Source organism: Suncus etruscus, chromosome 10 (assembly GCF_024139225.1).
Source record: "Suncus etruscus isolate mSunEtr1 chromosome 10, mSunEtr1.pri.cur, whole genome shotgun sequence".
NCBI lineage: Eukaryota > Metazoa > Chordata > Mammalia > Eulipotyphla > Soricidae > Suncus > Suncus etruscus.
Genome location: NC_064857.1, coordinates 78,816,114 through 78,888,202, shown reverse-complemented (window position 1 = coordinate 78,888,202; position 72,089 = coordinate 78,816,114). Strand labels below are relative to the sequence as shown.

Below are 72,089 nucleotides of genomic sequence, written 5' to 3'. Positions count from 1 at the left end.
CTCTATTTTTTGGGGGGTCACACCCAGAAGTGCTCAGGGGCTATTCCTGGCTCTACACTCAGAAATCGCCCCCGGCAGGCTCAGGGGACCATATGGGATGCTGGGATTCAAACCCCTGTCCTTCTGCATGCATCTCTCCCGCCCCTATAGACTCTATTTTTAAACCATTGGAGATTGGTTGGATATAACGTGTCACCTGTGCACACTATAGGGGTGTCAAAGCCCAGTTCGTGACAACTGGCATTGGGTTCATTACAAAGGACTCTTGTAGTAGATGACAATATTGATAAGTGAGCACAATAACAAAATGAACTTGGAACAGAGAGGGACTGGATGTGTACATCAGGAAGTACAGCCATTAGCTAGGAGCCCTTGGTTTTTGGCCACACCTGGCAGTGCTCAGGTATGCCTGGCTCTGTGCTCAGCTGATCACTCCTGGTGGGCTTGGGAGGGGTGGTTTGGGGAAAGGGGAAACCACATGGTGAGAGCCTTTCAGCAAGCTAGTCCCTCTTAGTGCTTAGCGAAGCAATTTGGACACTTCCACTCCACCCCAGGCCTCCTTCCTTCTCCTCCTCCTCCTCTCCTCTCTCTCTCTCTCTCTCTCTCTCTCTCTCTCTCTCTCTCTCTCTCTCTCTCTCTCTCTCTCTCTCTCTCTCTCTCCCCCTCCCTCCCCTCTTTCTCTCCCCTCTCTCTCTTCTCTCTCTCTTCTCTCTCTCTCTCTCTCTCTCTCTCTCATACACACACACACACACACACTCTCTCTCTTCCTCCCCACCCCACCCACCCCAGAATGTTTTCCTTCAGCCACTTTCAGACATGTTGTTTTCCTCTAAGTCCTAGGAGAACATTGTTACAATCTCTAAAAGTAGTTTGTAGGTATAAGGTTATAAGAGGTTTGAGGCTATTTTATTAGGTATATGCAAATTTACACTCAGCTATTTTATTAAATATATACAAGTTTACACTTGCTGGATCAAATTTTCATTATGAAAAATGCATTTTACCTCTAGTTTATTTATAATCCCCTTTTTATTGTTAATAAGGCGACTCCAATTTTATTCAAATCCGTAATTGCCCAACCCTACCTCTTGATATATTTTTATATTAGCTGGGCTTCATATAAACAGCTTTTATTTTTCATGTAAGCAGCTTATAATTGGAATTTGTTTTTATCAAGTCAGACTATAGTTTATTTTATTTTGGTTTTGGGACCACACCTGGCGGTGCTCAGGGGTTACTTGTGGTTCTGTGCTCAGAAATTGCTCCTGGCAGGCTCGGAGGACCAAATGGAAAGCCGGCGATCGAGCCCAGGCTGACCCAGGGTCAGCAGTGTGGAAGGCAAATGCCCTATCGCTGTGCTATCACTCTGGTCCCCAAGTCAGACTATATTTTAAATGGGCATCTAGTTCATATGGGATTCTGGGATCGAACCTGTGTCAACTACATGCAAGGCATACATCCTGCCTACTGTGCTATGGCTCCACCCCCTTGACTTCTTTTGGTAGTTTCATTTTGTGCTACACCTGGCTGTGCTTACTCCTGGCTTCTGGAAAAGCTCAGGGGACCATATGAAATAATAGGGATTGAATCTGCACCAGTCACATTCAAGGCAAGAGCCTTACCCACTGTACTATTTCTCCGGCCAACTTTTTTATTTCTTTAAATTATTCCACATAAAAAGTTTCTTTGGCCTTCTGTACTCCTATGTTTATCGCAGCACTATTTACATAGCCAGAATTTGGATGCAACTCCAGCACCTGACAACAGATGAGTGGCTAAAGAAACTGTGGTATATCTACACAATGAAATATTACGCAGCTGTTAGGAAAAAATTAAGCCATGAAATTTTCTTTTACATGGATGAAAATGGATAGTATTTATGCTCAGTGAAATGAGTCAAAGATGGAGGGATAAACATAGAATAGTCTCACTCCTTTATGGGATATAAGAAAAATAAAAGACAGTATGAGGGTGATATCCAGAGACAATAGGATGAGGATTAGGAGGACCAGCCCATGGTTGGAAGCTTGTCACAAAGAGCAGAGTAGTTAGAGTAGTGAAGGGACTACTATGATATGCATGGCACCCCTTCTTTAACAGTAGTGCAAACCAGTGTCACAAAAGGGGAGAAAGAGAAAGAGAGAGAGAAGAGAAAAGAGAGAGAGAGATAGAAGAGAGAGAAGAGAGGAGAGAGGGAAGAGAGAGGAGAGAAGAAAGAGAGAGGAGAGAGAGAAAAGAGGAGAGAGAGAACCTAGAGGCAGGGAGGGTGGTTGGAAGGGAAGGGGTATTAAGGAGGGTAAGAGGGAAACTAGGGACATTAGTGGCAGGAAAGATGCACAGGTGAAGGTTGTTATATATGATATGACTGTAACTCAGACATGGACAACTTTATCTGGTGTTTAAGCTATGGTGTTAAACTATGGTGTTTAAATAAAAAATATATATATATATACATTAAAAATATCTTTGGCAGTGATCCATTTTTCAAAAAGTACTATTTTCGGTGTGCAAACATGGAGATTACACTTTCTTTGTTTATAAACCTCTAAAAGAAATTAGTGCTTTTGCCTCTCCTTAGACGAGGCTTAGAAAACCTTTGTGCTCATTATTCCATGTCTTAATGTTTTAAGATTAAAAAGTAGTACTTTGAGGCCAGAGCAATAGTACAGCAGGGCGGGTGTTTGCCTTATATGCTTCCAACCTGGACTTGATTCCATGGTCCCCCAAGTCTATCAGAGGGAGAATTACCCGAAGTAATTGTTGAATGCAAACCCAGGAGTAACTTCTGAACACCACTGGGTGTGGCCCCCGCAACAAAACTAAACAAAAAAAAATCACTTTGGGGGGCCAGAGAGATAGAACAGTGGGTAGGACACTTGCCTTGCATGTGGCTGATACAGTTTGATGCCCAGCAACACATATGGTTCCCTGAGTAGCACCAGAAGGATCCTTGAGCATAAAGACAGTGCTAAATCCTGGGCACCCCAGGATTACATTTTAACTTTGATCCCATTGGTCCCATTTCTGTTCTATGATGACTCACACACCAGATGGTGGTGCTCACCTGCTTGCCGGGCTGCCAGTTCTTTAGCTTTTGCTTTCACATAGCCTCTCTGGGCTCTCACTCCTCCTGAAATGAATCACTTTAAGCTACGGTGCTGCTTACCAAGGTCACAACAGTCCCTGCCTGGGGCACTCAGGCAGCTTTGTCTGAGTGTGTGTTTTACTTGCTTGCTGGGACTTACCCCACTTTGTGTGGTCCTCATACAGACTTGGCTGTAGCTTGGCCAAAACCACAGGCTGTGCTGGGGACTGAGTCTGAAGGTCCGACTGCCAGAGACGGGCAGTGCTCAGTGCTTAGTGATGGTACCTGGAACACATGGGACTCAAGGGATTTGAACCTGAGCCTGTCTGCTTGCAAGACAGGTGCTCCAACTCTCTGGGTATTCCACTGCTGCTGTCTATGGTGTCTGGCAGCTTAACCAGCTTTTCCTTCTCTCTGAGCGCTTTGCTTAGCCAAGACCTGGGCTGGGTCCTACTGGGGAATTCTGCTGTCTGTGACCCCATGATCTCGAGTCTTGCTCTCCTCTTAGCTCTCAGCTGTGCTCAGTTTGAGTTCAGCTTTCCAGCTGGTCAGTGGGACTTGTGCCAGGGCAGAGTGGCAATCTGGAGGCCCCGAGGTGCAGGGCTCAGCTGGGGTGTCTGGGGCGGTGACTCAGAGCCCCGCAAGCATGTGACGCTGCAGCTGGGCCTGGAGCCAACAGAACTGACTGCTTCACTTTCCCAGTAAACATGGTCCCGAAGGGCACCTGAGGTGGCTGTGCTGGACTCGAGGGTCTGGGAACTGTGCCAGGGCCCAGGGCCATGGTCAGGACCATGCCCAGGTCGGGACCTAGAAGCAGTCTCTGTCTGGCTATGCTGCTGACCGACTCTTAAGGTGGCCCCAGCAGGGCTGCAGCAGCTGGAGGCGTGGTGGATGTTGGGGCCAGAAGTCAGCCAAGCCCGTTCAGGCCTGCCCAGCTGGGGCAGGCGGGGCAGGCGCTGTGGTTGCTGCTGGAGCTGAAGCCTTCACAGCACTTCAGGGCCACACAAGGCCACACATAGCGAATCTATGGCCTCCCCCAAACGTCACTCTCTTGGCATTAGGGACTCAAGAGGATCCTCATTTCAATTGTCAAAGTCCTATTTTGCGAAGTGGGAGTGTTGGGCCACTCAGGATCTGCTGCGCTCAGAGATCAATATATGTGGTACTGAGTTGGGGTTGAACCCCAGTTGGCCATGGGCAAGGCAAGCCAGTGCCTTTCTTCCTCCTGTACTCATTTGTTAAAGGCTTTATGAATCTCAACCTCAGAAAATGTCTTTGCACACACTCTTGGAGAAGCAGTTGCAAGGTTCAGTGCAGTCACATGGAGGGGGGCTGTAATCAAACATGGCTAGTCTGATCCTGGGGAGGACCCCTGTGATATTCCCCCCAAGAAATGATGGGAGCTGCTTATCAGGGTTGGGGAAGATAATGGGGAGAACATTTATGTCCTGGTAACACGCGCTTGCCTGCTTTGTGGTGCTCCATTTCCGTCTGTTCTGGGTCCAGTCTTAAATTTTCTTTGAGCAAAGCCTTTTTTCCTAGTGAGAAGGTTCCAGCAGGTTCCTTGATTGAAGATGCAGGAATCCAATCCCAAGGGCACTTGGTCCTCTTGAGGAGCTCAGCACCCCAGGTGGGGGCTCCCACACTCTGGGAGCGGGCACAGCTCATGCCTCCCAGCTTGGGCTCCCAGTGGCCTGACCTCAGCATCTGGGACTCGCCACTTCTCTCAAGGCTGCGATTTTCTTTTTCTTCTAAACACACTGGTGCCCCCCTCCCCGCCCCCAGAGAAGCAAAGAACAACCTAAGCCAAGGTGTTGCCCTGGCCCTGGGGGACTGTGACAGCCCAGACCTAACCCCATAGCACCCCCCACAAACAAATGATGGCTTCAGTCACTCCACCCCCAAACTTGGGCCCTCGGGAGATGAGCTCATCCAAGGCTGCTCCCAGAGGCCAAGGTTTCTAATCTTATTTGGTTTTGCTCTTAAGCAAGTCATGAAATTCACTTTCTTCCTGTTGACCTGCAGGTCTTAGGCTCAGATGAGAATCTGGCCACTGAGGTTGAAGCTTCTGTTCAGCTTCTGGGCAAGAGCCCGAGTACGACTGACTGCCCCCTCTCCCTCCGTGACCCCTCTATGCTCATCCCTGACATGAATAGGCTGCCGTGTAACCTCACCCCAGACAATCTTGGCTCTTCACTCAAGCACCAAAGAGATGTTTTGAAAACCTGAGGTGGAGAAGATGGTACAGGAATAAGGTGCTTTGCAGGCAGCCAACCTGGGTTCAGTCCCCAGTGCATGGGTTGCCCAGAGGACTGCCGGGAATGATCTCTGAGCACAGACAGGAAAAAGCCCTGAGCACTTTAGGAAGCCCTGAAGCTATAGAGCCCTATATCTATATCAAGAATCAAACAAGCATGGGACTGATGGGAGTGATAGCATAATGGTAAATGTTTAAATGGTAAAGTGTTTGCATTGCATGTAGCTGACCCGAGTTCAATTCCTGGCATATCATATGGTTCCCTGAGCCTGCCAGGAGTGATTTCTTTCTTTCTTTTTTTTTTTTTTTTTGGTTTTTGGGCCACACCCGGCGGTGCTCAGGGGTTACTCCTGGCTGTCTGCTCAGAAATAGCTCCTGGCAGGCACAGGGGACCATATGGGACACTGGGATTCGAACCAACCACCTTTGGTCCTGGATTGGCTGCTTGCAAGTCAAATGCCGCTGAGCTATCTCTCCGAGCCCTTTTTTTTTTTTTTTTTTTTTTTTGGGTGCCAGGAGTGATTTCTGATCACAGAGCCAGAAGTAACCCCTGAGCACTGCTGGGTGTGGCCCCAAAACAAAAAACAAACAAACAAAAATCAGACAAACAAAAAAGCAAAAATCATGTCAGGGAAACACCTCTTTAAAACAAAGGGGACCCACGTCTTATAATCCTCCTGCACTGACAACTTCTTTTTCTTATATTGTCAGTCAAAGCATACATTATAAAACAAGCTACATTTGCATACCTAAAGTAAAAACCAGGGTACAGATGATATGAAAAGTCCTGACAACACTGTTGAAATTCAAGGTAGCACATTTTGTGTGTGTGTGTGTGTGTGTGTGTGTGTGTGTGTGTGTGTGTGTGTGTGTTTAGAATTCTGCTGGCAGTGCTCAGGGTTAGGTATTACTGGCTCTGTACTCAGGAGTGGTCCCTGGCAGTGCTGGGAAGACAATAGATGGATGCTAGGGTTGGCAGGATGCAAAAACTTGGTCCCTGTACTTCCTCTCCAGCCCAGCACACTCAGCCTTCTGAACAGTGATTGGCTCATTCGATACAATTGGTGTTTAATATTGTGTATGTCTGACTTTTATTTGGGGGTGGAGGGACTCCTCCTGTCCTGGCCCTCGGGGGACGTGTGGGCTATAAGTCATGGGACCTGCCAGTCCCTTCTCAGCGAAGACAGTGCTCAGGGACCTCACCCAGTGTCTTTGATGCCTCTGCAGGATCCCCACAGAGTGCAGGAGGCCATTTCCCAGGAAAGTGCTAGCTCACTACAGTATGTTCAGCGCTCGGTGAAATGAGCAGCAGCAGCTCTGAGAATCTCCTATACACAGTCGGACATACTTGCACACGCTAAGGTTCCTGCTCAAACCAAAATGAACATCTTCAGGGATGTCCAGACAGGGTCTGGTCCTTCTGGGGCTGCCTGTAGACCCTCCCAGCTTCCGTGGTCCTGATGGGAGGTTCTAGTACCCTTGTGCTTCCCAGCCCTGTGCTCTGTCTCAGGCCTCCTGGGCTGCCCTTGCTTCTTCATCAGGTGCTTGGGGGGTGTGGGGGAGCCTGGGTCTGACTTGTTTATGTTTGACTTTTCCTGGGTGGGGCCAGGTTCAGACAGTGCAACTGAACCAAGACCCAGAGGGCGGACTTGCACTCCCAGGGAGCGCTCCCTGCCCTGATGGGGTGACTAGGCTGTGTCCCCACGGCTCTTCAGTAGCCACTATGGGGAGGGGCCTCCACCACCTGCTGATCCTGGCTGGGGCCTTTGCTGCTGCTCAGGGTGTGCGAGGAAAAAATAGCAGGTCTGCTTGGAAGAAGCTAGAGACTTGGGCCCGGAATAGCAACTGGGTGTCTTCCCGAACAGACACCTGCTCACACAGACAGGAAGTGTGGTTTCAGAAATGCCACTGCAGGGTGCAGGGGCGGCACCCCACCCGCCTGGCCTGGCTATGCCCAGGAGGATTCTGGTTCTAGCATCCAAGACACCAAGTGCTGCCCTACCTTCTTCACGGATGGTCCCGAGGGCAGGGTCACGTGTGTGTGTGTGTGTGTGTGTGTGTGTGTGTGTGTGTGTGTGTGTGTGTGTGTGTGTGTGAGTTTCACTCCAAGGGGGTGTCTGGGATGGAGTGGCCAAGAAGTGGCAGGTGGTCTTGGTTGTCGGCCTTTCTGGTCTGGGCGCTATGCAGAGGGGCTGTGTTCAGTGTGAAGTGGGGCGCAGAGGATCAAGGAATGAACAGAGCCCAGCCCCGTATTTGGATTCTGCTTTCCTTGAAGACAGGAAGGGAAATCGAGGCAGAGAATGACATTGGAGTAGCAGAGCTGTGAGGGGCTCTGGCAAGGGTGTGGGGTGCAGGGTACTAGGGGTCTGGTGACTGCTAAACGCTGAGACGTTCTATAAGTGTGTGTGTGTGTGTGTGTGTGTGTGTGTGTGTGTGTGTGTGTGAATTGTGCATGTGAGTGATCTCCCATGCAGTGTTCAGGCCTGGCAGTGCAGGGCCACTGGGGCAGGCCATTGCTAGACAGGTACTGGCTGGCCCCCTCTAAGCACGTCCCTGTCCCAGGACTCTGTGAGGGGAAGGGAGGCCTTTCTGGCAATATTGGGAGGTCAGGACCACCACAGCAGGCCTGATGGTTACTGGGACATGTTGGGGGCTCTCAGAGCAGGGAGCTGAGGAGGGGGAAATGTGTCCTGGGGACAAACGGAACCCAGAGCCTTATGTGTGGGCCTCATGGGCGGCACCCCTTCAGCTATCTTTGGGCCCTATTTAGGTTTTAGGATCACACCTGGTGTTTCTCAGGGCTTACTCCAGGCTCTGCACTCAGAGATCACTCCTGGTGGTGTATGGGATGTCGAGGATTGAACCAGGGTCCCTCCTCAGCCCCTTTCACTTTTTTTTTTTTTTGGTTTGGGGTCTCACCCATCTCATCCAGGGATTTCTAAGCAGCTTTAAAAGGCAGGAGGAAGTGAGAGCCCAGTCCTGGGGCTGAGACCTCTCCAACCCCCAGGACAGAGCCTTCAGCCCAGCCGGGTCTGCCCTGCAGACCTCTACAAGCTACTGAGGAGAAAACAACAGCTCTGAGGAAATGGGCCCACATGGCTCATTCACTAGACACAGTAAGAGATGAGGCGACTCTCTAATCCTGCTGAATCCTGCCCAGTTCTGGGGTGCTGCAGAGAGGAAGGAGGGTTTCACAAATGCCTTCAGGTCATCATGCTCTGCCTTCCCGGGGGTCCGCACCTGGCACAGGAGAGGGACACTGCCCTGACTCACCCACTGGGCACATCCCCAGGAATGGAGTGAGTGCAGGAAGTGAGGCTGAAGGTGCAAATTCAGAGATCTCCAGCTTCAGGGCCCTCAGTAGCGGGGGTGGGGGGGGTGGGGGAGTGGTGTTGGTGATGGGGGGCGGGTAAGCGTGTCCAAACACAGAGCCCTGGATCACCTTGTTAGGCCTGAGATGACAATTGAGAGGCTCCAGGCTAACAGGCTAACAGACCCCTAAAGGTCTGTGGGTGGGATATGGGCTAGGGTCAGGCCTGAAGTCAGCAGCTCCCTGGACTTCTCCCCAAACCCCTGAGTGCCAGGATAGCCCTGGTTCTGTCTTTCCTCTCAGTGCCTCCTGGGGGTGGGAGTGTCCTCACAGCTGAAGGCTTTTGTCTGCAGGGCTCGAGGGGGCGTTGAGCACGTCTGGAGGTACCAAGGCTGGTGGCAGCACTGGGCGGGTTGGAGCTGAGGATGGGGGGAAGGAAGGAGACGCCATCAGCAAAGGGAATGCCAGGAAGGAAGCTGGGAGCCCTGGGATGCCCCATCACCCGCATCTAGGGCAGCATGCCTCCCACATCTGCTGGCAGAGGCCCCAGCATGGCAAGTGAGGGGTAGGGTGTCCCCATATCCCCCCTGCCTGGTGGCTGCCTCCCACACAGCTCCGTGTCCTTCCCCCCACCCCCTGTGCATTTTCACAGGCAGATCTTGCCAGCCAGGAGTTGGAGCCCAGAGAGATGACAAGTCTAGACATCAGCACTACTGGAGTCCATCTCTCTGAGGGTGTTTTTTGGCCCTTTCCAGGGCAGAAGACGTTCAAAAACAGCTGCCAGGCCTGAGCGGGGGCGAGTGGCCCTTCTCCCTCCTGCCCTGGGCCCAGGAAGGTCATTGTCTTTGTCCCACATGGCCCTTTCAGCCTTCCTTGTGCGCTGGTTCGGCTTCTCATGGCAACCTTGCTCTCCTGCTCGTTCTAGGAAAGTCACGTGGATGCAGTCTCAGTTTTACCACCTGCGAAATAGAGACAATTTGTCTCCCCAACTTTCCCACCTCTTCAATCAGTCTTTGTCATTTTTAAAGCCTCAAAGCAGGGAGATGGCCTTGAGGGCTGCAGATTCGGAATTGATCCTGGACACTGTAGGATCCCTGGAGCTTGGGAGTACCACCAGGAGAGTGATCCTGAGCACTGTACCAGGAGTAGCCCCAATGGTGGCCCCAAACAAAACAAATAAGGCAATAACAAAATGTCCCATACCCATTCCTCCCAGCCCAGCTGACCTTGCAGCTAATAGTGGCAGCAAACACTGTGCTGCCCAACTGTCACCTCAGCTTCAGAGGACACCAAAGCCCCTAAAATGCAACAGAGGCAGAGGGTTTTGGGCAGCCACCTTCTCCTCCTTAGGACGGGGTTGGCACCGAGAGAACCACGGCCAGACAGCAGCCTCCTACCCTATTGTCCACTTCCTGCTGGGGCCTCTGGAGGGGTGTGTGGGGATATGGTCTCCCCTTTGGTTCTTTCACCAGAGCTTTTACCTGCAAAGCACAGCCCAGCCACTAATTGTAAATCCTGAGCAGCAAGTGGTCTTTCCTGAGTGGTCAGCACTGAGAAGTGCTTTGCACTTAGAATGTGGAGCATTTCAAAGAGACGTGAAAGTCACAGGAAATGTAAATGTCCATTGCTAACTGGTCTTACAGCCACTGTGAGGGCAAACTTGACTCCTTACAACAGAGACCAGGGGGCTTCCAGGTTGAAACTAATACGCTTGTTTGCAGAACGGTTGCCAGCGTTTGCTGACAGAGCACGTTCTTCCAGGAGCACTTAAACTACATTCTACACTCAGCCTTTATTGAAAGCTTCGAGGGTGGAGTCTGAGAATCCATTCTGGGTGGTACAGAGATTGGCAGGAAAGGGGAGCCCAGTAATGTTTCCCAGCAGGCCAGGAAATAGAAGGCTAGAGTTTCTAATTCCAGCTTCAGCAAACTCAAAATTAATGTGAACGTGATTTCAAGCAAAAAGGCATTCTGGCGCTTTTTTATTCATCCAACCAGAATATAAAATGCCCATAGGGTCTCCTGAGTATGCCTGGGGTGATTCCTGAGTGCAGAGCCAGGAGGAACCTCTGAGCATTGTGGGGTATGTCCCCCAGACAAATAAACAACAACAAATAATCAAATCTGGCCTGATGCTGAACAGGAAGATAATCTCAATCAAGTGCCTGGGGATTGAAGTGTGAAATCAAACACAAAGACCAGCAGCATCCACACATCCTCTTCAGGCAAGGCCAGCTTTATCCTTTCAGCAGGGTGTAGGGACCAAGATTCTCCCCCTAAATCCATGATAAGGAACTCTAGACTAAGACAAGCCCAAACCCTAGTAAAGTACTTTTCCACAACTGGCTGAAGGCAGAGAAAGAGTTAATTCAGAAATAAAACCAGTCAGTGTTCTCTAGGAATAAGGAAGTAGGGGATGAGTGAGCTTGGAAAAAGGCTCCCTCAACAACCAAAAATCCAAGTCAGAGTATTCCCCTTCTCCCCCCACAATCAGGCTCTGTATCAGAGATCCCCCAACAACCAGGAATATCCCTAGACAATCAAAGAAATCAGTGATTAAGACATTTATACAATGAAATGATTATACTGTTATTGCTTGTGATTTCTTTTTTGTTTTTGTTTTTCAGCCACAGCCAGTGACACTCAGGGATTACTCCTGGCTACTCGCTCAGAAATCACTCCTGGCTTGGGGGACCATATGGGACGCTGGGGGAATCGAACCACGGTCCGTCCTAGGCTAGTGCGGATAAGGCAGACTTCTTACGCCCTGTGCCACCACTCCAGCTCCACTGCTTGTGATTTCTATATAAGCTGCTTGAAGATTTGACTTGGGGTCCTTGCCAAGCAAAACTCCCCTAGTGGGATGAGGTTGGGACCTTGGTTAACCAAACTACCTTTTGCACCTTGCATTATCAGAGTTGGTCTTTGACTCTCAGTTCTGGGTGTCAACTCGAACCCTAACAAGGGGAAGTGTCTCTGGGAGTTGGGGACCCCATTCTCAACTTCAATCAATTCAGTGCTTAGACAAGATTAGAGACTCTGGGCTTTTGCACAACTGACAGTTCAGTTATCCAGACCACCCAGAAAGTCTCTAGTGGGAACTTTCATCATTTTGCTGGGCACAGAGTTTGTTACTCATTCACCACTAAGTGAACCTAGTGAGAAACCAGCTCCCACCTCTCTTCACCACTCATTGGCCTCTCCTGGGGGTGAGGGGTTGGGGGTTGGGTCACATTTGGTGGACTCTGCAGCACCAGGGATGGAACCCAGGATCTGCCTCATGCAAGACCTCAACACTTGTGTTATCTTTGATGATGTGGGTAAGTAGAAAGATCACTAAAATGTCCAGAGAAACTAAATGCTTTCTTTCCAAGAGGATCTAAATCTAGAGCAAAGTATTTATTTGCTATCAGGAGACTCTGGCCTGTGGTGGCTGTTTAAAGGCAACTCCAGGAACTGACTTCCTTATACGGCAGTCTGTTTCCGGTTCCTAGAAACCTCTGGTTCCAATATCACCTTATGTCCGCATGTCACATGCATGGGCCCCAGGACAGGAATGGAGGACAAGTATCTCTCCTGGGAATACTAAAGCACGCTGCCAGCCTGAGCCACCACACCCTGTCACACCCTGTCAGGGTACACTTACAGGTGGCAGGATTTGCACTGTGAGTTTATTTCCACCCCAGGAATGGAACTTATGAGCTCTTGGAAATGCAAACTCATACCCTAGCCTAGGCCAGACACAGTTGCGACACATTGCATTACCTGATGGTTTTGTTTATAGTAGTCAGCCCAGAGTTGGCTCTAGCAATTGGCCAGTGGCTACTATTTTTATTTATTTATTTATTCGGGGGATTGGGGTCACATCTGGGAATGCTTTTTAATCTCAGTTGTGCCAAGGCCATGCAAAGTTGTTCAGTCAGGAATGAGTTCGGTTAGCATTAGAAACAACCGGTTTGGGGCTGGAGCAATAGCACAGCGATAGGATGTTTTTGCCTTGCACATAGCCGAGCCTGGATGGACCCAGGTTTGATTCCTGGCATCCCATATGGTCCCCTGAGCCTGACAGGAGCAATTTCTGAGTGAAGAGGCAGGAGTAACCCCTGTGCACCGCTGGGTGAGGCCCCAACCCCCCCCCCACACACACACACAAAGAAAGGAAGGGAGGGAGAGAGGGAGGAAGGGAGGGAGGGGAGGGAGGGAGGAGGAAGGGAGGGAGGGAGGGAGGAAGGAAGAGAGGAAGGAAGACAAAAGAAAGAAAGAGAGAGAGAGAAGAAAGAGAGAGAGAGAAAGAAAGAAAGAAAGAAAGAAAGAAAGAAAGAAAGAAGAAAGAAAGAAAGAAAAAAGAAAGAAAGAAGAAAGAAAGAAAGAAAGGAAAGAAAGAAAAGAAGAAGAAAAGAAAAAAGAAAGAAAGAAAGAAAGAGGGGATGGGCGGTGGCGCTGGAGGTAAGGTGCCTGCCTTACCTGCGCTAGCCTAGGAGACGGACCGCGGTTCGATCCCCCCGGCGTCCCATATGGTCCCCCAAGCCAGGAGCGACTTCTGAGCGCATAGCCAGGAGTAACCCCTGAGCGTTACCGGGTGTGGCCCAAAAACGAAAGAAAGAAAGAGAGAGAGAGAGAGAGAGAGAGAGAGAGAGAGAGAGAGAGAGAGAGAGAGAAGAGAGAGAGAGAGAAAGAGAGAGAGAGAAAGAAAGAAAGAAAGAAAGAAAGAAAGAAGAAGAAAGAAAGAAGAAAAAAGAAAGAAAGAAAGAAAGAAAGAAAGAAAGAAAGAAAGAAAGAAAGAAAGAAAGAAAGAAAGAAAGAAAGAAAGAAAGAAAGAAAGAAAGAAAGAAAGACCAATTCTATAGCTGGGAAGAGAAAAGGCACAGAGGGGAAGGCACGTGCCTTGCACACAGCCTACCCGGCTTCAATCCCTGCCATCCATGTATTCCCCTGAGCATGGCCAGGAGTGAATAGTCAAGAGTGATTTCTGAGTCCACAGTCAGGAACCTCTGAGAAGTGCTCGTTAGGACTTAACCTCTGACCCTCACCCCCCAATAAAAAGAAATGACAGGAACCAGCCCTGCCCCCAGACCCATAAAACTCACCTGTGAGTGGTCTGGGGAGGAAGAGGCCTGGAAAGGCTTATAGGGGGCAAATGGGACTGAATAAACTTTCTGAGATTCATCCCGACCCAGTTTCAGCTGCACCCCAGCTCCCCATGCTTCTGTTTAGCCAGGACAAAAGACCCAGGTTAGAAGGTGCTGTTGGCCTGAGCACCCTCACATTGTCTTTATCCCAGTGGAGACACATCCCCTTCTTTCCCGGACCCACTAGTGAAGACCCAGATGCGAAAGAAAGGGCTCTGGGCTCTCATCTCCCCTAACCTCCCCTGGGAAGACTGCTTCTTTCCTCTAGTCCAGCCTGCAGGATCCTGGGGACTCGCAGGGCTGGGCTGGCTGGGCTGTGGCAGCCTTTCCAGGGCCCAATCCCCACAAGAGCCCTCATGGGCCTTGAGGCTGGGGATGAAGTAAGTTTACCCCGAAAGAGACCCTACTCTTTATTTTGTCAAACCAAGCAGTGCTTAGGACTAACTCCTGGCTCTGTTCAGTGGCCATTCCTGGTGGACTCAGGGCCATATGGTGCTGGGGATCAAAGCCAGCTTAGCCACATGCAGTATGATTCCTCCCACCCCCCCCCCACCCCAAACCTTCTAACGACCCACCTGGCTGACCTTGCAGACAATAGGGTGTGATATGGTGCTGCGCCATTTTTTGTCTGCCAGCTTCCCAGACACACTCAAGCCCAGCAGAGTCCATACCCTGAGCATGTGGAAGGCAGGTGCCAGGGTGATTGAAATCCTTCCCACTGTTAGCAAAATCTATGATTCCTGGGCCCTTCAAAAGCAGGAAAATGAGAAAAGGGGGGTTCTCTCGGCTGGCACCAAGTAAATGCAGTATGGGCTGTTGCCGAGACATTGTCTGGCATCACAGCCTCCTGGTTTTAGGCTCTGGCACTGCCATTAGGCCTTGGCCCCCCTGGGCCATAAGGATTGGTAGGACATGTCTAAGGAGAGTCTGGCCTCAGGATTTGGGGATGGGGGAGTTGACCCCTATTTCCCAGCCAATGAGATTATTTAGGAAGATCTTTCTGTTCTCATGTTTAGAAGTGACCCAATTTTGCATACTGAGAAGCTGCTGCAGGGAGTCCCTTTATTGAAATGAGAAAGGGTCCCAGATGACCAAGGAAAATCCTCAATGCTGTGAAGTGACAGAATTTTCTCTCCTGACAGCTCCCCTGAGAGGAATGTCCTATCTGCCCCCAATAGGCATTGTGAGGCCTGCAGGTGATGGTGGAGCTCCTGGTTCTACTCGGGAAGGGCACAAGGGTTAAATGAGACATTTTGATATCAAATATGGATATGGAGGAGCCAGAGTGATAGCATGGTGGGTAGGGCGTTTGCCTTGAATGCTGTTGACCTGGGTTCAATCCTAGCATCCCTTATGGTCCCCAGTGCTCCACCAGGGTCGAGCCCTGAGCATCGCAGAATATGATCCCAAAACAAAAGTGGATGTTGAGTGGGAAAATGCATATTGTTGAACAGGACAAGTGCAAAGTTTCAAAGAAACTATTAGACTAGCAGCTTAAAGCAGCGGTCTGCGGCCTGGCCTGAGAACTGGACGTGAGCCCCATCTCAGCATGCAGACCCCCACCCCAGAGGCTGTTGGGGCAGGGAATGAGAAGCAGCAGCTCATCTAAAGAGGGTCTCCTGGTGACATTTGGGTCTCCAGAGACATTTGGGTTTCAGTAACACTCTGGTCCTGGTGACACACTAGGGTGCAGGCAGGAGTCAGTAGTGCCCACAAGGGTGTGTTTGCCCTGGAGACAGAGGAAGTTGGAAAGGCCTTTCTTGCCTCTCCTTAATGCTGGTTTCTGTCAACACACTTGATTTCTTCACTAGGGGGAGATATGACAAAGTGACAGCTACTCTAGATCTGGGGAGTACTGGGGAGCTACTCTAGATCACACCCAGGGGAACATCCAGACCAGACGGGAAGTGCACCCCAGCAGCTACAAACCTCCTCAGCGTGGTACAGCGAGTCCTGAGTCACTGCCTTTGGACTAACAATGATGACCAAGGACTCAGGCCCTGGCAAAGCATCTCCTGACCTCTCCCAGGGTACAGTAAGGCCTTTGGCCCTGTTAGGGTCTGGGGTTCAGTCCTTAAAGGAGAAACTTGAAGCTTAATAAAGGTGTGGATGTGCTTGAGTTTGCTAATAAAATCTGGGCTCTCAGAGTAGGGACTGTTGTTAACTTAATTCTTGTTTGATCTATAAACAAGATTGCACCTTTCACCAAATAGATTAAGGGGACTTGAGGGAGGTCTTCCAGCCTCCTAGTGTTGTCTAAGGTGAAAATGCAGCAGCAGAAACAGCTCCTTCGCTGTGAGGAGATCTGGGCACAGTGATCCTATACTTGACAGCAGTTTTTCCTGGGGAGTACCCAGAAATGGCAGGAGATAGCTGGGAAAAGGGGGTTAGGGCTTAGCAGTGCACTGCGACATCTGGACTAGAATGTAAGGTGGCAATGATGGGCAGAAGGGCAGATGCAGGACAGGGCTCCAAACCTCATCACCCAGCCTGCTGACCAGGCTGAATTATGTCATTTCTCCCCTTCCAGGGACCATGGGTGAGATTGTGCTTTACAATGGCCTGATAAACTTATTTGGACTTTGGGGCCACACTGGGGCTTACTTCTGGTTCTGGCATCTGGGGTCATTCATGATGGGGATCGGGGGACTACATGGGGTGCTGAAGTTCGAATCCAGGTTGGCCATGTGCAAAGCAAGTGCCCAACCACCTGTACTCTCTCCAGCACCAAGTAGAATACATGGGAATAATAGTTTACTATGAAATATTATAAATAATACTTTCCTTAAAACATTTAGTAGCGGGCCGGAGAGATAGCATGGAGGTAAGGCGTTTGCCTTTCATGCAGGAGGTCATCGGTTCGAATCCCGGCGCCCCATATGGTCCCCTGTGCCTGCCAGGAGCAATTTCTGAGCCTGGAGCCAGAAATAACCCCTGAGCACTGCCGAGTGTGACCCAAAAAACCAAAAAAAAAAAAAAAAAAAAAAAAAAAAAAAAAAAACATTTAGTAGCAGGTTTAAGTCAGGCTTATGTCAAAAACTTTAAAAAAAAAAAGCATGGCTAATATAGCTATTTAAACATTTTTCTGTCCTTCCTAGGCAGTCTAGGATTCAGGCCTTGCATGACTTAAACTATGGGAGGGCTTGACCAAGCATATCTAAGTAGATCCAAATATTTCTGTGTGAGGCACTTGCTTGCATGAAAGCACCATGGGTTTGATCACCAGCACTCCATGTGGTACTGAGAGTCTGCCAGGAGCAATCCCTGAGCACAAAACCAAGAGCAAGTTCTGAGCACCATTGGATATGGCCCCAGCAGAAAACAAAACCAAGACACTGGGCAATGTCTGAAACTTCATGAATTGTCATGGGTGGGTATGTATGACAACTGGCATTTGGTAGGTGGAGGCAGGCAGGGGGTGCTGGAAATAAGTTGCCTGCCCTCCCCTACAAGTGAATCCAGTCCCAGGTGGCTGAGTTTAAAAACCTCTGCAGTAGAGATGTTGGCATGAGGCCACCTGGATGTGGGACAGGGAGCAAGATGACTGGAAGGCCTGGCATCTGCCAGCAGTGCAAGATACTGCAGATATCCTGGGAAGGGGACCCTCATCTCAGTCTGGGCAATGTTAGTTCAATCTTAGGGTTTCTGTTAGAGAACTGGAGTTCAGAAATATCCACAAGTCAGGCAGCTCTTGCTTTTTGGTAAAATGAGAAAAAAAGCAATTCAAATTAGAGGGTTAATTTGGAAAAGCAGGAGACATTGTACATTGACGAGTGCCTTGCACGGGGCAGACCCGGGTTCAATCCTTGACATCCCATATGGTCCCCTGACGACCAGCAAGAGAGATTCCTCAGTGCAGAGGCACAAGAGTGACCCCTAAGCAGGGTGTGGCCCAAAACAAAAGACAAAAATTTATCAGGTTGAGCCACTATCTTCACATTGTGATGGTCACATAGGTGAAAATTTTAATACAGAAGATCCCATTTTGAGCAGTTTTAACTAATTTTAGCATTTTAATTGCTTGGCACAGCACTTTGGTTCCTAGTAGGAGTCCACAAATCCTCACACAAAATTTGATCCCTTAAACTAGCATAGACATTCATGGATAGCTCCAAAGGCTGGAACGCAGGCCTTACAAGTGGGGGCCCAAGTGTGATCCCCAGCTCCACAGTGTTCCCCAAGTACTGCTAGGAATGACCCGAACACCAAGCTGAAAGAAGCTTCATGGCCTATACAGTAGAAGCTCGGAGAGCAGTGGGTAGGACACTGACCTGGCCCCCAGCAGACTTAGATTGCATCTCCAGCATCTCATATAGTCCTCAGAATCTAACCACCAGGAGTGATCCTTGAGCACAGACCTAAGAATAAGCCATGTGCAGAGCTAGGCATGACTCAAAACTAAAACAAAACAAACCAAGACATGCCACGGGAATCTTTTTATTGGTATATCTAGGAATTCAAACTACTGAGATAAAAAATGCTCGCCCCTCACCCCTCAGCTATAAGAAAGTTTGAGATGTTTCCTATAATATCTTTGGAAACGTTTTGATTGGAAGATTTTTATTTTGGGGGCCAGAGCAATAGCAAAGCGGGTAGGGTGTTTGCATACTGCTTATCCGGGTTTGATCCCCAGCTGGTCCCTGAGCCTGGTAGGAGTGATTTCTGAGAGGAGAACCAGGAGTAACCCGAGTGCCTCTGGGTGTGGCCCAAAAACAACAAAAAACGTAAAACATTTTTTTTTCTGTTGGTGGGAGCACCTGGTGGAGCCTAAACACAACTGGGTATAGTCAGAACATAAAAACATAATAAAAATTTTTAAAAAAAAAAAGCACTAACTAGAAAAGCAATTTATCATAGCCTTTCCAGGTCTTCATTTCTTGAATTTTTAGCAGTTCTCATTTCCATATATAATTTTATTTTTATTTATTTATTTTTTTTGGCCACAACGGTGGTGCACAGGGGTTACCCCTGGCTCAACACTCAGAAGTTGCTCCTGGCAGGCTCAGGAGACCATAAGGGATGCCTGAAATCAAACCCTGCTCCGTTCTGGTTGGCAGCATGCAAGGCAAACGTCCTATTGCTGAGCTATCTCTCCAGCCCTCATTTCCATATTTAAATGTGAACCAAATTACACACCTGAAAAGTATGGAGTTAGATGCCCTCTAATGCAGCCAGAAGACAAATACATTTAAAACAGGACTTGAAATCAAGTCCTGAGAATATAGGCTTGTAGATCTAGCCCAGTAGATTCCTAGACTGCTTGGTAAGAAATGTCTGGGATATGAAGGAAAAAAATCAAGTGTCCTCTAAAGGTGGTGTACTGAGAAAATCTCCTACAATAAAAGTGAACTGAAGAATATTAGAATTTCCATCTTTTACCTGGAAAAGTTGACCTCAGAGTGCCCAAAGGCTGATGGTAGAGATGGTAAGGACTACAGGATGCCAGTTTGAGGTTAGGTTCAAAGAGTTGAGGACAAGAGATAAAGGGAGGCCACTAAGAGTTTGAGGAAATACAAATTCTCAAGGGCTGGCCTGCTGGTAAGGAAGGTAAAAGAACTATATTATGACCTTTGACCTCAAACATAACTTTTTGTTTTGGGGCCATACCTGATGGCAATCAGGAGTTACTCCTGGCTCTGCTCTCAGAAATTGCTCCTGGTAGGCTCAGGGGACCACACGGGATGCTGGGGATTGAACCCGGGTCCATCTGGGTCAGCAGAGTGCAAGGCAATCAATCGTCTTACCGCTGTGCTTTCACTCCAACCCCCACAAACACAACTTTTAACACAAGAATGTCATTTGTGCAAAAAGTACTAGAAATCACCTGCTCTACAAAACAGATGGCCCTGTTTCAAGAGTCCTCACCACAAATTCAAGAAAAACCACAGGGAAGTGGTCAGAACACTTCTGGGGTTTTCTTCCTCGACTTCAAATGACACAGCAGCTTTCACAATATGGGTTAAGAGAACCTTACATTCATGGAATAAAAGGGAGATAAGAAGCTCTATCTAGACTATAGACACAAATGAGAAATAGAAATTTCTAGAATTGAAAAGCAACATCCTAAGCAATACTTTGGATCATTGCATGAGTATAATTCCTGGGAAGTACTAATTCCGTCATAGGTGTGACCATGGAAAGTTGCTATTTGATCCAAACACGATCAAAAGCTTATTCATAGTCCACTCTTGGTTTTAGTCAATAATAGCCAAGATACAGGAGAAAGGTTAGAACTAAGCACCTGAGATGGTTTTCAAAAAGTTGTAACCCAGTTATTTTCACTTAGATACTTCTTACCTAAATTTCAGAAAATTCCTGTTACAGTCCATTAACATGGAAATGAATTAGCCCATCTTCCTAGTTTCTGTTTTTTAGTTTTTAATTTTTTGGCTCTTGGGCCACACCCGGTGCTCAGGGGTTACTCCTGGCAATGCGATAGGAAGTCGCTCCTGGCTTGGGGACCATATGGGACACAGGGGATCAAATCGAAGTCCGTCCTGGGTCAGCCGCGTGCAAGGCAAGCACCCTACTGCTGGGCTACACCCTTTGGCCGCATCTTTCCAGCTTCTGGCTTGTGGTCTTACTTTCTCAAAATTTATGATTTGCATTTCAAAATTTTTACTTTTTCACATCTGCCACATCTGGCAATGCTTCTTGACTCTGCTCAGGGATCACTCCTGGCAGGGTTTTCTATACATGGTGCCAGGGATTGAATCCAGGTCAGCTTCATGAGGACCAGGGCTTACATCACACTGCTTTTTCAGCCTCATTCCTATAGAGGTGACTATTTCTTCACTTCTTATGCTGTGTCTGAAGGGGGTACTGGGAGGTTCACCTGGCAGTACTCAGGTGTTATTTTTTGTTTTTGTTTTTGTTTTTTTTTTTGGGCCATACCAGCGGCGCTCAGGGGTTTACTCCTGGCTCTGTGCAGAAATGGCTACTGGCAGGCACAGGGAACCATATGGGATGCAGGAATTCAAACCACCATTGGTCCTGGGTCAGCCACTTGTGCTATCTCTTTGGCCCCTCAGGTGTTATTCTTTTTTTTTTTTTTTTTTGGCTTTTGAGCCACACCCAGTAACGCTCAGGGGTTACTCCTGGCTATGTGCTCAGAAGTTGCTCCTGGCTTGGGTGACCATATGGGACACCGGGGGATCGAACAGCGGTCCATCCAAGGCTAGCGCAGGCAAGGCAGGCGCACCTTACCTTTAGCGCCACCACCCGGCCCTCAGGTGTTATTCTTGACTCTGCACTCAGGAACTACTCATGTGTGTGCTTGGGGAACCATAAGAGAACCTAGGATTAACCCAAGTCACCTGCATGCCAAGGATATCTTCTCCCCTGTACTGTCACTTTGGCGGTAGGGATGGCTAACTCATTTCTTTTGTCACCTAGTAAGAAACCTCAGATATGTTATGTAAATCCATGCAATATACATATTTGGAATCAGTAAACCACAAATCAGGTTGTCTTTCCTTTTTGGAACCTTTGCTAGTAAGTACAAAGGTCTACATATTATACTAGAGTATTTGACATCTGTATCTCAGACTTGAACAAAGTTCCAGTTTTCATCAGGAGAAATGCCATGGGATAAATGTGCCTGAGAGTCTTAAAACAGAAATACCCAGTCTGTTTTTCTGTTTTGGGTCTACATCTAGCAGTGCTCAGGAATTACTCCTGGTGTGCTCAGATCAACGGTGGTGCCAGGCATCTGCTTTACTACCTGTGGCTTAGCTCAGTTGGATGCCCAGTACCCTTGTAGTTCTGAGTACCACTGGGAGTGACCCTCAACCATTGCTAGGTATGGTTCAACATCATCCAGACTCCCACCAGAATAAAGGGAACATAGAAAAAAAGTCAGGCATTTTTTAACAATACGTTCAGTTATTTTATATGGTCTGCTAGGGAAACAAAACAAAAAATAAACTACTTGCGGATACCCAAGTAAGAAGGCAAGTTACTGTGGCTAGAGATAGTGCAGTATGCATGTGGCTGATCCAGGTTCTTTCTCCTGTACCCCTTAGGGTTTTCAGAGTACACCAGGAGTGATCCCTCAGCACAGAGCCAGAGAACAGCTATACTGAATCTTTTTTTTTTTTTTTTTTTGGTTTTTGGGCCACACCCGGTGGTGCTCAGGGGTTACTCCTGGCTGTCTGCTCAGAATTAGCTCCTGGCAGGCACGGGGGACCATATGGAACACTGGGATTTGAACCAACCACCTTTGGTCCTGGATCCGCTGCTTGCAAGGCAAACGCCGCTGTGCTATCTCTCCAGGCCTCTATTCTGAATCTTATTACTTGGAATTTCCTTCTTAGGTATCTCAACATTCTACACTATTTCCTCAGTACTCCTCCTACTCATAGTTAATCACTAATAGAAAATAATTGTGACAGTCATGGAACATTATTCAATTCTGTTATGGAAGAACACTGACATGGAAAAGATGTTTGCATTATAACATCCCTAATTTATGAAGCTTTGGAATGAGAAAAATAATTTGAAAGAGAGAAGCAATAGTGGATTAAGAACTATTAAAAAAAATCAGTGTTTTCAAGCAGAGACCTACTGATAAGCAGAATTCAATATTTAATAGCAGGCCTTTATTTTGTATTTTGTTAAAAAAAATCAAAAAATCTTATTTTACTGTACTCGATAGAACAGCAGAGCAGGTAAGGAAGGCACTTGCCTTGCACATGGCCAACCTGATTTTGATTCCTAGTGCCACATATGGCCCTCTTTGGAGCATAAGCAGCAATGATCCCTTAGCACTGAACCAGGGGTGATCCCTTAGCACCACTGAGTGTGACCCTCCTCCCAAATACTTTGCAAGGGAGTTCATATAGTTAAGAGCAATCAAGTCCCAATGGTTTTTAGGCAGCAGCGGATCACATGGAGGTGGGAGATCAAACCTGGATCTCTGACAATGCAAAACATGTCTCCTACGTTTTTTAACCATTTACTTCTATGTCAGATAGGTTTTTTCAAATAAACATAGAGTAGAAATTTAAAAAATGATCAGACTTAAATACCAAATCCAAAGTCAATGACAACAGAATCGATACCTTCTACAACTAGCTACACACAGAGGGGACCACTTATACTATTAGCCCAGGGGCAAAGGAGGGGGATATGGGATGCATGCTGAGAACAGGGGCAGAGGGAGGGCACCACTGGTGGTGGGAATCCCCATGATTCAATGTCACTATGTTTGTAATTCACAATTCACTTTGGTCACAATAAAAATCATTAAAAAAAAATCAGACAAAACAGTAAATAAAAAAAATCTTTTAAAAACCAAATCAAAACAAAAAAGCATTTTTATCTAATATTGGGTTTTGAAAAGATTAAGTTGCTAGTCAAACCAGGACCAGGAGAGAGAACAGTGCGCAGTGTGCTTGCCCTGCATGTGGCCAATCTAGGTCCATGTAGCCACCCTATATGGTTCCCAGATCAACTCCAGACTATTTGAGCCTAGACTGGTGAGGCCAAAAAACAACAAAACCAAAGGCTTCGATTTACTCCCCACTGTCTAAGATGGTGACAACTGAACGCCAAGCCCCCCTCAACAAGTTTCCACTAATACATTGCCGGTAAGGGCTGGAAATAAGGGCTTCTGTAACCTCTTTCTAAGGCTTCCACAAGAAAACTAATATGGGCTTGTAAGGTAAGATGGCAGCTTACAGATTGGAGAAGTGTCTATTGGCTTTGCTAATGGTAGTTTCAGACAGTTTTGGCCAAGTTTAGGCAACAAAACCTTCCAATCTAAGTTATTTCCAAGGTCCCCTGAAAGATCTTGACTTGAGCTAGATCTACTTACTTCTAACACCCCTAAGTATTGTAATGTTTTTGGTTTCTTTTAAAAATTAAAATATTAAATATTGTGTTAAACAAGTGCTAGTAGTTTTATCAGAAAATTAATTTCATGAAAGGAATATTTCTACCAGCCACAAAACCTTGTAAAAGGTACTTAGCAACTGAAAGTAAAAACCCATTTTTGGCTCAGAGCAAGTAGGAGACGTAGGTCTCCTAACAACACATGGGTCACCAAGTACAGAGCCTGAGTACCAGTAGGTCGTACCCAGAACAAAAAAGCAAACTTGTACTTTTCACTAGAAAACAGTAGTAATAATTTTATAGATTGGGTGATAGATACACACAAACACACACATACACACATACATACAAATCCATGACAAAGAATATCAGCTGAATAAAGCCTAACTTAAAGTCAACATTTCATTTAGCATTGATGTACAATTTTGGTGGGGAGAGGGGAACCCCACACCCAGTGGTGTCAGGCTGGAGTTAATTCTGGCTCTGTGCTCAAAGATCACTGAAGGTAGTAATAGTAGGACCTTTTGGAGGTAATGGGATCAAACCCCTGCTGGCTGCATGCAAGGCAAGCACCTTATCTGCTAAACTATCTCTCTAGCTCTCCATGAGCTTTACCTTTTTTTTTTGACCATTAATATTTGTGGTTATCTATATAAATAAGCAATTTCATCTAAAACTAGCTCTTTTATTTATATTATATATATATATTCCTCCTCTAAAGAAAAAGCTAAATTCAGACAGAAGCTTAAGTGACACGTCCAATACAAAGACACACATACAACCATAAAATCCTGCAGGGAGGGAAAATTTGTAAAAGGAAACTTTGACTAATAAATGGCTGTCTTCTAGTCTAAAGTAATAATTATATACAGAACACCAAGGAGAATACATTCAAGTTAATGGAAACAAGTCTTTATTAAGTAACTTTTAATATCAGAAAAATAAAACTCTTATAATTCTCTTTACAGCAAATATATAATATCAGTGCTTTGGCCATCTTAAGTTAAAGGCCCTTTATCATAAAATATATGGTTTTAAACTTTACTCAAATTGAATTTATAATCCCTATGACTTCCCTACATATACATAACAAAAGAGTGTAGTAAAATTAGCAAATACTAAACTATATTGATAATTTATCATTCTTAGTTTGTGGTTTTAGAAACAGTACACGCACCTAATATATGTCGATTCCTTGGCTTATTAGTTGCAGTGTACAATGCAACAAAATACAAAATACATGCTGGGTGAACATTCGTTCATATCTACAAGACGGCAGCTAAAGATTAGGTTTCAATACTGACATTTAACTATCCTACAAGCAAGTAGCATTACATCATAATATGCCATCAAGGCAACTTTTTTATACTGAAAAAATTAAAATAAAAACCGTTATTTGTAAACTTTTATACGAAATGTAACTCTTCAAGTGGAAATAAAAAATAAAATTTGTCTATTTACTATTCAATACACATAGGATTTCAATTTTTGTTAGACTGAGAAAAAAAGCTCTTGTGTTGGGAAAATAACATTTCAAAAAATAATTAGTAGAAAAACCCACCAGTATAATGTTTTGTCCTTTCGATACCAGCACAGATTGGGGAACGTACTGAGGATGAACAACTAGAACATCCACAGGTGAAATGTAAAAGTGGATCTTAAAGAAATTTTTCCTTGTGATTGGAAACAGTTTTGAAATGAAGTAAACTGATTGGAGGTTGTCACAGCTGCTTTGTGAGTTATGCTCAGGGCATTATTCTCCCCTCTCTCCCACCCCTCCCCCAAATTACTAAAAAATAAAAATATATTTATAATGTGCAAGACAAATATGGATTGAACGTAAAATGTTTCACATTTTGATCTATAGTCTAAAAATTAATCAACAGCTTGATCAGACTAATGAATGGAATGTTCGCATACTTAATTATGAGCCAATATTGGTGTATCCCAAAGCCCTGCCTGAAACGGGAAAACCCAGGCGGCCGTTTCCACCTTCACAGAGGGAGGCAATGGGTAGGAATTTCACGAAAAGACACACACAATTGCATTCCTGATCCACTGATCACACCAGCCTGGAGTACTCTGGGCGAGATGAAGGTAAATGTAGCAGTTTTTCTCCCAAACTTTAACCAATGATCTAGTCAACTGCCATCAGCCCTATTATTACCAGTAAGTAATCACAATGCATTAAAAAGTTACTTGCAATCCTGCAGAATTAGGCATAAGTTGTTGTGAAATAAAAAACAAACCTGTTTTGTCAAAACTGGCAGTGTAAAGAAGGCAGCACTGGAAGTGTCTGGATCATCTGTAATGCCAAGTACCCTCCCCTCCATAAACTCTTAAGGTGGTTAGGCTTAGGGACCATCGTTTTGAAATCTTAAGACGTCACACCCTTCCTCCTCCTCATAGGTTCTCACAACCTATGATGATCTTCATTCAGCCAAGTTCAACTTCAGCTCTAGCAATTCCTAGACAAGCTATGTCTCTGGGTCTACAGGATAGTATTAATAATTCAAACCAAACTAATAGACAAGAGACCACTTAGGTTTAGTGTTACCATAGCAGCCTTTTATAAGTTTACTAACAACTTTAGCCTAATCCCAATAAAGCCTGATAACAGTCATAAGAATTCATTAGGAAGTTTACTGGGGTACCATTATACCCATGCCTTTACGAGTCCATATAGATATAGTATTTATGTATATATATATAGTTAAGAGTGAATTTGGATTGCCTGAGTAACAGCTGTCTGGCAAACTGGACATGATGGCGTTCTCTTTTCACAGATCTTGTTGGCACATTCCATGCAGAAGAGGTTGTGGCCACATGGAACTAGGGCAGCGATCACTTCATTCTCAAAGCAAATCACACAGTCGTGCTTTCGTCTTGATTCCGGAGGTGAGCTTGAGGTGGAACCACCGTTGGAAGAGGAGTAACTATTGGTACCATTAGAAAAAGCAGGGATGTATATTGGAAGGCCAACGTGGTTGCCTGTACTAGGGGGGTCGCTCCTAACCCGCCGAGCAAGTGGGTGGTCAATGCTCTCAGGAAATGTAGGAGACAGACGAGGAGTAGATGGCTGACTTCCTCTGCGCTGAGTCTTCATGTTACCAGAGGGATCACTCCCAAAGCCCGAGAGTGGGTTAACTGGTTCAAATGGAGTCCAGATAGTTTGAGCAGACGTGGGTAAAGAGTCAAAGGCAGGAGAATCAACTGCAAGATCTTCGGAGCCCACCGATGGTAGCGTATCTCCAAACCAAAAGTTTCCTGTGCTGAAAGGGCTCGTTGGACTAAAGTCGGCCAGCCTACTGCTTCCAAAGTAGGAATCTGTGGAACCACTGCCCAGAGAACTGGAACTATCATTTCGATAGTTCGAGATCATTCGTGCACGGCTAGGAGGAACTGGGTTGGAGGAGAGCCACGCAGAGCCGAGGGTGCCACCTTCGAAGCTAACATCTGTGCCATTGTAATGAAAATCATTCTCTTCGTTGAGCTCAATGTAGTTCCCGGTGCGCATGGCAATATGCATTTCAATTTCTTCTCGTGCACGGTCAACATTTTCAGGCATTCCTGTCACTTCAAAAACAGGCTCTTTATCTCGGCTTGGAGTTACTATGTAGGTGTGGGTCTGCTGCTGAATTCTTTTAATAGTTGCTCCTTTGGGCCCAACTACTAATCCTACCACACGGTAGGGGACCCTGACTTGAACGGTGGTTTGCCCAGGCAGATTCGGACTGCACGATAACCCTCCCAACGCAGGGCCATTTTTGTTTCGAGATGCGCGGATCATGGAGAAGTGCTCTGCGGCAGAGAGGATTTCTCGTTTGGCCATGGCGACATCTTCTTTCCGACCAGTGACAACAAAAATGGGCTCTTCACCACGAACAGGTGTCTTGATGTACGTGTTTGTCTTGGCTCTCAGTGCTTTTATTTTACAACCTGTCACAAAGAAAGAAATATGTAGTGAGCATCAACATGTACTCCAACCGATCAAAGACAAATAGATCACAGATCTCCAGGATGGACAGTTTGTTCTTTACCATAAAAATGTATTGCTAGGTTGTGGTGGTGGTGATGGGGCGTATTGCTAGATAATGGTACAGCGCAAGTAATTTCATTAATTCGCCTAAGGCAGCGTGCCTGGTGGGCCTTCATTTGGGAAGAGGCGAGACTTCTACTAGACAAGTAGAGAAGTCAAAGGTCAGGCTTCCCAGCTCTCTTACCTCTTGTTACAAGTCATTACAAATGAGGCATGATATATTACAAAGAACAAAATTATGTCATTAGTGGCTTTCAGAGCACTAATAATGTACCACCATGCCGTCAGGTTTAATAAGGTCAAAAAAAAAGGACATTAATGTATACAAGAACTTTATATCTATTACCTCACAAATCTATACAGTAAGCTTCTGAACTGATATTAATCTTTTATTGTTAAGAAAATAAAGTACATCAGGGGGGAAATCACTTGTCAAAGTCACAAAGCCAGGATCAAACATATCTGACTTCACAGATTAACCTTTTTGTTTTGAGATCACACCAGGCTATGTTCAGGGGACCATATGGGGTGGCAGCAATCAAACTACATTAGCAAGTCCTTTTATTTTAGGCTAAGAATTATTTTTTTTTTTTTTTTTTTTTTTTAGTTTTTGGGTCACACCCGGCAGCGCTCAGGGGTTACTCCTGGCTCTATGCTCAGAAATCACTCCTGGCAGGCTCGGGGGACCATATGGGTGCCAGGATTCGAACCGATGACCTTCTGCATGAAAGGCAAACTCCTTACCTCCATGCTATCTCTCCGGCCCCGGCTAAGAATTCTTAATATTGCACAACTATGTCACTGTTCTGGAAATTACCTCCCCTAAATTATCCTATTATTAAGCATTACATTTCCCTTTGTAAAGCTCAGCTCTGGGATAGAGAAAAACAAAACCCACTAACTAAATACAAACACTATGTACACATACTAGTTTTTACTAAGTTTAAAACAAATACACCAGAAACTGTTTTAGGTATGAGGGTTTTAGGTATGGTTTCACTAGAGGACTACTATCAGACTACTCCTAAAATGCTCTGGCCCCAAATTTAAGGTACATTTAAGTCAAATATATCAATGACATATATGCATAGTCTTAATTCTCTACTTCAAGGGGCTGAAATGACAGTACAGCAGTAAGGTGCTTGCTTTGCACTTAATCAACACAGGTTAGAGTCCCTGCATCCTATATGGTTCTCCAAACCCACCAGCAGTAATTTCTGAGCACAGAGCCTGAAATAAGCCTGAGCACTGCCAGGTATGCCCTCCCACTTAAAAAATAAAAGTTTAGAAAGCTTCAACCGTAATTTAAAATGTCAAATATTCAACCAATGCATAACATTCCGAGGTAAACTTTTCAAAGATTACTTACCATACAGCCTGCCTAAATACATCTGTCCTCATGATAACAACTATCCAGATCTTTGAAAATAAAAGCTGCTAGCTTTGGTCAAAGATCATTTGGGCAAGTCTTTTCCTTTTCCCTTTTTGCCTTCAATAAATTAAGTACACAAAATAAGCCTGTATATACACACAGCATTTTTCACGTGTGACTGCAAAAATGCTAGTCCAAGCCTTTGGAGTACTTGTCCCACTCCAAACCTTTCCTTATATTCCCCTTTAATTAAAGGATGTTTTCTAAATAAAGACCAGATGACAAGATCACTTCTTTGCATACATGCTTTAAAGTTCATAAAAAGCAAACAAGGTCCCACTTATCTCAAACTCCCTCTCATTTTCTTTTACCACCCTCACACTGAAAACTGCAGTCTGCTTACACCACATTAAACTCCCAACATGTTCCCTTGCTTCCTAAACTACAATGTTCCTTTGCTCTTGCCTCTTCACTACCAGCATCATTTGCTTAGTCCTCTAGGTTTTTTTGTTTTATTTTGTTTGGTTGCTGTATTTTGGTTTTGGGGCCACACCTAGAGACACTCAGGGGTTACTTCTGGCTCTGTGCTCAGAAATTATTCCTGGCAGGCTCAGAAGACCATATGGGATGCTGGGGATTGAACCTGGATTGGCTGCTGTGTGCAAGGGAAGTGCCCTACCAGCAGTGCTATGGCTCTGGCCCTGCAGGTTTTTAATTCAGATGCTTCTCCAAGAAGTTTCCTCTCACTGGGGACTGGCTTCCCATCTTTAAACAACCCTAAATCCCTGGGGGGTGTGGGGGGGTGACTAAAAGAACACTGAGCCTTTCTAGTACACGCTGCTTTGTTTTTTTAAATTGTTTGTTTTGGTTCCTAACCTAGCTTTTCAAGAATTCACTATCCTAGCTACTCAAATCAAATTTTGTTGAAGGGAGTTGACCAACCTCAATTATCGCATATTCAACACTTTACTCAACCTACTATTAAAACTTTTGGAACTTAACCACAAATGATCTAGCTCCCTTTTCCAACATACTCGAAGAATTTAAAACAAATGGCTACACTCTCAAGGCTGAATCTTAGGTACTGATCATGAAGAAAATACATCTGATGCTGGGGTTTTCTCTAACCTGAAGGCTGGATTTAAGATGGTGTGTTAAAAAGCAAAGCTGCAAGGAAAAGCACTTCCTTGCAATGAAAAGGCTGAATGAAGTCAAGAAGGAAGGGCATACAAGGAGAGGGAATAGCTATGGATTACAAAGAAATTATAATTAGTTGAATTTATGATACTGTAAAAGACATTTAATGTTTATAATAAAAAGGTTGCTGCTATAAAGTTTATATTTGCAATTAATGAACTATGAAATTAAACTGACTTAACTTCTGAGTGTAGGAAAATGTGCCACAACAGAAAATTAATTAGAAAACCAGAACAAAGCATCATTTAAATTTCTGTATGTTAAAGAAGTGCCTGTTTTATTTAATTACAGTGTAGGTCAGGTATTTACACAGTTGTGTTATGGTTTATGGTTTTGATGCTGTTACCTACTCACCACCATCACCAGATTGCCGGAGACTATCCTGACCAATATTCCTGGTACTTCCAAACACTCATCGTCACCCTCTTTATTTGGTATCATTTCATCAGTTCTGTTCCAGGGCCAAGGAAAACATCCCTATCTTATGCATGCAGACAGACCCCCTCAAGTTTCATTCAGCACAGTGAGTGGGTGCTGCTTACAGCAGAAAAACTCAGGTCCCTTTCTCTTGGCTATTTATAGAGTGATGTGAACCTACTCAGTGGGCGTTGGAGACTCCAGTTTAAAAATCTAACTTGAAAAAAAAAATAAAATCTAACTTGAGAACAAAGTGGTGCTGGGGGTCATGGTCATGAGGGCAACTCCGAGAGGTACTTGGGCCACAGTCCCAAGGATCAAACTTGGGGCCTTGAATGAGCTATAGCGTTGTTCATCGCTAAATGGCAATTCCAAAGAAGGCAAGTTTGGTGATATAAAGTAAAATATATATAAAGTAAAGGGAAAAAAAAGCTTTACTATTTTTAAGTACAAAACTGTAAGAAATTACTTCTTGGGAGTATTTTAGACCACTAGTTTATTTTGTTTGGTGGACTCAAGACTTAATTCCTGGTTCTGCTATCAGAGAATCAGTCCTGGTAGGGCTTGGGGCTCAAGTAGTGCTCAGGATAGAATTAAAACTCCTGTTGACCATTGTGAATATCAAGCACTGCCAAGATGATCTCTGAGCACTTGAGAAATAAAATTATATTATGTAAAATAAAGAGATGAGGGCCAGGTAGGACGTTTTTGCTTCGTGTGCAGTAGAACTGGGCTCAATTCCTGGCATCCCACATGGTTCCCCTAAACCCTGTCAAGAGTAAACTCTGAGCACAAAGCCAGGAGAATGCCCTGAACACAACAGGGTGTGGCTTAAAAAAAAAGAAAGAAAAAGAGCATATATGTAGGGGCCAGAGAGATAGCATGGCGGTAAGGTGTTTGCCTTGTATGCCAAAGGCTGGTGGTTCGAATCCCGGCATCCCATATATTCCCCCGAGCCCGCCAGGAGCGATTTCTTTTTTCTTTTCTTTTTTTTCTTTTTGTGGTTTTTGGGTCACACCCGGCAGTGCTCAGGGGTTACTCCTGGCTTCATGTTCAGAAATTGCTCCTGGCAGGCACGGGGGACCATATGGGACACCGGGATTCGAACTGATGACCTTCTGCATGAAAGGTAAACGCCTTACCTCCATGCTATCTCTCTGTCCCCCAGGAGCGATTTCTGAGCATAGAGCCAGGAGTAACCCCTAAGCTGCCGGGTGTGACCCCCCAACCAAAAAAAAGGGCATATATGTAAAGACCAACACTTGCTTTCTACTGCTACACATACAAGCCAACATAAAGGGCTGGAGAGATAGTACAGCAGATGGGGTCCTTGTATGTGAGTAACCTGGGCTTGATCCCTGACATGGCACAAGGTCCTCAAGTCATGCCACGAGTAATCCTTGAGGACAGAGCCAAGAGTATCCTGAGTACTCAAGCCTCAGTATCCAGTAGTGTAAGTAGGGCCATAAATATAAAACCCTGATATTCTGACAAGTTATATATGTATTATATATGTTCAAGGTAGTCAAGGGGGAGAAATTATTTGGTTTAAAGACTAGGATACTAGGGGCCAGTCTAATAGTGCAGCAGTAGGGCATTTGCCTTGCACGTAGCTCATCTGACCTAAGGACTGACCACAATTCGATCCCCTGGCGTCCCATATGGTCCCCCCTAGCCAGGAGCGATTTCTGAGTGTATAGCCAGGAGTAACCCCCTGAGCATCAGTGGGTATGGCCCCAAAACAAAAACAAAAACAAAAAAAAGACTAGGATAGTAGCAGTAAGTTTCATAGTTTTTTTTGTTGTTGTTGTTGTTGTTTGTTTGTTTTGCAGGCTCGGGGGACTATATGGGATGCTGGGAATTGAACCTGGGTCTGTTCTGGGTCATCAGTGTGCAAGGCAAACACCCTATCGCTGTGCTATCACTCCGGCCCTTTATAGTTACATTTTTATTTGGAAGTAAATTCCTAAAATTAAGAGTCTTTCATTGGGGCCGGAGAGATAGCATGGAGGTAAGGCGTTTGCCTTGCATGCAGGTCAGTGGCTCGAATTACAGCATCCCCGTGCCTGCCAGGAGCGATTTGTGACCACAGAGCCAGGAGTAACCCCTGAGCATAGCCAGGTGTGGCCCAAAAACCAAAAAAAAATAAAAATAAAAAAACCCCAAGAGTCTTTCATTTACCTCCCTAGTAGGAACACACTTTCCCTTTATCAGTGTGGCTGGGTCACATTTTACCTTGAAACATGTTAGCTGCAGCCAAAATTCCTGTTCTGTCACTCCCTGGGATAAAAAGGCTCAATTTTGCTTTCCAGAACCCTCTAGCTGCCTACACACAACTACGAGATCTTCTGATGCTGGGAGAGTAATTGAAAGAAAGAAAGGAATGGGAATGATAGTGCTTTCAGTTTCTCAAACAAGAATGACAATACTTTTGTCTAAAAGAAAATACTAAACAGAATTTTAAACTGTTTCAGGGAGCCAGAGCAACAGCACAGTGAGTAGGGAGCTTGCCTTGCATGCTGCAGACCTGGGTTCAATTCCCAGCATCTCATAGGGTCCCCGAGCCTGCCAGGAGTGATTTCTTAGTACAGAGCTGGGAATAAGTCCTGAGTACCAATGGGTGTGGCCCCATATCAAACTGTTTCATTTTAGTTAAATATGTGCACAAGGAACACAATGTAAAATGTTCTATGCTGTGGTGATGAGGGGAATCACAAAAGTCTTAAATAATAATTAAGTTCACTTTTCAGTTTTCTAAATATGAAAACTTATTATTAATAAGAGAACCAGATGCAGAATTATGATATAAATCAAGGATTCTTAAAGCTTTTCACTCAAAAAACCTCTTAGAAGAGAAAAATTGACATTCTATGCATAAAGTATGGATCAAACATTTACTGCTAAGCCATAAATTTACTTTGTCATAAATATGTGTGTGAGTGTGATGGATTCCCATGTTCAACTCTATCGATCCACAGTTTAAAAAGCAAGGATCTAATGCAACTGTCTTAAAATAGAGAGATAATCCTGATTATCTAGGTGGACCTGACTTGATCCTAAACCTTAGAGCCTTCTCCCCAGCTGCTCTAAGTAGTAAAGAAATGTGCTGTACCAAGCCGGGAAACAATTCATATCCACAGATTCCTATGAAGGACTTCAAAGTCCTAGAAGCTGAGAGCTAGAAGGGAAATGAAAACCTTGATTCTGCATCTATTCAATTCTTTCAACAACTTGTATGAGAAGAACCCAGATCCCAGAGAAAAAGTTCTGTGCTGGCCAATAGTTTGATTTTAGCAAAGAATGGAGCAGGGAATCAGATCCACACTGATGCTTGGTAGTCTTCTGTACTACAGAAAGATAAAGCAGCTATCTGTTTCACCACTAAACAAGTGATAAATTGTTATGGAGTATATAACTACTGTAAAAAATTTCAAGCCCTTAAGAATGTCACAATCACTAAGAGCAGAGTGTTGATTGTTGGCCATGTCTCTACTATATTCTTATTCAGTGCCCTACAAGACACTTTGGAAGACTCAAGAGAATTATGCTGTTGCTTACAGCATAAAGCACTCTATTAAGATGAAACTGTCATTAATTCAATTAAAATCAAGCATAATTTTCTGTTCTTTACTTCTGCCTTAGTTTCATAGAGTTACAGCAAACTGCCTCACACAGTGGCTTCAATGATACCAGGTCTTGAGTTTTCCAGTTTTACAGATCAGGAAGTCGGACAAGAGTCTCAGCAGTTGACTCCTTGGCTAAGATGTTTTCCTTCTCGGAAGTTCATAGGGTCTGATATTCTTGCTCTTTTATCTGCAGAGCAGATTTGAGTTACAGGACTGCGAATCTTGCTTTTTTCTGGACTGTCAGCTGAGTCAGTCCCAATTTCTGAGGCTGTGCCTGCCCCCACTCTACTTTTCCAGTATTTTCAGATCCAGCAAAACCTCAAGGATTCAAACCAGTGGAGCCAGCCAGGAAAGATTTTTCTACCTCTCAGAACTAACATGCACCCTCCCAGATGATCTCTAACAACTGTGCCATTGTAAGGTCCATATTTCTCAGCTGCAAAAATCTTTTTTGCCAAGTCAAGTAACACTTCAAACCCACCAATTTCTGGGGACATTTTCAGGACAGAGGGATGTATACATACATATAAATATATAGTCTGCTTTCCACATTACCATTTTCCTTTCCTCCAATTTTTTTGTTTGTTTTTGAGGTATACCCAGTGGGGCTCACTCAGGTGTTACTCCTAGCAGGCACGGGTGACCATCTGAGATGCTGGGGATTGAACCTGGGTCTGCTACATGCAAGACAAACTCCTTACCCACTGTGCTATAACAGCTCTGACCCATCCTCCAGTTATTTACTTTTACCTTGCAAGCCTTCAACCTGGGTTTGATTCTTGAGAGTAGTCAACAAAAAGCCTGGTAAAGATAAAGTTTGGTATATGGCCCCAAAACCTCCACACTATTATAATAGACTATACCCCCTTCTCCTTCTACAAATAAATGAAATAAAGCATGTGATGCATCAAAATCTAAAACTTTTATGGCAAGAATATTAAGAAAAGCAATCAAATGTTTGGGGATTGATCAAAAGCTCTAACCTTTAAATAGATCACCTAATTTCATTGAATATTTACTTCTGTCATTGGTCACTGGAATACGGTGAAGAAAACAGAACGAACAAACAAAAAATAAATACATAAGCAAGGGTTGGTCCAAGCCAGGGTATCTTTTTAGAGAGGGAAGTGGTTTCATAGGTGAAGTCAAGTAAAAGTTGGCCTTTGCTTGTTTTAAGGCTTTCCCTACCCACTTCCAGCTGAACCACTCCTGAGCCTCCAGCTGCAAGAAGACTCAGTCTAAAGCTTAAATTGACCTACTCAAAAACTACATTCCCCTTAAAGCTAACCGCTTTTCCCAGGCAGTATAAAAGGAGCTACCATAATCTCTGCTCTCAGACAGTGATGCATGCTTGCAGACTACTGAAATGACAATTGCATTAAAGAAGGCAGTTATACAGAGAAGGGGGGAGGGGACAAAAATGACTCAAGAAGCTTTCAAAGGGTTTCACAGTCGAGAAGAAAGTGGTTTTGGTAGGTGGGAAGGAAGCAAAAGCCAAAGCTCAAAATCAGAGATACAGGATGGCAGGCTTCAAGGGTCAGGATATAGATTAGTAGGAAAAGGCTAGCTGAGGAGACAAGAGAATCTTTCATATACAACGGTAAATTTAAATTCTATCTTAAGGGTACAAAGAATTGACCCAAGTTTTGGTTTGGGGCTATACAGGTGGTGTTCAGGGCTTACTCCTGAAGGGGCCCAGGATCAAACCTGAGTTAGCCATGATTTGAGTATTTAAAGAAAGAATCCTCAAATGTTAAGATAATCCTCAAACTCTTTTTGACAAAAAGAATTATGAGCTAGTCATATCTGTTTAGGATTTTAAAGAAAATTCTCAGATATCAAGTCATTCCTCAAATATTCTTGTATTCTCTGAATCCTGTAAGAGTGATCCCTGAGTACAGAGCCAGAGTTGCTCTGAGCACAGCTGGGTGTGCCCCCAAACAAACAAACAAAAAATATTTTTCCAAAGTCCAAATTAAAAGAAACAATACAAGGAACAAAGAACTGATTACTAGCAATTAGGTTTAATCTAGTATCATTAGTTGTGGTTTCAATGTCAGGTCATTCAACCGCTAGGTCCTTTCCAAAGTTTGTTATTTTTTGATCCCTTGTTATCTGGGACTAACCCAGTTGCCCCTTTCTGGAGTTTAAAAAGTTTAGCATGATCATATATTCCCATATTTTTTTTGTTTTTTTTGACCACACCCATTTGATGCTCAGGGGTTACTCCTGGCTAAGCGCTCAGAAATCGCCCCTGACTTGGGGGAACCATATGGGATGCCGGGAGATCGAACCGTGGTCCTTCCTTGGCCAGTGGTTGCAAAGCAGACACCTTACCTCTAGCGCCACCTCACTGGCCCCATATATTCCCATATTTTACATACACGTATCTAGTCACTTCTTCAGAGACAGGTAGGTTGAGTACTGGTTAGGAACAAAGAAGACTTTGGCGAGACCAGACCATCACTAACCAGCAATACTCAGGGCTTATCCTGATTCTGGAGCTCAGGGATCACTTCCAGCAGTGCATAAGGGACCATATGTGATGCAGGAGATTGAAACCTGATTGACCTTTTGCAAGGAAAGTACCTGCTATACTACTGCTCCAGCTCTGAAATCATTTTCATAGATAAGAAACTACTTGTAAGAAAGATACTTATTCGGTTGCTAAAAGGAAGAAAATAAAATGTATTTAAATGCTACTGCAGTGCCAAATATTTAATGTTTCTCAGTAAAAGACAATTTTTTAGGCCACCCCCAGTGTTGCTCAGGGGCAGTTCCCAACAATGAGTTGGAAGTCCCTGGGGTCCCTAGCATGTAAAGTAGATGAGTCCTTGGAGCAATTTCCCTGGGCGTAAAGGGTTCCCTGAACCCAATTTCCACTCCCTCCTCCTTTCAAGCCTTTTATGAGTAAACTGAATCCAATGGCTGGAAGACTAGGATTGTCTTTGAAATACATTCTTCAGTTTTTCCAAGTTCTCCTAGGCTGAATCCCCTTTAATCATCATAATAGTGATTTAGAAATGCATGAGAGCTAAACTACTTAAGATCTCCCAGCTAGGGGCACAGCAGTGAAGTGTTTGCATTGCATATGGGTTCGATCCCCAGTGTCCTATATGGTCCCCCAGGGCCTGCCAGGAGTGACTTCTGAGAGTAGAGCCAGGAGTAACCCCTGGAGCATCATAGGCTATAGCCCAAAACCAATATATATGTATCTCCTAGCTGGAAGTCTGATCTCAGACCCAAGATTTGATAGGGGTCATCTGGACGATTTTATGAAAAATAATGGCCATCTCTTCCTGAAAGCGTCTAAACAGGTGATCTTCAAAAGTTTAACTTTACAAGAACTCTGTTTTAGTATTAGTTTTCAAAGGTCACTAGTAACTAAATTCCAATAAAACAATGTTTCTTAGGCACACATTTAATTCAACACTTAAAGTACTTAAATTAGGAACCTTTCTTTTCTTTTCTTTTTTTTTTTTTTTTTGGTTTTTGGGCCACACCCGGCGGTGCTCAGGGGTTACTCCTGGCTGTCTGCTCAGAAATAGCTCCTGGCAGGCACGGGGGACCATATGGGGCACTGGGATTTAAACCAACCACCTTTGGTCCTGGATTGGCTGCTTGCAAGGCAAACGCTGCTATGCTATCTCTCCAGGCCCAGGAACCTTTCTTTTCTAGGGTTTCAAATGTCCTCTGTAACTCTTCTTATAAATAAAATCTCAACTTTTGGGACTGGAACTATATTTAGCACAGCAGGTAGGGCACCTGCTTTACCAGGTCAGATGCCTGGCTTGCCGTATAAGCCCAAGCACTGCCAGGAGTAATTCCTGAGCACAGTCAGGAATAACTCAAATATATATTGCCAGGTGTGGTCCCCAAAACCAATCAACGCACCACCCCCCCCCCCCAATCTTTTATGTATCAGTATCAAAGGCATTTCAATAACTTCATCCGTTATTTTTAGATTTGCTTATGTTATTAGTGGTATTCATATGAACAGCATCTTTTGGGGGGGAGGGTTTGGGTCACACCCGACAGTGCTCAGGGCTTACTCCTGGCTCTGCCCTTAGAAATCGCTCCTGGGGCCGGGCGGTGGCGCTGGAGGTAAGGTGCCTGCCTTGCCTGCGCTAGCCTAGGACGGACCGCGGTTCGATCCCCCGGCGTCCCATATGGTCCCCCAAGAAGCCAGGAGCAACTTCTGAGCGCATAGCCAGGAGTAACCCCTGAGCGTCACAGGGTGTGGCCCAAAAAAATCAAAAAAAAAAAAAAAAAAAAAAGAAATCGCTCCTGACAGGCACGGGGGACCATATGGGATGCTGGGAATTGAACTGGGGTCCATCCAGGATTGGACATGTGCAAGGCAAACGCCCTACTGCTGTGCTATTTCTCTGGCTCTTCATATGACTATCATCTTAACACAAAGAGCACCAACTGTACTTTTTCTTTTCTTGGTTTTTGGGCCACACCTGGCAGTGCTCAGGGGTTAATCCTGTCTTTGTGCTCAGAAACTGCTCCTAGCAGGCTCGGGGGACCATATGGGATACCAGAGATCAAACCCGGGTCAGTCCTGGGTCGGCTGCATGCAAGGCAAACGCCTCACCGCTGCTGTATCACTCTGGCCCCTCAATTTTTTTTTTAACAAAAACTCTAAAGACAACTTGAAGTTGACTGATTCCTTAGGCAAGATATGGAACCTAAAGTAATGTTTTTAATCTAATAATTAAGTATCAAACTATATTTCTAGCAATTTTATTGGCATTAAGAATGAAAAGATGGGGCCAGAGCGATAGCACGGTGGTAGGGTGTCTGCCTTGCATGCGTCCAACTCTGGATGGACCACAGTTCAAGTCCCAGCATCCCATATGGTCCCCTGCTGGGTGTGATCCAAAAAACAAAAAGAAGTGACTTAAGATTCGGTTCTGAGCTATTTGTATCAAAGCCAAGCACTGATAGGATTTTGTACATGTCCTTGTTCATATTCTCATACAGATACTGATCTGCCTTTTTTAGTTCAGGCAGTAGGCAGTACCTATTTATATTTATGGGCCACATCTAGTGGTGCTCAGGAGTCACTCCTGGAGGTGCTTGGAGTAACCATATGGGTGCCATGGATCGAACTGGAGTTGGCCCTGTGCAAGGCAAAGGACTTACCCTCTATACCTATGTCTGGGCTACTAGAATACTCCTTTCATTTGTTTTGTCTTTGTCACATCCAGCTGTGCTCAAGGATTACTCCTGGTGGTGGTTGGAGGATGGGGTGGGAATTATCCCATAGGACCAAAGCCCTAGGAGCTGTACTTTTTTGGCCCCTACAATACTGTTAATAATAGTTTCTTGCGTACACTATCCCATCATCACCACACCCATCAGAGTGTCATCACTCCCCAACTGACCAACCAATGTTATTTTCTTATATTGATTCTTTGGGGGGGGGTGGTAAGGATATATCTCTATTATCATTATTTTTGTTGTTTTTGGAAGGGTGACACTGGGGTGTGCTTAAGAGTTTACACAGGAATCACTCCAGGTTGAACAGCGGACTGTATTATTGTTCTGGCCTCTTATTATTTCTTCAGTGTGCTTGTTTTACCACTTAGACAGGTTTGTCTTAGTAAGTTATTATTATTAGTTTGAGATCCTGGGTAAATTATTTACATATCCAAATCCGCTCCCTTACTTGTAAAAATATAAATAGATCATGAGATGAAACACTTAAATGTTTGTTGTTAAGAAAATAATAATTACTAAATTCAATCCCTTGCACTGCAAAAATAGGTGAATGAAAATTTAAAATAGATATTTAAAAACATTTAGAGACTTGATTATTGGTTTTCATTTTTTTTTTTTTATGAGTGCGTGTTTTGGGCTACACCCTGTTGTGTTCAGGGATCACTCCTGGTAGGCTCAGGGGACCATGTGGGGTACTGAGAATGGAACCCTGGTCAGTCACACAGAAGGCAAATGACCTACCTCTTGTTACTTTCAACACCTTGATTATTGGTTTACTTAAGGTAAAATATATTTAGATTGTGGAAAAACAGGCACAGATATTATAAATTCTACATAAAACTGAGAGGAGGCCTGTTGAAAACAATCAAATGGCAAGAGAAATTTCGATTCCCTGTGCAAGATTTTAGAAAATCTGAACGCATTCCAGAATATAAAAACTACAGAAGATCACCTAGGTCAACATCATTACAAGAGTGAGCCTACAATTAATTATAAACTAGCTACTCAAAAGAGAGCATTCTCAACTTGTCTTATTTTCCTATTGAATTCATAGGAATACAGATGACTTCCCTAAATAAACAAGAATATTTTAAGTTGAAGCAAAATTACATTTAAAAATACACCTTCCCCTCCCTTTTAATTTAGACAAGATAAAATAAAATTTTTTGTGTTTTTTATTTTCTTTAGGGGGGGGAAACTACACCCGATGGCGCTCAGAAATCGCTCCTGGCTTGGAGGACCATGAGGGATGCCAGGGACCGAACCTGCATCCATTCCGGGTCAGCCACGTGCAAGGCAAAAGCCTTACTACAATGTGCTACCACTCTGGCCCCAAGATGGAAATATTTTAAAGGTTCATATTAATAGGACTTTCACTAATATTGAAACATAAAAAAAATCTGTAAATTAAGGCTAAAAAGTCGCACAAGTTACTAACGAGGGATATATAAATTTGGTTCATGACCTTTAGAGAATATCATAGCTTTTTTCTGAGTTAGGTATATTATAATGGAATTATATTAATTTGTAAATGATTCTCTTCTTACACCAAATGAACTTTTTACCAGGAAATAAATTTTAAAGGTTCTGATTTTTTTTTTAATTGAGAATATAGGAGTTGGGACATGTAGGGCAATTGCCATGCACATGGCCAACCCTATTTTGATCCCTGGCACCCTATTTGGCCCCCCAAGCCCGCCAAGAGTGCAGAGAGGATGCAGAGCCCCAAGCACAGAGCCAAGAGTAGTCCCTAAGTACTGCTAGGTGTGGACCCCCCAAACAAACAAACAAACAAATCCCAAAAATTCAGAGTATATCTTAAGTGTAAAAAACATGTACTTTGGATAATTTAAAGAAAGACATACTATAATTATAGTTCTTGACTTAATTACCATTGGCTCAGAAGAGTTCTAGCGATAAGAACAATCTAAACTTTACTTATACTTACATATATAACTTTATTTACACATATTTTCCTTTCTTTAAAAAAAAAACCTGAGGCTATGCCTCATCCTTTTTTTGGTTTTATTTTTGGGCCACACGTGCTATGCTTAGGGCTTACTCCTGGTTCTGTGCTAAAGGATCATTCTTAGTGGGGCACAGGAAACCAGATGGTGTGTTGGGGGCTGAACCTAGATCTGCCATATGCAAACTCTATCTCCAAATCCTCATCTATATATTTTAAACTGTACAGTGAATTTGTACTGTTTCTCAAACTTTTTTCTTACCACAAAAAGGGGAGGGTGGGGAGAAACAAGTTTTTCTTTGTCCACACATCAATGGCATGTAGTTTTCTAACTTTATATTTTTCCCCATATTATACTAAATAATACTTATTAGAAGGTAGCATCAAAGCAAGAGGGGAGGGGAGAATGGCAGTGGAAAGAGAGTGATTTAAAATATCAGCCCCCAAATACAAATGGGTGCAGTGACAACTTTTGAGGGAGACTTTCCAGGTACCTTGATGAATACTACCACCCTCCCTTCAGACTCCTATGCCTATGGCTTATCTTCAGTAACACCTAATTGCTTCCTTCCTCCCTCCCTTTATTTCATTTTTGGGCAACTCATGGACTCTTTATATACTTATATTTTTAGTCTACACAACACTAAATAATACTCAGGGTTTACTCCTAGAGGTGCTATGGGAATGGTATGTGGTAACAGGGATCAAACTCAATTTGGAAGCGTACCCTAGTCCTGTAATACATCTCTAATTCTATGTCTGCATTTTTTCATTTAAGTATTCAGTTAAGGGGAAGAAGCAATAGCACAGCAGTAGGGTGTTTGCCTTGCAAGTGGCTGACCTAGGACAGACCTCAGTTCAATTCCCTGTGTTCCCCAAAGCCAGGAGCGATTGAGCGTATGCATAGCCAGGAGTAACCCCTGAGCATCAATGGGTGTAGCCCCAAAACAAAACAAAACAAACAAAAAATGGGGCTGGAGAGATAGCATGGAGGTAGGGTGCTTGCCTTGAATGCAGAAGGATGATGGTTTGAATCCCGGCATCCCATATGGTCCCACTAGCCTGCCAGGAGCGATTTCTGAGCACATAGTCAGGACTAACCCCTGAGCATCAACGGTGTAGCCCCAAAACCAAAACCAAAAAAAAAAGAGGGGGGCTGTAGAGATAGCATGGAGGTAGGGCATTTCCTTGCATGCAGAAGGACAATGATTCGAATCCCGGCAAGCCCATATGGTTCCATGAGCCTGCCAGGAACGATTTCTGAACATAGAGCCAGGAGTGACCCCTGAGCACTGTCGGTGTGACCCAAAAATCAAAAAATAAATAAATAAATAAATAAATAAAATAAAATAACAACAAAAAAACCAAAATTCAGATCATCATTTTTTTCAGATCATTATCTTAAAGTTTGATTTCACTACTCTACAATGCAACTTTACTTGTGATCAAACCAGGCTTCCCTACATATGTAATTTTTTTGCTACCAAGACAAAGTCAACCAAGTCCAAATGAATTGTTCTTAATTCTCAAATACAGTTATGAAAGGTTCTAACATCCCAGTACCCCATGTGGTCTCTTGGGCCTGCTGGGAGTTATTCCTGAGTTTAGTTAGGAGGAGCCCTGAGCACCTCTTTTTATTTGTGGCCCCAAATAAAATTAATCAACAACAAAACAGACACTGAATAAAGATCTAATATAAAAATGGCATTAGGATGTGCATACATTCATTTAGCATAAGTAAATTTAGCATATGAGTAGGTAGTCCTAACATTAAGAACTATCTTAAATACGTAAGGATCAACTTAATCTTTGTAAGTTTCTATATGATATCTAAAGTAGCATGGAAAAAAGCTAAGAACAAACACAAATTATGATAAAGTTCATGCTTTTCTTGATTTTAATGGTAACTTCTATCCTTGTGGGACAGAGCCAATTGATACTAGATTGTATTTAGTTTGGGACCAAATGATTGGGACTCAATAATAATCTTTAAATCACCTGACAATAAAAGGGGTTTAAGAAGAACAGATTATCTAGATCTAGTTTTAGCTTCCTAAAAGATGCTTCTAAAAAACTGAAAATACTTCAAATTCTTCTGATTTTGTTCAGAGCTTAAATGATAAAAAATCTACATGGAATAAATGAATTTAAAAAATTTTGGTAATATGAATCACAAAAATATCACTGAGTTAATTCTTATGGATTTAACCAGGATTCTCTTCCCCCTGCAGATGACAATATGGTTGTAATACATTTTACTGCCATGAAGCTAGGTGTGGTCAGATGATTTGCTGATTAATGGAACAGTGACTTCCGGCATAACACTGATAGCCCTGAGCGTATAAAATCGAACTCTGTCTCTTGAGATGAGAGTTGCTGCTCCTTGACCTGTGTCCTAAATGACTGCAAGAAACAGAATCCCTATAAATAATGATGTTTTGTTGTTTTGGGATTGAAATATTGGGGTTCTGTTACCAAAGTATAATTTAGTCTATATGGAGAGAAATGCCATGTATCTAGGCAGCATTTGGAAAGAGGGCGGCTGCCTCCATCATGGAAGATCAGAAAACTTACCACTAAAGTCAAGGTAAGTTTCATAACTTCAAGAGGAATGAAATTAAAGAGCAGTTCAAATTAATTTCAAGTTAACAAAAGCAGTGTGCTTACCACAATTTCATAGTGTCAATTTTCTAGCTAAAAAAGTTTTAAGGTCTAGGTAAATTAAGTGATTTTTCAAGAACACAAATTAAAAAATTAATGGCAGAATGTTCAGAATTAAGGAACCAGAGCAATAGCACAGTGGGTAGGGAGAGCACTTGTCCTGTATGAGGTCAACCTGGGTTAGACCCCCAGCATCTGATACAGTCCTCAAAGTCCATCAGGAATGACTTCTCAGTGCAGACCCAGATGCAACTCTTGAGCATTGTGGGGTGTGCCTCCCAAAAACAAAACAAAACAAAAAAAAACAACAACTCAGAATTGGAATTTCAATTTCTGATTATTGACTCTATTATCATAGCTGTACAGAAGATGTTAAAAGATAAAAAGAAATGTTTGTTTTGTTTTAGCCACACCTCATGGTGCTCAGGACTTATGCAGTCTCTGGGCTCAGGAGACTGGCTCAGGGGTCCATATGGGATGCTCCAATTGAACCTGGGTTGGCGGTGTGCAAACAAAGTGCCCTATCCCCTGGAGTAGGGTTCCTAAACCACTCCAGCTCCTAAAATAGTTTTCAGCTTAAGGCACAAACAGTTCAACCTGTATAAATATTAAATGTGTTAAAAATAAAACCTGCAATATTTTAAGCATTTCATAATGAAAATATTGTTTTTCCTTGAAATTTTAAGGTGTAAGAACTACCTAGCGTCAGAGTCACAGTCCATAACACTGTCAGAAATTTTTCTAAATAGAAAGCTCCTAAGAAAGTAACAGTTCTGAAATACTGGGCTTGCTGTATCATTTTTAGATTGTTGGTAACCTAAAAGTACAAAATATACCCTTCAATTACCACTTTATTTTCCATTTCCTCTCAAGTGAATCATCAGTTCATTAGCAGGATAGAGCAGGAAGAAAAGGCAGATTTCTCCACCCATTTGCAAAACAATTATAACTGAAGTCTTCCCAGTGGTCCAAATTCTAATGATTATTAATGATAATTAATATCAAAGTTGCAGCTTAAAGTTTAGAATCTTAAGAGTTCACAATCAATATTCAACTTTTAAAGTTGGCGTGTCTGTATACATACATACACACATACACACATACACACACACACACACACACACACACACACACACACACACACACACACTATAAGGGCCCGAGAGTCCACCAAGTAGGGCTCCTGTCTGGCAGGGGGCCAATCTCTACATCCCATACTGTTCCCAAAGGCAGGAGCAAGCTCTGGGCACCAGGTGCAACACCCCTCACCCCAAATAAAAAACCATTTCTGAACCATTAATGACTATTAAACTTTAGACACACTAAAACTACAATATAAGGATGCAGGGTAGCAAGTCGTGTTATCACATTTTTTAAAGTGTGACTCCTGGGTTCCATGCCCAGCACTGCCCTGGTTCCTAAGCAATCAATCCTTCCTACCTCACCCTCCTCCCCCCGAGCAGTGACCTCAGAGGAGCTCCTGAACACCACGGGGTGTGTACCACCCCCTAAAACTGTAAATAAAGAACCTTATCTTTGATGCCAAACAAAGATCTGAATCCAAGTTCCATTATTTGAACTCAAGTCACCTTTTTTCTACACCTATCAAGTGGGAACAACTGCCTGGCAGGGTTAAAGGACAATGCTACAGCGTATCACAGTATGTGGGAAAGAGGCCAGTAACCCGCCCTGATCCAGAGAAGAGAAAAAATACCCAAACACATTGCTTTATTTAGCATTATTCTAAAATTGTTTCTTCTCATGAAATGTGTTTTTTTTTAAACAGGAATTCATTTACAGCAAAACCAAATTTTCTCACTCATCTAGGCAAACATATATGTACTTTGTATTTCAGTTGCATTAGATCTTGTGGAGTGGTTCCACCCTAAGAGACTTACAAAGAACTGTCAAAGACATTTAAGAAATAGAAGCAATTTAGCATCCATACATTTTAAATGTATGACACACAATAATAGGGATCAGTGGAGATGGACTAAGACTCAATAAAAAGATTTTTTCAAAAGGGTAATAAACTAAAATAGAATGCAAAAAATATAGTAGAATACAGGGAGATCCTTTGATTTCCATTTTACTTTATTTTTAAAACAGTTTTGCATTTGTTTTTGGACCATACCTAGCAATGCTCAATGCCTGGCCAGAATGAGGTGCCAGGAATCTTACCTTAGTCAGCCACATGCAAAGCATGCACTATCTCTCCAGCCTCCCCTGCAAATTTTTATACATTTACAAATTTTACATAGTCTTTTTGTTTGTTATTGAGTCACACCCATTGATGCTCAGGGGTTACACCTGGCTATGTGCTCAGATATCACTCCTGCCTGGGGGGACCATATGGGATGCTGGGTCAGCCGCATGCAAGCCCTACCACTGTGCTATTGCTCCGGCCCCAAATTTTATATAGTTTTATAAATTTATATATACATACTATTCTTGAATAAATTTAATTCTCTCTCTCACACACTGTTTTCTGGGCCACACACAGTGGTGTTCAGGGCTTACTCCTGGAAAGGGCTTTTCCTGTAATACTATTTCTCCAGTCCCAGTTTAAAAATTTTGGACAGCCTATACAATTTTTTTTTTTTTTTTTTTTTTTTTTTTTTTTTTTTGGTTTTTGGGTCTCACCCGGCAGTGCTCAGGGGTTACTCCTGGCTCCAGGCTCAGAAGTCGCTCCTGGCAAGCATGGGGGACCATATGGGACGCCGGGATTCGAACCGATGACCTTCTGCATGAGAGGCAAACGCCTTACCTCCATGCTATCTCTCCGGCCCCAGCCTATACAATTTTAAAAAACTAGAGACAGTTTTTTTAGACTATGACATGAGGCTAAAAACAAGATGTACATCACTGAAATCTCTAAAGAGCTTAGGGCATAGCAGATAACAGCAGGTAAGGTATTTGTTTTACTTATACTGAAACTGAGTTTAAGTATAAACCAAACCACATAAGGTGCCCTGAACACCACCAGGAAGTAAGCCCAGAGCACAACTAAGTGGACCTCCACAAAAAAAGTTGAGGATGCATATAATCTTAAATGATAATATAAAACATTTATAATATAAGAAGTAATATTATTCAAAATTAATTAATTTAGAACGGGTAGAGCTCTATTTTCTTGATTTTCAGGCTTTGAGGACCATCTGAAATGCTGGGGATGGAACACAGCCACGTGAAAAGCAAGCAACTCACCCATGTACTATCTCTCTGACCCTCAAGTTCACTTTTTTGACTGCATTATCAATGACTATGCAGTTTGGGGAAAGTCCCTATGAGTAACTACTAAAGTAAAACTCCAGTAAGAGATTTAATTTTCTGACCATAGTCAATGTGTCTTGCAGGTTAGATCTTGGAATTGGAAGAATTATTGGAAGGCATTGCTTGCTTGATTCAGCAGACCTACCTTTGATCCTCAGAGCATCACTAAGACTGATCTCAGTGTAGGGAGGCAAGAGTAAACCTTAAGCAAGGTCAGGTAGGGGCCCCAAACAAGCAAACAAAAAGGTTAGGTTAGCTCTAGTCTAGAGGAAGCAAAAGAGGCAGGGTACCTGCATAGACACTGGAGGCCTGGGCTGATCCTTGGCACTGTATATAACCCAGGAGCCCAGCACAGAAATAAAATGTGGGTCTTCTCCAGGAAGACCTACATACCTGAGTTTGCTAAGTGGAAGGTGTGTGTGTGTGTGGGGGGAGAGTCAGCAGAATTAGGAGGGGCCTAGAGACAATGTGGTAGACAGCACTGTATTTCTGAAACAGTACCTCTATTATAAACCAGTGCCTGAGCTGAAAAAATTAACACATAAGGACAATGTAACACTTGCAAACAATCATATGCTACTGGGGAGTATAAATATGAAGTCAGCTCTGCCATGCCAACTTTCATTATTATTAAGAGCAGTCCTTTGTTGTTCTGTAAGACACTAGAATTAGAGGCCTACATGAACCGCTAGTCTATAAAACTCAGAATTCCATTTGTTCTACTCTGCTTCAGAGCTGAAGTCATAAATGTCTCCATCTGTGACATAATTATTTCTAAAACTAATTAAGAGGTGCCAGACAGAAAATTATGACTTCAGGTAATGAACAAGATGTATAATTCTTAAGGATGAAAATTTAACTCATCCAAAGCAAACATATAAATTAAATGATTGGCCCTGTTGCACTCACTAAGAGAGGTATTCTCTATGGGGAATTTATCACAGGAGAGATGCAAATATTATAAGTCGTCCGGCTATCCAAAGGAGTGAAGCAATACAGATCTTTTTACAGTGTTGCTGAGTGTCAAAAGGCCAATGGTCCACTAGATAAACCCTTCAAACTCATCTGCTCATAAGACTTAAGCTGACAGTGTGCCCCACAAAATCTAGAAAATTATTAAGCGCAAAGGAATAGTCATCAATGTATTTTTCTATCCTAAGGCAAATGGATTCTCACCCCTTTTGTAACCCAACAGCACTTAAGACAAAAAAACTCCAACACTTTAGCAACAAACCAACCAACCTGGGATTCAAATTGTCTTTCAGATAATAGATTCAGGGGCCTGAGAGAGAGCATGGAGGTAAGGCATTTGCCCTGCATTGCAGAAGGACGGTGGTTCGAATCCCGGCATCCCAAATGGTCCCCTGAGCCTGCCAGGAGCGATTTCTGAGTGTAGAGCCAGGTGTAACCCCTGAGCGCTGCTGGGTGTGACCCGAAAAAACAAAAAGCAAAAAAACAGATAATAGATTCATAGTAAGACAAAAGTCTGTGTAATTAAGAGTTTCTTAATTTTATTGATTTTGGAGCCACACCCAGTCGCACTCAGTGTTTATTTCTTCCTGGTGATGTTTGGGGGAATCACATGAGGTGCTGGGATTGTACCCAGTTAGCCTATGTCTGGGTTTTTATATATATATATAAAAAAAAATAAGCAAAAATAAAAATCAAAGATTACCCTAACTACATATACTGAATATGTTGCTATTCTGTCTCATAATAGAACTAGCATGTAAATGTTTTTGTTCCTTTGTTGTCCCATCATACTATAAGCATACAGAGTCAACCTTGCTGATCAAGTGGCTACCCAGCATGGTGGCAAGGATTTTTCTTACCCTGGCCAGAACATATTCTTTCTCACAAACCTTTCCAGGTCTCTGTCCTTTATATGCCTAAGTGTCTTCAACAGCTCTACAATCACACCTAGAGACTCCAGACTTCCCTTACAATGTTCCTCACTTTCTTCCCATGTTTTCCCTGTGTTAAAATCTTAGCAAGTTCTCCACAGGCCCCTCAGGGTTGGGCTGATGTTGTCATGCATCTGGAAACTTACTAACACACCACAGTTGTCATTACTAATCCATTGTCTCTTCAACTGTTTCTAGGTCTCTCGTGGGTTAATCGAAGTATTGCAAAAACAAACGAATAAACAAAAAAGGGCACATGAAACTTATTTACAAACCACAGAAATAAATCTGTATTCGAATGGCTCCAGCTTTTTCAACAGTAGCTTTAATGCCGCCCAAAAAGAGCCGTCTGAAATAATGTATCTTTTCTTTTAGAGATTCCATGCCATGTTCTTAACTAAAATCCTAGTCAGATTTGATGAGCTATCCCCATTCAATTTGAGGTAAGACAGGAGCCAGATGACATCTGAAACCACCCTTTTGCCAAGACCTCTTATTTCTGTGTACTTTGGTCCACTTGGGAAAGATGAGCTCATTTAAAACAGCGGGGCCATCATTTCTCTTTCTTTGACCCCAACAATGCGCTCTCTCCACCTAACGGAAGATACTGGCATCCACCAATCTAAAACCATCTTGTAATGAGGCTGGTCCAGGTAATGATTTCCCCCTCTCATCTCTCATAAAAGGACAAAAAAAAAAAAAAAAAAAAAAAAAAAGCTCCATAGAGCGCAGAGGACCTTCCCTGAAAAATGTCGGCTCCAGAGGTATTGGGGCAACCCCTTCCCCCACCTTCACAAATCCACTCCTGGAATCTGAGACCCAGGTCCTTTGTCTGAGCAGTGTGGGAGGAGTCTGCCTGCAAGCATGCAGCCCTGGTGTGCGGGCCAAGTGAAGAGGAGAATTGACAGAAAACGGTCTCGCAGCATCAAGTTCCTGAACTCCAGGCCTCTGCTGTTTCCATTTCCCTTCGCCCAGGACACCCCGGTGGTGTTCCCGGGGCGTTCCAATGTGTCACAGGGAACCCAAAGAGGCGCCGGGGCAAGTTGGGCGGCTCTTCCTCCGCTTAAGTTTCCGAAGAGCTTGAGGAGGGCGGTGGTGCCCGCTGCACCCCCTTCATCCCCTCTCCAAGGAAACTTCCTCCGAGCTTCCATTTCTATTTCTGCCCAGTTTCTTTCTTGGGCAAAGGCCTGAAGCAAGCATGCTCTTTTGCAAGCCTGCAAGCTTTTCCCGTGCAGTACCACCCATCCATCCATCGACTCCACAACCGATCCGACCAAATTTTACCACTCCACTGATGTTCCTTTTTTATTTTTGGATCGAGGACCAGCCGCGGGGTGTTCCACAAAGACACCCCGAATCCGGGACAGGAGGGAGGCCTGGAGAAACTCCACACCTTTTTTCTGCACGCACAAAGAAAGGCCCTGCCTGCACGGTGCGGGTTTGGGGGGGGGTGGGTGGTGGATTTTACTTATGCATTTATTTATTTATTTATAGCTGTTCTATTTGGGATCCTTAAGGGGGCTGGGGAAGAGCAGATAACCCGTTTGCTCAAACCCCCCAAAACTCCCGACTCCTCCACGGTGCTGCTGCTGCTGGTGGTGATGGGGGGGGGGGGAGAGCTCCGAGGCCTGGACACGAGCCAGGGTTCGAGACTGGGGCCACCCACAACACAACCGGGATGGATAGGGGGAGGTTGGGGGGTGCAGCGTGCGTGCAAGGCAGGACCCCGATCTCTCCATCTCCATCTCCTTGTGCATCCCTCTCGCCATCCCCACCGCGCACTGTCACTCACACACTCACCCTGGCGCCCGACGATCTCGGCGACGTGCTCGGAGCTGGGCACGGGCACGCACTCGGTGGTGTTGACGCTCTTCCTCCGGAGCAGGGCGGCCTGCTCGCCGTTCAGGGCGGCCGCCGCGCCGGGGCCGGGGCCGGGGCCGTAGGCGTGGGACAGCATCGCCGCCATCATGCCCTGGGCGGCGGCGGCGGCGGCGGCAGCAGCATCGTCCCCGCCGTACAGCACCCCGGCGGCGTCGCGCGCCTCGAAACCCGCGGCCGCGGCGGCGGGCAGCAGCACCGAGCCCAGGGGCCCGCCGGGGAGCGGCGGCGGCGGGGCGGCGGCGGCGGCGGCGGGCGCGGACAGCAGCAGCAGCGACGCCCGGTCCGGGTCCTCCTCCGGCACCTCGCGCTCCGGCTCCTCCTCCTCCTCGTCGTCGTCCTCCTCGTCCTCCTCCTCCAGCAGGTCTCCGTCCAGCTCCCCGTCTTCCTCGTCCTCCTCCCCGATCTCCCCGTCCGGGGCTCCGCCGTGCCGGGCCTGGCCCCGCGCCGCCGCCGCCGCCGCTGCCGCCGCCGCCGCCGCCGCCGCCGCCGCCGCCGCCACGGCCCTGAGCGTCGGGGCCCCGCTGCCGGGCGCCGCCGGGCGCGGCTCGTCCAGGCCTAGCGCGGCCAGGCGCTCGCGGAGCGGCAGCGGGAGCGCGTCCGCCTCGAGCTCGGCGCCGGCGGCGGCGGGCGGCGGCGGCGGCGGCGGCGGCAGGGCCAGGGCCGCGGAGCTGCCGCTCGGCATCGCGGCGGCTCAGTGTCACTCGCGGCGGCGGCGGCGGCGGCCCGGCGGCGGGTCAGGCGCGGCGGGCGTTGGGCCCCATGGCGGACCAGGCCCGCGCTGGGCTGGGCTCGGCGGAGCGCGCAAACAGCTTTGTTCCCTCAGGGGAGGCGGCGGCGGCGGCGGCGGAGGAGCGCCGGGGCCGAGCGAGGCAGGCGAGGCGGACGAGGCGAGCGAGGCGAGGGCGGGGCGCGCGCGGCAGGTTCAACTAGGCGGGTGGGTGGGGACGGCGCTGGCGCTGGCGCTGGCGGCGGCTCGGCTCGCTCCCTCCTCTCCCTCGCTCACTCAGGCTTTTCTTTTGTTTCCTGGCCTCCACCAACCCAGCCCCTCGGCGCGCGCCCGCCGGGAGCCACGCCCTCCGAGGGCCGCCTGCGCGCTCTGATTGGTCGCTTTTAACCTCCGACAGCCCGCCCTCGCTCTTTCGGAGTCCCACCCCTCTGCTCGGACTCCGCCCCCTGCTCCGGCTGAAAAGCTCGCTGATTGGGCAGCAGGGAAGAGCCGGCCCGCCTCCTTCCTCCTCTTCCCCAAGCTTTCTTCTTCTTCTTCTTCTTCTTCCGTCCTCTCCCCTCCCCCCCCCTCCCACCCACCCCTTTGCTTGCCCCAGCGGCGCACGGGGAGAGGCGCTCTGATTGTTCTCCGCCCACGTCACTCTCTGTGACGTACGCAGGTAGGGGCGGGGAAAAGGGGGAAAGGAGGCGGGACCCATCTAAGTGCCCAGGCGGGGAGGGGAGGGGAAAAAGAGGTTTCTGCGCAAGCGCACTGGGGTTTGCGCGCACACCTGCGCTCTTCTAAGTGGTGCTTCCGCCTCGGCCGCCGCCTTGGGGCCGGTTCTCCAGGCTGGGCTTTGTATGGCTGAGGGAGTTAGGGAAGCGGGCCGGGGTCCTGAGAGAAGTGGGTGTTCCCCGGGTTAGGAAAGAGACTCAGGGCCTGAGAAGGTCTTGGAGGGAGGAGCCTTGGGGGGGTGGCTTCCAGAACCGCGTGGCTGCCCGGCGGTCCCCGCTCCGCCCAGGGATGCTCCGCCCGGAGGAGGGCAGTTGCAGCAGCCTGGCCCGCCCACGGCTCCCCGGGCCCAGCTCCAGAGCTTGGCTGGTTACTTCTGCAACCTTGAAATCCAGAGCTTGGGTTCTTTAGGGACTTTTCGGGGACATCAAATCATTGTTTCCTCCTCTGGGATTATCTAAGCAGTGATTGGAAGGGGTTGCACATTTGAAAGGATTTGTTCAAGACTTTGACATTTATTTTTCTCTATTATTTCTACCACTGCACACATCCCCTACTCTCTACTACCAAGGAGATTGCCAAGTTGTCCACTGGCATTGTCCCTTGGAGCTAGGAGAGCAGCATAAATGTAATATGGTGTCCCTACCACTGTACACATCCCCTGCCCTCTACTACCAAGGTGATTGCCAAATTGTCCACTAGAAGGAGAGCAACATAAATGTCATATGGTGTCCCCACCAATCCACACTACTACCAAGGTGATTGCCAAGTTGTCCACTGGCATTGTCCCCTGGAGCTAGAACGAGAGCGACATAATGTCATACGTTGTCCCCACTAAGGTCAGAAGCAGTTTTGATCAGAATAAAGGCTCAATGAGCCAGCGATAGGGCATTAATAATGAACTTAAAAAGTTTTTCTTTGGGTGCTGAGGGAGAGGTTTTGAGCCACGCCATTTTGACGATGCTCAGGGGTTACTCCTGGCTCTGCACTCAGGAATCATTCCATGTTTTGCTCCGGGACCCATATAGGGTGCAGGAGATTAAACCCTGGTGGGCCTAGTGCAAGTCAAATGCCCTCTCTGGCTGTGCTATTGCTCTGACTCCTTTAAAAGTTTTTCAAGCTCACTTTAAAAGAGGATGTATGTATTGCCCTTCTCTGTCACTTCAGATCATGTCGGATTTCAGCTATTAACTCTACTAGCAGCTCCAACGCCCCATATTTTAAATAACTTGGGACCCTTCTGATATTGGATTTATTAAATCTTGCTGCTTCCAACTGGTTTGTTGAATGAATTTTAATTACGCTTCTACCTGTCTAAATTATCTAGGAAGTTCCAAAGAGCACTGCATGAGATGGCTAATTAATCTTGTTCCTCTGTTACGTTCACAGTATGAAACTTCACCTCACCCCCTCTATTCAGAGGACTGGAGAGTGTTTGCTACCTCAACCATCACGGTCACTCTGTTCCCTTCTAACCCGATATATTACTTCCCTAACACCTCATAGGAGCAGAGATTTCAATCCTGGCATTAGTCAAGCTAAGAGGTATTTTAGAAAAAGATGAGTGCAGGACAAACTCCCTTACTTTAGTTAACACAACCAGGAATTGAGAATGGGGCATGGTGTTTTTGTTTTGTTTTGTTTTGGGGCCACACCTGGTGATGCTCAGGGGTTACTCCTGATTCTGAGCTCAGAAATCGCGCCTGGCTCGGAGACCATGGTCCGCCAGGGATTGAACCCAAGCCCATCCTGGATCAGCCGTGTGCAAGGCAAACGCCCTCCCATTGCGCTATTGCCCAGGCCCGTGGGCATGTTTTTTAAGAAAGTTTCACAGATCGTTGGGAAGCTTAGTGAGAAGCAAAAACACTGATGTAGAATGTGATTTTTGGAGAAGAATATTGCCATCAACTCTACTGATTCATGCTATTTTTCTTCCCTATCTTCCCAATTTCCACTCAGAATTTCCACTGAGAGACTACATCCACTGATAGACTACCTCCCCTTTTTTGTGCTAGGCCCCAGGATAAGACATACAATTTCTTATCATTAAAAAAGTTACTGAGTTTTTTAATGTGCCAATAAACAACCAAATATTTATGAATTTCCTGCTGTCTGATATTTCTGTTTGAACAATAACTACTATGTGAAGGAGAGTTGAAATCAAATCTCATTAAGGGAGAAAGTAAAATAAAATGTGAGCATGCTCTTCTAATTTTATAGTATTGTAAATGATGGTAAATCAATAAAATGTTACTGTATTTTGAATTGTATTGAATGTTTATTCAGTGGCTATTCCCAAGATATATTGGTTATTGGGAGGAAAGAGTAGTAGCATTGTAATAAAATGCTCAGGTGTTCTTTTCTCCACCTCTGTCAATAAACTGTCATTCAATGCTCACTCTGTGACCTTAAGTTCTCTTCTCCAGAATCCAAAGGAAAAGCTGTGGTGAGAATGATAATTCATTAAACATTTTTTTCTTTTGACAATGGGAAGTAATAAATATGTGTTAATGTAAATAAGGCCCATTCAGCTAAGATTCTTTTAAAATGCTAAATGGTTGAATTTAGGTATTTGTAGTCTAAAAACTGCTTCCTGCTTCATTTTCACATAATGAGATCTGACAAGTTCCCATACTTAAATATATACTTTCGCACATTAATTTATATTCAATCAATATTGTGATTTATGTGCAATGCAGGAGATATTGAAGCTCAGGGACTTTTCCATTCGGGTCTAAATTTATTATATTGAATTTTGTTTATAAAGCAAATTTAGAATTTGCTTTTGCTCTGAATATATAACTGGGATTCTTTCATTTAAATCTATTAAAGAATACAATCCCTTCTGCCTTCTCCAGCTACACAATTATTTTGCAGCTGAATGTGTCTCTCATAATTAACCTGAATAAACATAGTTAACCTGCTTTTTACAGGTTGATCTGTGGGGACAGATAGTTGCTCTACGGAGACAGATAGTTGCTCTATGGATCTTAGGTCAAGGAGTCTGAGAGAAAGAACAGCAGGTAAGGCATTTTTCTTACACCCAACTGCTCTGGATTCAACAGAGCCTGGTTCTCAGAGCCTGCCAGGAATGATCCCTAAGAACAGATCCAAGAATAAGCCCTCAACACTGCTTGGTTTGCACTTGTCCCTAATCCACTGTACCCTCCCCCAAATTTTAGGTCAAAATGAAAACTAAAATTTTGATTATGATTTAGCAACTAGCTGGTGTTTTCTTTAAATTTAGCTACAATGTATTTTAAAACGAAAAGTTAATATACAAAACACAATTAGAGGATATGTTTTCATCTTAAAACCCAAAAAGAATTAGTATTTAGAATAAACGACTATAGCCTTCAAATTGCAAAAACCAAAACCAAAAACAAAAGTCCTCAAATTATGGGTAGGAAATTTACAATGATGAAGCCTGCAAGAAAACAAGATATATATATACATATGTATACATATATACATATATAAATACATATATCAATATATATACACCAAGAGAGCATGATTACACTTTTAGAAATAATAAACTTGTTTTTTAGGAGAGTTAAAAACCCCTGCATATTCTGCAAATGCATCTAAATACCAAGGAAACATTTTATAGCAATTATATTAAAAAAATTAGAAATCTTACAACATATACTGGCATATGGTTGGAGGAATCCATTTTACATTATTTAGAAAAGCCGAAAGCAAACATATCCTACCATCAAGTGATTTTACTTTTGGTAAAATGGTGTGTTTCTTTTTATTTATACAGCCACAAAGGCAATGCTGGGGCCTGAGAGATAGCATGGAAGTAAGGCGTTTGCCTTGAATGCAGAAGGACAGTGGTTCGAATCCTGGCATCCCATATGGTCCTCCGAGTCTGCCAGGAGCAATTTCTGAGCGTAGAGCCAGGAGTAACGCCTGAGTGCTGCTGGGTGTGACCCAAAAACCAAAAACCAAAAAATAAATAAATAAATAAAATAAAAAGGCAATGCTAAAGGTTACTCTGGCTCTGCACTCAAGATTTCTCCTGGTGTTTTCCAAAGCCCATATGGGATGAGGGAATCGAACCTGGGCAAGCCTCATGTAAGGCAAGTACCCTAATGAGTGTACTATCTCTGCCCTAACAAGCTGTGTTTAAGGTTGAGCTGTGCCAAACTAAACAAAGTTTGGAAGGGTTTATATTCTAGTGAAAGAGAGTCAGTTTGGAAGTTGGAAGAAATCTGCCACCAAAATAGTGAGAGATTCTCTTGGTTAAGGCAGATTGTATTTCTTCAGGGGTAGGAAGGCCCCGTGTCATTATCATCTTGCCGTTTACTCCCCCAGTAGCGGTAGCCAGCGCCAAGAGAAGTGAAGCACCCCACAGGCAAACACTGTCCTACTTGGAAGGACTCCTATCTGTCTAGAAACAGTCTCCTTTCTAGCGTTCTGGGCCTTCCATATTCTGGGATGGTTATTCCCCTGCTCAAAGCAAATAGGCTCAAATCTGTTCCTTAGTGACCAGCAGAAACCCCCAGAGGGTACTCCCTTTCTTCCACCACCATTCCTTCTCCTCTCCAAAGAACTTTTCCAAGCAGTAGACTACTTCTTTTGATATCATTCTCTTGGTACTAACGAGCCTTTTCTCTGCCTCCAGTTTAACCTTTGCATGGCAGGATTTGACACCATTGACAGCTCCTTAACAAACTATTTACAGCTGGTAGGGCATTTGCCTTCCACAAGGCCTACCAGGGTTTGATCCTCTGGCACTCCATGTGGTCCCTTGAGCACCACCAGGAGGGATTCCTGAGCATAGAGCCAGGAGTGATCCTTGAGGACTGCTATCGGTGATCCTCCCTAAAATGATCAAAACAAAATAAAACAAAAAACCAGGGGCCGGGAAGGTAGAGGTAAGGTGTCTGCCTTGCAAGCACTAGCGTAGGACGAACCACGGTTCGATCCTCCCGTGTCCCATATGGTCCCCCAAGCCAGGGGGGATTTCTGAGCACATGGCCAGGAGTAACCCCTGAGCGTCAAATGGGTGTGGCCTCAAAACAAAACAAAACAAAACAAACAAACAAACAAACCAAAAACCAAAAACCAAATTCTTCTTTTGCCTTCTCTTTCCTATCACTGTAGTCATAGCTCAGTTGTTCTGTAGGCCCACTGTCCCTGTAATCTAGAATGTCATTAAGGATCCTATTTTCTCTTTACTCCAAACTCTTCAACTTACTATCTTACCCAGGAGCCAAAGGGAATGCAGGGGTCAAGGCCTCTGCCTTGTAAGCAGGCAAGTGTAGTCTTATAATTGATATATGGTCCCTTGAGCACACCAGGGTCACTCCTGAGCACAGATAGACATTGCTCCTTGCTGCCCATGCTTGGCCCCCTCTCCTCTTCCCAAATGAATAAACATTTAAATGTATCCAATTCGGAAGTGTGAATTATGAGTTTTTATGTTTGTTATAGTAGTTCAAGTACCAAGTCAGATAAGTATCTAGTTAAAAGTCTCATGCTTATGGGCTCAAAGGCATGCCTGCCTTGCAAGGAAGTTTAATTCCAGGCATTGCCACATGTGCGAAGAGACATCTTGGTAGGGCTGGTGATTGTGGGCCCCCAGCACTGCTCCTGCTGTGCAAGAACACAGTGTGTGTAACCACAACAAAGGGGTGTAGTCCACAGAGAGCACCACAACCTAAAAATGTGAAAGTACCACAACCCGGAAGTGCGGCCTCTGGTGAGTACCATTGTGAGTACCACAGTGACGCCCAGTGTGAACTGGAGGGAGTACTCATGTACATTGCGGGGAGTCTGTGTCTTCTACCCAATTTTATTTATTTTTAATATAAAATATTTATTTAAGCACCATAATTATAAGCATGATTGTAGTTGAGTTTCAGTCATAAACAGAACACCCCCCTTCACCAATGCAATATTCCCACCACCAATGGCCCCCTCCTTCCCAACCCCTACTTCTCTCACTCATTAAGATTGTCATGATAGTTGTTAGTGTAATTATTTCCCTAACTGTGCTCACCACTTTTTGTGGTGAGCTTTATATTGTGAGCCGGTCCTTGCGGCCCTCATCTCTATTGTCTCTGGGCATTATTATAATAATGTCCTTAATTTTTCTTAAAACCCATAGATGAGTGAGACTATTCTATGTCTCTCTCTCTCCCTCTACCTAATTTTAGCTGTAAAAATGCAACCAATAAAGTATTTTTTAAGAATTGCAAAACAAGGGCCCGGAGAGATAGCACAGCAGCGTTTGCCTTGCAAGCAGCCGATCCAGGACCAAAGGTGGTTGGTTCGAATCCCGGTGTCCCATATGGTCCCCCGTGCCTGCCAGGAGCTATTTCTGAGCAGACAGCCTGGAGTAACCCCTGAGCACCGACAGGTGTGGCCCCAAAACAAGCAAACAAACAAAAAAATAAATAAATAAAAATAAAATCAGCAAAATGTAACAACCTCATCCCACCAACTGGCCAACAAGAATAACATTTATAAATTGTTCCCAAATCAACAGAATTCATAAACACATACAACATTCACGTACATACACATTTCTATTCTGTGCTTTAAAAGCAACTCAAGGGGGGGAGGAAGGAACTCAAGAAATTAAGAAAGATTAAAATGAAAATAATAAAAATCACATTTTTGACTATAAAAGAATCAAACTAGAAATCAATTACAGTGAGAGCATAAAACTCACCCAAAACATGGAAATTCCACAACATTAATTCATGGCTCAATAAGGAAGTCTCAAGATAAATTAAAAATTCATTACATTAAATGAAAATTAAAATATCAAAAATTTTGCTATACATGGGACCGGAGCGGTAGCACAGGCAGTAAGGCGTCTGCCTTGCCTGCGCTAGCCTAGGACGGACTGTGTTTCTATCTCCCCTGGTCCCATATGGTCCCCAAGCCAGGAGCAATTTCTGAGCATATAGCCGAGTAACCCTTGAGCAAGCATCACCGGGTGTGGCCCAAAAAACGAACAAACAAAAATTTGCTATACAGTTGACACAGTTTTGAGAAAGTAATTTATGCTTATAGAATTAGAAAAGAGAAAAGGGGGCCCGGAGAGTTAGCACAGCGGTGTTTGCCTTGCAAGCAGCCAATCCAGGACCAAAGGTGGTTGGTTCAAATCCCGGTGTCCCATATGGTCCCCCGTGCCTGCCAGGAGCTATTTCTGAGCAGACAGCCAGGAGTAAACCCTGAGCACCACTGGGTGTGACCCAAAAACCAAAAAAAAAAAAAAAAAAAAGAAAAGAGAAAAGACCTCAAACCAATCACCTAAGATTCTGTCTGAAAGAAATTGGTGTGGACACTATGGTGACTCATGTGGTGCAGAGACAATGTAAACCTAAAACATTAATATTAGCACTATTGGAAATCATGATGGCTAATAAATATATACATTGCTTAATTTTTTTCTTTTTTGGTTTTTGGTTTTGGGTCACACCCGGCAGTACTCAGGGGTTACTCCTGGCTCTACTCAGAAATCACTCCTGGCAGGTTCAGGGGACCATATGGGATGCTGGGATTCGAACCACCATCCTTCTGCATACAAGGCAAATGCACTACCTCCATGCTATTTCTCCAGTCCCTATATTGCTTGATTTGCCTATGCATAAATATAGATAGATAGATAGATAGATAGATAGATAGATAGATAGATAGATAGATAGATAGATATGTGGATTCTATATGTGGATCCTATAACATATTGGCCAAGCAAACCCAAAATAAGCAAAAGGATCTGAGCAGAAATCAGTGCTGTTAAAGACAGGAAAACAGTAGAGATAATCAATGCAAGACAGTGATTAATTAATACATTGATAAACCTTTAGAAACACTGACAAAGATAGGCAAAACACACCAGTATCAGTAAAGAAGCAGAGTACATTATTATAGATCTTTTACACTCATAAAAATTTAATGCTGCAAGGAGCTTTATATTCATAAATTTGACAACTCGGAACAAGTGGAACCACTTCTTTAAAAATTACAAACTAGGGCAGGAACAAACAACGGCGAGTGTGTTTGCCTTGCACGCAACAACCTGGGTTCGGTCCCCAGAAATTCATATGGTTCCCCGAGCCTGTCAGGAGTAATTTCTGAACACAGAGCCAGGAATAACCCCAGAGCACTTCTAGTTGTGGCCCAAACTTCCACCCCACCCCCACGCCCACAAAAAAAAAAAAAAGGAAAAGAAAAAGAAAATCACAAACTACCAATTTTTAACCAAGATGAAATAAGCACTCTGAATTGTAATTGAAATGCTCCTACAGCAGAAATCTCTAGAACTGGACAATGGCTGAAAGTGCATACTGTGAACGCAGGAGGCTTGGGTTTAATACCTGCCATGACCTGACCCCCAGAGCCTACAGGAATAACTCCCAAGCATGACATTGGCTTTGGCTTCTGTGCTCTGTGTGTAGATATGGTCCAAAATGCAAAGGGGGCGAAAGGGAAGGTGCCACCAAAACCACTTAGCTCCGATTTCTGCTCTGTGTGTGTGTGTGTGTGTGTGTGTGTGTGTGTGTGTGTGTGTGTGTGTGTGTATATATATATATATCACTATAACAATATATATTGTTTGTTTTTGTTTTTTGGGTCACACCCACAGCGCTCAGGGATTATTCCTGGCCCCACGCTCAAATCACTCCTGGAACGCTCAGGGATGCCGGTTTTCGAACCACCATCCTTCTACAAGCAAGGCAAATGCCTTACCTCCATGCTATCTCTCCGGCCTGATTTCTGCTAAATATTATTAAAGAAATGAAGGAGTTAGAGAAATGGCTCAGTAGGCTGGAGCACATGCTTAGCATGCAGAAGGTACATGTTCAATCACCAGTATCCTAGCGTAGCCGTGAGAAACTCCCAAAGTGAGAAACCAGGAATTGCCTCTGAGTACTGTCAGGGGTGGCCTGAAAATCAAATAAATAAGCAAGAAGGAATTAAGACTAATTAGAAAGTGATACTTCCCTATCATTTTAGGAGATTAGGTGCTAACATCAGAGATAATGCAAAAATAGGGGCCGGAGAGATAGCACAGCGGTAAGGTGTGTTTGCCTTGCATGCAGCCGATCCAGGACAGATGGTGGCTGGAATCCGGGCATCCCATATAGTCCCCCATGCCTGCCAGGAGCGATTTCTGAGCACAGAGCCAGGAGTTACCCCTGAGCAAAGCCGGGTGTGACCCACCCCCCCCCCAAAAAAAAGATAATGCAAAAATCATTAAAAAACAAATCAAATGGAGACTAAACACAAAAATCTCAATTAAATATCATCCAATGAAATCCAGCAAAAGTAAAAGATTATACCAGGCGCACTTTATTCTCAATATTTAAGGCTGGTTCAATATATTTAAAAGTCTGTCATTGGGAAAAATTTTTTAAATATTTTTATTTATTTTTATTTTTTTATCATATTGGCTTACATATCTTTCACAGTAGTATTTTAGGTACATATTAACATTGAATCAGGGGAATACCCATCACCAAATTTGTCCTCCCCCTCTCCCAGTTCCCTTTCTGCAACCATATCCCCCACCATCACGCCCCCCCCCCCCCCGGGCTGCTAGAGTAGGTGGTCCCCTCTTTGTCTAGCTTACTATTAGTGATCATATATCTGTTTGGTCCTGGTACCCTTGGGAAACAAAAATTTACACAAAAACTTGGATAACAATATTCAGCATAGAAATAATAATAATAATAATAATAAATAATAAAATAAAAATATCCAAAGTAGAAATAATATTAAGTAGTAACTGATAAACAAACTGTTTTATAGATGCTCATAGGTAAAATATTCTTCAACCTTAAAAAGAATATACTAATATGCACAATATAAATGAAGTTTAAATCATTATAGAAAGGAGTCAAAAAGTTACAACTGAGTGATTTCATTTATATCAATAATTAAAATTAACTACAAGCAGATTCATGACTGGGAACTAAAGGATGAGTAGAAAGGGATTTACTACTTAAGAATCTCTTTTTTCTAGGGTGGCGGAAAGGTTGTTTTGTTTTGAGGACACACTAGGCAGTGCTCAGGGGTCACTCCTAGCTCTGTGCTAAGGGATTATTCCTGGCAGTGCTCTGTAGACCATATGGGATGCCCAAGATCAAACCCAGTTCGGCCTCATGCTAGTGTAAGGCAAGTGCCTTTCATGCTGTATCATTGTTTAGGTCTCAGAAGTAATTGTAAATATTCTGAAATTAATGGTGATGTTCAAAAACCTTGTAACTATATTAAATATCAGGATAGTAGACTCTAAATATATCTCAAAAAGTCAAGCAATATAGTCTGCCACATCAACAATCTGAAAAAGAAAATTTATCTTACTGAATGTAGAAATATGTATCACAAAATCTTAAACCCATCCAAGTAAAAATCTCAGAAAGCTAAGAATAGAATGAACTTCCTTAACTAGATAAAGAAAATCTACAAAAACCTTGTAGCTAAACATTAAAATTAATGGAGGGAAAACTAAATACATTTCTGGCCTTCTCTTTAGGCTGGTGTTCTCCTATAAACAATTCTCCGCTTACTTGTCTCTAAGCATCTTTGCTTGCTTGCTTTCCCTCTGGTGAAGCTCATGTTCCCCCTTGAATACATACTTCCCCTTTTCTCTTCTCTCATATCTTTCTAAATAAGTTTCAATAAAGAACTATCTTGTTACATACACACTACATTCCCCTAATCACTTAGTTTTGGGTACTTGGGCGAATTCGGTGCAAGGCAAGTGTCTTAGTCCCTAAAAAAATTATCTTTTGATCCTCAAAGATGTCCACTCTAAACACTTTTATTTGTTGATCAAATACTGTTTTTTGTTTTTGTTTATTTGTTTGTTTGGGGGCCACACCCAGCAGCACTCAGGGGTCATTCTGTCTCTGCACTCAGAAATTGCTCCGGACCCATATGGGATGCTGGGGATCTAACCCTGTCCACCTGGGTTGGCAGCATTCAAGGCAAACGCCCTACAGTTGTGATATCACTCTGGCCCAAACACTGGAAGTTTTAATGAGAGCAGTAAAGCAAGAAACGTGATTTAAAAAATAATAAAAGGGTAACATTAGATGGAGTTATTAAATGTAAGAAGAAAATTGAGAATTTCAAAGGGTAGCATTAATTATCTAAAAAATATTCAGGAGAGTGATAGTACAGTGGGGTAGGGAGTTTGGCTTCCTTGTGATGAACGAGCTATTATTCCTGACACACCATAAAATCCCCTGACCCACCAGAAATGATCCCTAAAAGCAGTCAGGAGAAAAAAAGCCCTGAACACTGCATGATATGGCCCTAAAACAAACCTTCTAAATAAAAGGAGAAAAATTAGTACAACTTTATGATACCAGAGATCTGCTCTTAAAGATTCAAATGAAGGAGCTGTTAACACACAAAAGTGTGGTCAAGGTTCAGGGGAGATAGTACAGGGGTTTAGTGTTTGTCTTGCAAGTGGCTGACCCAAATTGGACCCCCATGATCACAAAAGGTCTCCAGCATTGTCAGGAATGAACCCTGAGTGCAGAGTCAGGAATACATCCGATCATTTCTGGGTTTGGCCCTCAAACAAACCAACAGGCCAACAAAGTGTGCTCAAGGAAAGTAACACATCAGCATCAAAAGTTGAGAAAGGTAGAAAAAAATTGAATTAGTTAAAGATACATAAAGTATTTAAAACACAGAATAAAAATATGGAACATGCCATATAATATATATGAATTTTCAGAAAAAGAAATTACAGTAGTAAAATTAAAAAGAAGTAAACAGAAATGAAACTGATTTTAAAAATAAAAACATTAAAAAAATAAAATACAAATTGTAGAAACTAGAGAAATGAAATAGTAAATTAATCTAAGATAAATAAATATTAGTTGATAAAAGGCAGAAGAAAGTATTTTTCAGAAGGAAATCTGTGAATAAACAACATCTTGGCTGTTTAAAGTTCATTTGTTGTCTGGTTTTGAGATTACACCTGGTGGTGTTTGGGGAACCATATGTAGTGTTGGGGGAGGAGGAATTAATCAATCTAGTGCCTTCATTCCCCCCGAACAATCTCTCTAGCTCTTAAATTTGTGCTTAATAATGTTATGTAAGATATTTGATAAACAAATAACTATAATATTTTCTTCAATATTTTGCCCTTAATTGAATAATATCAATAAGATATTTTTTGTTTGTTTTTGTTTTTGTTTTTTATTTTGGGTCACACTCAGCAGCGCTCAGGGATTACTCCTGGCTCTATGCTCAGAAATCGCTGCTGGGACCAGAGAAATAGCATGGAGGTAAGGCGTGCAGGAGGATGGTGGTTTGAACCCCTGCATCTCATATGGTCCCCCAAGCCAGCCAGAAGCGAATTCTGGGTGTAGAGCCAGAAGTAACTCATACTGCCAGGTATGACCCAAACACCAAAAAAAAAAAAAAAAAAAAAGAAATTGCTCCTGGCAGGCTCAGGGGACCAAATGGGATGCTGGGATTCAAACCACAGTCCTTCTGCATGCAAGGCAAAAGCCCTACCCCATACTATCTCTCTGGCCCCTATTCGAATTTTCTTACATTCTAATTAGTTACTTGGTTTTTGTTTGTTTGTTTGTGTTTTGGGGGAAAATTACACTCATTGGTACTATGGGTTTGGTCCTGATTCTGAACTCAGGGATTGCTCATGATTGAGTTTGGGGGATCATTTGCAGTGCCAGAGATTGAACTCAGGTCAGTCAGGAGTGAGGCAAGCACCCTAATCATCCACTGTTATCTCTCTTGGCCCCAATTATTTATTTTCATTTTATTTTATTTAATTTTATTTATTATTTTGTTGTTGTTGCTTTGGGGCCACACCCAATAATGCTTAGAGATTACTCCTGCTCTGCACTTAGGAATTATTCCTGATGCTGCTGGAACTATACATGATGCTGGGGATTGAACTCAGGTCAATCCTAATTGTTTGTTTGATTTTGCTTTGGGGGTCACACCTGAGACACTTAGGAGTTACTCCTAGTTCTGCACTCAGAATTAACTCCTGGCAGGCTCTGGGGACCAAATAAAATGCCGGGGATCAAACCTTGGTCAATAGTGTACAAGGTAAACACCCTACTATAGATTCAGGTTCCTAATTGCTTGTTTTTAAATGCAATCATTTGAGGCAGGGGTTAAAGCACTTCCCTTGTGTAGGGTCAACCCTAGTTTGATTCCCTCCTGAAGATCACCAGGAGTGACTCAGCCTTGGAGTAAGCCATGAGCAACATTGAATATGGCCCCAAAATATACATACAAACATACAAAATAAATAATAATAGTGAGATGCTGGTTTTCCCAATCTCTCGCAATCTTCTAACATGTAGAATATGTCCTCTACAGACCAGAGAAAAACATGTTCCAAATGCAGTGAGTTTGTATCTTTATAACTTGAGAATCATGTACCCTGTTTGTGCCTCCATTTCTTTACAGGTAACACAGATTTATTCATTTATCATATAATAACTTAGTTCTATTGTCCAAGTGCTAGATATGTTCTAAGTATATTAGGAATATATATTACTTTTCTTTTTTTGTTTTGTTTTTTTTGGGTCACACCGTTTGATGCTCAGGGGTTACTTACTCCTAAGCGTTCAGAAATTACCCCTGGCTTGGGGGGACCATATGGGACGCTGGGGGATGGAACTGTGGTCCTTCCTTGGCTAGCGCTTGCAAGGCAGACACCTTACTCTAGCGTCACCTCGCCAGCCCCTATATATTACTTCTTAAAAGAAAGTTCTCTGACCCTGTAGAAACTATATGTTCTGCAAGGGGGATTCACAATAGCAATAAATATAATAAATAAGTAAATTGCAGTATATTAGAAGGTGATAATACTATTGCAAGATTGGACATGGAAGTAGGGTCTGGGAGCCTATGCCAATAGGGCAGGCCTAATGGAGAAAGGGAATTCTGAGCAAAGACTTAGAGATTAAGAAGTTAACTGGGGCCGGAGAGATAGCATGGAGGTAAGGCATTTGCCTTTCATTCAGGAGGTCATCGGTTTGAATCCCAGCGTCCCATATGGTCCCCCATGCCTGCCAGGAGCAATTTCTGAGCCTGGAGTCAGGAATAACCCCTGAGCACTGCCGGGTGTGACCCAAAAACCACCAAATAATAATAATAATAATAAAGTTAACTGAGTGAAAAGAGAAGGAAGAACCATGGAAGGGCAATATTTTTAGAGTAAGGCCTAAGGTGGGAACAAATCATGCTGAGTGTTGTAGACCTTTGAAGGATATTAACCTTCCTCTGTGAAATAGGGAGTCATTGCAGTGCTTGAACTAAGGGAATATATATATAAAACTTAGGTTTGGGGGTTCAGTCTATGGTGCTAAGGGTTTACTCCTATCTTGGTGCTCAGGAATCACTCATGGTGATACTGAGAGACCATGGGACCCTATGGGGTTCAGGGAATTGAATCAGGTGGGCTGTGTGCAAGGCAACCTTTCTATCCATTGTGCTATTGCTTTGCTCCTATTCCTTCTTCTCTTCAGGGACATGAAGATGGTGTTGGCTGACTCTTTTGACCTGAGCAAGTAGAAGGATGGTGGTACCTTTACACCAAAGCTTGGGGTTTCTGTAGGCAGTGCAAGATTGAAAGAAGCATTTCTTGGGTTTCTGATCATTGACGGCCTACTTCTCTTGTGCATTGGATGTTCTGATTCCATGTTTCCTACCACCTAAGGGAGGTAGAGTAACCGTGTGTGTGTGTGTGTGTGTGTGTGTGTGTGTGTGTGTGTGTGTGTGTGTGTTGGGGATGTTAAGGGCTGGTGGGGCAAGTGTTGGTCCTCTGCCATGCTCAGTGGCATGCACTGTGATATGGGGTAGTCACCCACCCCAGGTGGTGTCGGAAGGCTGGGGAATATGTGACAATTGGGACCTATCCATGATCTGTGACATGTAGGGCAATGTACTCTCTAGTTTCCAGGAAGCCTGTTGGATACTATTTTTTTACTTAGTGCTTCATTGTAAAAGTGCCTCCTCAGGCTACCAGTACTTGAGAGGATAACTCCTAGTTGGGAAACAAAAACCTTGCTCATTTTTACAATCCTAAATTAGGGTTAATAGTTCTTGGTAAGGAGAATATGGAAAGTATTTCTTCTTCCTTTTTTTAAACATCAGAATAACCAAACCTTCACCAGAAAAACTCCTAATGGTGATGATTATGACATATATTCTTCATACTCTTATTTAGTCATGTATTGGAATTAGTATGTTTACAATGGGTAGGATGTTTTACAATATGCCAACTTAAAAAAAAAATGCCGGGCCGGGCGGTGGCGCTGGAGGTAAGGTGCCTGCCTTACCTGCGCTAGCCTAGGAGACGGACCGCGGTTCGATCCCCCGGCGTCCCATATGGTCCCCCAAGCCAGGAGCGACTTCTGAGCGCATAGCCAGGAGTAACCCCTGAGCGTTACCGGGTGTGGCCCAAAAACCAAAAAAAAAAAAAAAAAAAAAAAAAAAAAATGCCAACAGTTCACCTGGACTGAAACTGTTTTGTAGGTCCCTATGTAATTGTGATCAAGGCCTGTGGTCCCTGTGGTCAAGTTTGCACTAAAGTCATTGCACAGCAAAACTTCCCCCAGGCTACATTTTTATGCTTCATTTTCAGACTGTTGGAGCCATAGGAGCAATTAAAATTTGTGAATAATGTCTGTTTCCCCCTTGATAAATAATGTGGATGGCCTGCAGTCTGTTCATATTCATGGCAAGGGATTTAACAGGCTATTGTGTTAGTAACAAAGGGAATGCAAATTGTAAACATTTATCATCTACAAAGTTTCATGCAATTTTCAAAGCAGTGTCAGTTGAAACAGATGCTCTTACCCCCCAATCCCAGTAAAAGTCTTTAGATGATTTCTCCACATTCCCCTCAACATTTCTGTGTCCTATTCATTTCTATTTATTACATCAAATAATGTCAAATCTACTGGAATTAGAATAATACTGGATTTAAAAGGTTAACATAATGCTCTTTAAAATTGATTCCCTCTTTAGATGCTTTGAATTACTGTTACTGTAATCCAAAACACTTGCATAGACTAAATGTATTAAGTACCCTCTGTAGTGTGTGTGTGTGTGTGTGTGTGTGTGTGTGTGTGTGTGTGTGTGTGTGTGTTGGGCTATACTCAATAGAGTCCTGGGCTTACTCCTGACTGCACTTATGGATCACTCCAGGTGGTGCTCAAGGGAGTACACCATATGGATCTTACCCTGAGTACCATCTCTCCAGACTCCCACTCTTTTCTCTCTCTGATGACTTTTTTTTCCTCTGGAACATCAAAGTGTAATTTGGGGGCACAATGGTTCATCTGACAGTGAGCATCTGAGAAGGTTCTCAGTCTTCTCTGGCAGTCAGAAATTTTCCCTAGGATCTTTCGACCTGAGGGTTCATCCTCTTGACTTCTTTCGAAATAGAAGCTGGAAGGATATCCGTGTGCAGAAAGGGGGTGGCAAGAATACAAGAAGGCAGACAGAGACCATAGGAGACAGAGAGAAAGCAGAGGGACAGATTCAGAGTAACAATGATCTTTATTTCATGCCCTGAATGCCACAGAATGATCCTTATTTCTCCAGGCTATCTCTGTTCCTGTGAGCAAACTACTATCAATAAATTCAATAAATTCCTTTCCAATAAAGCTAGGGTATGCAAAAAAAGACACTGAAATCATTGATGACATAAAGGTTTAAACTTTCTGTAAGCCCAAATACTGGGAACAAAATAAATTTAAATAAGTTGGAAAATATTTGTAACAAATAAAAAAGGACAACTTCTAAGTACCTAGATTATACCTCAATTTAAAAAAATTGACATTCCAAGAGAGAATAGAGACCGTAGACCATTTTTAGAATACAAAGAATCTATATGAGTGTCATATTCATAAAAGAATAGAAATCAAAGCATTAGGGGCCCGGAGAGATAGCACAGCGGCGTTTGCCTTGCAAGCAGCAGCTCCAGGACCAAAGGTGGTTGGTTCGAATCCCGGAGTGCCATATGGTCCCCCGTGCCTGCCAGGAGCTATTTCTGAGTAGACAGCCAGGAGTAACCCCTGAGCACCGCCGGGTGTGACCCAAAAACCCAAAAAAAAAAAAAAAAAAGAAATCAAAGCAATAGAATATATTTCACTAAATCAAACATGCACACATGGAAACTATAGTAATAATATGTGGGTACAGTGTTGTGGGCTTTCTACTTTTCTTGAGAACTTTACTCATGATTCAGGGTCTTAAAAAAAAACAAAACCTATAACCTTTGATCGAAATATTCCCCTTCTAGGAACTCCTTGAAGGATCTAACCAAAGATGTGTATTAAGATTCACAAACACAGACTTTTATTGCAGTGATATTTAGATGAGGCAAAGAGTAAATGTCTAATTGGGTGATGGTTAAATAAATGATGAGGAATGGATAGTCAATGTGATGAAAATTCATGAGCCAACAAAGATCATATTTTTGGAAATTACATCCCCAACATGGGAAATGCTATCTATAATATGGGAAAAGTAGGACAGAAAATAATGGGATATAAGTAAAAGGAAAATAATAAATAAAATAATGGGATATAATTCTAATTATTATTTATAGGTATATATATTAGGATGTGCAGTGGTTCCATTTCTATTGTCTTTTATACTTTTTATTTTATTTTTTGTAATATAGGTTTTATTTCTATTATCTTTTTTTTTTTTTTTTTTGGTTTTTGGGCCACACCCAGCGGTGCTCAGGGGTTACTCCTAGCTGTCTGCTCAGAAATAGCTCCTGGCAGGCACGGGGGATCATATGGGATACCGGGATTCGAACCAATCACCTTTGATCCTGGATCGGCTGCTTGCAAGGCAAACGCTGCTGTGCTATCTCTCTGGGCCCATCATTTCTATTATCTTTTTAATTTATTTTTTTATATTTATATTTTTTGGGGTTGGGCTAGCTGCTTGCAAGACTAGTGCCCTACCAACTATACTATCATTCTGGCCCCTATATATTTTTTTTTTGTTGTTATTTTGGTTTGGTTTGGTTTGGTTTTTGGGACACACCCAATGGTACTCGGGTTATTCCTGGCTCTGCGCTCAGAAATCGCTCCTGGCATACTCGGGGACCATATGGGATGCTGGGGATTGAATCTGGGTCTTGTTCTAGGTCAGCCGCATGCAAGGCAAATGCCCTTTTGCCCCCTATTTTTATACTTTTGAACTTCTTTTGCCAAATGCCAAAATTGAGACTAACTAGTAATATCTTTACATTCTTTACATTTTTAAAAAGGGAGAACAAAAAAAAAGGGAGAATAAAAAAGAAAAGATTTCTAGTCAGTCACTTACCATAGGAATAGTCAGCAGAAGTAATTTCTCAGAAAAGATTCTTTGAAGAATATGCTTGCTTCTCAGCCTCAGCCAGGTCCCAGTGCCTGTCATTTCTTTGGAGAAGGCCAAAATGGAAGAAAGTTGTCTGGAACAGTCCCCAAAGATAGGTCAGAGGGACAGAAAGAGGGCAAATGGAGAGACACAGGCCTGGCTTTCACCCTTTGGGTGAGGACATATGGATTCTCTCATGGGTGAGGGGTGGTGGTGGGGGACTCAATGACAATGGAAGACTGTACAGTGCTTCCTTCTCAGAGTCCTGGATAGAGCTACAGAGGACTCAGCTCAGGACAGAGAGAAGCACCAACTTAACCTAGATCAAATGAGATTGTTATATTCCTTCCTGTCAGCTAGTTCTAATAAGTGATAGAAAAGCTATGGCTGTGCCTGGATGAGTCAGGGCCAGAGAATGGGCAGGGGAGGGGAGGAGAGAAGGTTGCTTCTTCTTTCCAACTATCCTGAAGGGCAGGAAAAGTATACTGCAATGTGATCCTTAAGGCATCTCTGAGTGGTGAGAGTATCCTTGTCTTTGAATGTCTTTGTCCCCCTGTAGTCTTCAAATTTCACTCCAAAACAAAAGCAAAATACTGACTCCCCATGCACTTTTGTTTGTTTGTTGTTTGGGAGCCGAACCTGGTGAGGTTCAGTGGTTACTTAAGGCTCTGCTCTCGGAATTGTTCTTGGTGAGTTCTGGTGACCATATGGGATGCTGGGGATTGAATCCGGGATGGTTCCATGCAAAGCAGCTGTACTATTGCTCTGACTTCTGACCATGTACAATTTTATTTTATTTTATTTTATTTATTTTTTTGGTTTTTGGGTCACACCTAGCAGTGCTCAGGGGTTACTCCTGGCTCTGTGCTCAGAAATCGCTCCTGACAGGCTCAGGGGACCATATAGGATGCATGAAAGGCATCTTCTGCATGAAAGGCAAATGCCTTACCTTCATGCTATCTCTCCAGCCCCAATGTACAATTTTATAAATAAAGCGAATAGAAAAGAGAAGCACACTCAAGATATTGAGAGCAAACTGAATTGTCTTCTATTTAGTTGAATTAGTTACACATTACATCTCTGGAAGTGGTTTTTGTGCTTTATTTTCAAGCCATCCC

General features: G+C 43.9%; 1 protein-coding gene across 1 annotated transcript; it reads right to left on the bottom strand.

Annotated features, from left to right (window-relative positions):
• Window positions 1-24,510: 24,510 nt before the first annotated feature.
• On the bottom strand, window positions 24,511-51,861 carry MEX3C (mex-3 RNA binding family member C). Its single transcript, XM_049781678.1, has 2 exons — window positions 51,099-51,861; window positions 24,511-27,553 (listed from the first exon to the last, which is right to left on the bottom strand). The coding sequence occupies exons 1-2, from the start codon at window positions 51,859-51,861 to the stop codon at window positions 26,328-26,330; spliced, it is 1,989 nt and encodes a 662-aa protein (XP_049637635.1). The 3' UTR covers window positions 24,511-26,327.
• Window positions 51,862-72,089: the final 20,228 nt, after the last annotated feature.

Bases quoted from the DNA above. Each gene is read 5' to 3' on its own strand.
- MEX3C (XM_049781678.1), bottom strand. From the start codon at position 51,861: ATGCCGAGCGGCAGCTCCGCGGCCCTGGCCCTGCCGCCGCCGCCGCCG. The intron at 27,554-51,098 runs GTGAGTGTGTGA...TCTTTGTGACAG, and splicing joins CGAGATCGTCGGGCGCCAGG to GTTGTAAAATAAAAGCACTG.